Source organism: Lynx canadensis, chromosome C1, assembly GCF_007474595.2.
Source record: "Lynx canadensis isolate LIC74 chromosome C1, mLynCan4.pri.v2, whole genome shotgun sequence".
Classification (NCBI taxonomy): Eukaryota; Metazoa; Chordata; class Mammalia; order Carnivora; family Felidae; genus Lynx; species Lynx canadensis.
Window position 1 is genome coordinate 14330417 of NC_044310.1, and position 70046 is coordinate 14400462.

The following is a 70046-nucleotide window of genomic DNA, read 5'->3' on the forward strand; positions in this document are numbered from 1 at the left end:
GCACACACGACACACATGTGCACACACGGCCTCTGGTACACACCGAGTCGTGTGCACGCCTGCTCGCGCTCACGTGTGCCTGCATACGCCCGTGCACACCCATCCACAACACGGCCCCTCTCAAAGGCAGCCAGTGAACAGGGACTCATACTCCTGGCAGAGCACTAATTTCTGGGCACTGACCCTTGGAGGATGCCAGAGTTGGTATCCCCGAGCGACTGTCTCGTTTATTCTGAACTGTCTCCCCTTAAATAGCTGCTCGGAGCTTGGGGGTTGGGGGAGGGGTAGAAGAATGGGGCCGGGGTGTGTCCAGTGGCTGCATGCCCTATAGAATCCCCTTTTATTTATTTATTTTTTATTATTTTTTTTATAAATTCTTTTTTTTTATTTTTTTTAACATTTATTTTTGAGACAGAGAGACACAGAGCATGAACGGGGGAGGGTCAGAGAGAGGGAGACACAGAATCTGAAACAGGCTCCAGGCTCTGAGCTGTCAGCACAGAGCCCGATGCGGGGCCCGAACTCACGGACCGTGAGATCATGACCCGAGCCGAAGTCGGACGCTTAACCGACTGAGCCACCCAGGCGCCCCTATAATCCCCTTTTATAATGCCCTAGACGGCTCCCACGTAATCCCCTTTCCTTCCCCTCATCAGCTGGCCGGGCAGAGATAAGACTGGAAGAATTTTGCATGCCCTTAGCTGACACCAACATTGTAGAGGATTTTAGGACAGTTCTATGGCCCTCACTCCTGACTGGGTGAATTCCCATGAGCGGCCTGGGGTGCGACTGACCGGCATCTCCCTGCCAGCCCTGCCGGGAGGGCACAGGGGCCGGCTGCCTTTACGGGGCCACCAGGGCCATCGACTGAGTGAGGATCACTCCTTTCTTCTGCCGAATGTGGCACTTGGCAACAGGAAACAGGGCATTTAGCGCTCTTCATTCCATCGAGCGTTCACACACAGGAAGTACAGACTAAGCCTCTACAAAGCTCCTGTAGGCGGGCACCCGTGTGCAGACGAAGCGGATGCTCTCTGGATGGTTTGCTCTTTCTTCTTCAGCCTTCAGGGACACGGTGGCTCCCGCTCTCGTTTCTAAAGCAAGTATCTTTTTTCCCCACCCTGCAATGCTTGCTAAGAATTCAGTTTCCACGCCTTAAACAAACACTCCCTGATACCAGTCCCAAAACAGTCGGTGTGGCGGAGGCTATGGAGTTCACGGTCACTCCGTCCGCTCCCCGCGTTCTCCAGGCCGCCCCGCCACAGGCCCAGAGACGGGTTCTGGCTGTCGGAGCCTGAGCCTCGGTGCTGACGGCCCCATCCAGGCTGAAACGCGGTAAAAACCGTGAGCAAGCAACATCTCAGCCTTCTTCCGCCCCCGTGGCAGAAGCGGAAGGAGAAAGCAGCTTGGATCCCTGAGTCGCGGCCCGGAGGCACCTGTCCTGGAGAGTCCCCCAGACCCTCAGTGGTCTTGGTGTGAGCGACGTGGAGACCTTTGCTATCACTGAGGCTGGTAGTGGGTGCAGGTAGGCACCTGCTGTGTGCCCATCTCAGCCTCTGAATAAAAAATGTGGGCTGGACCAGCCCTTGTGGTTCTTATTGTGACTGCAGGATGTCCTTTAGCAGGGCGGGGCGCCTGGGTGGCTCAGTCGGCTGAGCGTCCGCCTCTGGATTTCGGCTCAGGTCGCGATCTCACGGTTCGTGAGTTCGAGTCCCGCGTCGGGCTCCGTGCTGGCAGTGAAGATCCTGTTTGGGGTTCTCTCCTTCTTCCTCTCTCTGCGCCTCCCCAGCTTGCTCTCTCTCTCTGTCTCAAAGTAAATAGATAAACCAAACAAAAGAGATGCCCTTCAGCAATAGCCTTCAGGGAACTTTTTAAAAATAAAGGTTTATTACTTATAGGACCTGGGACTTACATAGCACACCTGGGGTCACACAGAGAGTGTGTATCAGCCTGGGGTTCTGCTTTTCTTGGAGTGGGAGCCTAGGGTTTTGTGGACTCACTCTTTATTGGTGAGCTTAAACCGTAAGAGGGGAAATTTAAAGAGCAGGAGGAGATCTGGGATCGTCACTCAAAAAGCCGTTTATTTTAGGCCCAAGTCAAGGTGCAAAGGTGATGGGCTGTCACTGGGCCTTCTGTTACACATCTCAGCCTTTGGGACACCCTTGGTTGCACAGTTGGCCAAGTGCCTCCTCCCGGGGTATCCTGGTGGCCCCTGCCATCGCGTCCAGGCCCCGATACTCAAGGACTCTGGTGACATCACATGTTGCCTCTCCCTTTCCCTTCTTTTTAGGATTTTTCCTAAGAATTCAGTGTCTGTGATTTGTCCTTCTGCCCTTCATCCAAGGACTACTTTAAGCATTTGGAGTACATCAGGGAACAAAACAAACATCACTACCCACGTGGGGGTTCCACTGTAGGGGAGAGACAGACAATAAACACAAGATACCCTAAGTCGGTTATATAGCACGTTGGGTCGTGATAATGCAGTGTGGCAAGAAGCCATAGGGATGGTCAAGGGGTAGCAGGAACGCAAGGTGAAGGGTAGGTGGCAATTTTATGTAGGACGGATGTCCTCTAAGGGGACGCGCTTTGAGCACGGTCAGCACTCAGGAGAGTCTTCGTAAATTATTAATAATTAAAAGAGTCAGCTTACTTGGACGTGGTTGTTTTCAGTATCAGCACTATGGTTGAAATTTTTCTACTAACCTTTGCTGTTTCCTGATGTTTCCTTTATGAGGAAAGATTACTCATCGTTCTTTCTCGGTGGTAAGAAAGGCTTTGATTTTGAAATACATTCGCACTTCCAGAAAAGTTAACAGAAGCACAGGTCCCATATAACCCTCCCCCAGCTCCCCTGGACGTGAACCTCCTACGTGGAGCCGTGGTACAATAGGGAACCCAGGAAATGAACATTATTCATGAATCTATAGACCATTTTCGAATGCCACCCATTTTCCTGTTAATGTCTTGTTCGGGGTCCAAGGTCCAGTCCGGGTTCCATGCATGTGGTTTTCATGTTTACTTAGCATTCTCAAATCTGTGATAGCTGCATTTTTCTTCGCTTTTCTTGACCTTGAGATTTTGAAGAATACCACTCAGGTTTTGGTAGGATGTCCCTCAGTTTGGGTTTGGTCTGATGCTTTCTCACGACCACATTGAGATGATGCATTTTTGGCCTGAATATCACAGAAGGGGTATTGTGCCTTTCTCGGGGAATGTTATCAATGGCACATGATATTCGTCACCTCAATCAGCTGGTTAAGGTGGTGTCTACCAGGTTTCTCCACTGGAAAGTGACGATTTTTCTCTTAGTACCTAGCGGGTATCTTGTGGGGAGATACCTTGAGACTATGCAAATATCTTTTCCTCATTATACTTCCATTCACTAATGTTAGCATGAATCCATGGCTCTTGCCTGCAACAATTAATGCTGGTATTTTTTACTCCTCTCATTCCTTCTACATTAGGAATTCAAATTCTGCTAGAGGCAAAGGGTTTTCCTGGTATTTCCGTATTTAATTATTTATTTATACTATACACACTCGTTATTTTCATCTCTGGGTTATAATTTAATGCCACCATTGTTTATTTTTTCTCTTGAATTATGCCATCTTGGCTATGGGGAGCACATTCAAGTGGACACCTATGTCTTTTTGACGTGCCTTTATTATTTTTTTCTTAGCACCTCCCTAGTTTCTCACACCACAAGGTATCCTAAGCTTGTCCTGTATTGTATCTTTCCAAGCTCTGGAATCAGCCATTTCTTCTAAGGGTCCTGGTTCTTTTCCTCTCTCTCTCTCTGGGAATAGTATTTAAAAACAGACATTTGGGGGGCGCCTGGGTGGCGCAGTCGGTTAAACGTCCGACTTCAGCCAGGTCACGATCTCGCGGTCCGTGAGTTCGAGCCCCGCGTCAGGCTCTGGGCTGATGGCTCGGAGCTTGGAGCCTGTTTCCGATTCTGTGTCTCCCTCTCTCTCTGCCCCTCCCCCGTTCATGCTCTGTCTCTCTCTGTCCCAAAAATAAATAAACGTTGAAAAAAAAATAAAAACAAAATAAAAACAAAAAAAATAAAAACAGACATTTGGGGAGCGCCTGGGTGGCTCAGTCGGTTGAGCATCCAACTTCGGCTCAGGTCATGATCTCGTGGTTTGTGAGTTCGAGCCCCGCGTCGGGCTCTGTGCTGACGGCTCAGAGCCTGGAGCCTGCTTTGGATTCTGTGTCTCCCTCTCTCTCTGCCCCTCCCGTGCTCATCCTCTCTCTCTCTCTCTCTCTCTCTCTCTCAAAATAATAAATATATTTTAAAAAATTAAAAAAAAAAAGAAAAAGAGTTTGGTTTCGCTCTGGTCTGTGTTGGCTGCCTAACCATTGTCCTTAGTTGGCTTTCGGAATCTGTTCAATTTCTGCAGCAAAATCTTCTTTGGCTCCAGGACAGAGCTGGGAGCTTCTCTAGCCAGATGTCCCCAAGGCCATCTGCGGTCAGTGGAGCCTGTAGCCAGAGTCAGGGGAAGAAGGTGTCCTACCTGTGCCCAGTGTCCTGGGGTTTCCAGCCTGCCCAGGAGAGGCTGCCGTCCCGGAACAGGATTCTCCCTGAGCTTTGAGCTGTGAAGTCAGGCAGCCAGATGGCTCTAGCCTCGTCTGACTGCTGCTCGATGGACCAAAGGAGAGATGGGCCTGGGGGTGGGAGGGATACAGCCAGAAATTTGAAACCCTTGCTCTGGAAAAAGAAGAGGAAAAACCCTGGTTTGGAATGAACATGCTCAGAATAAATGTAAAGAATGCAGGGCTGGAAGGGCCCTTAGTGAGGATGGGGCTCCATCATCTTTTGCAGATGGGGCTCAGTCCCCTCCTGGTTGCCGCGTTGTGCCACGCCTCTCTGGGAACACGGACTTTGCACAGTACAACCACCTGCCTCTCACGGGGTTTACCACCTGACACAAGAGGCTCCTTCCAGTAAGTAGCGTGTGCTTACTAACCTCAAAGTAGCCATTGTCTGGGCAGCCCCAGTAGTGACGGTCAAAGCCTCTAGAATGCTATACGCACTTCCCTTGCACACACACACATATGTGGTGGCCCTATGGGCTGCCATTAGAGTGTTATTGACCTTTTGTTGAGTTTCACTGAGACATATGAACTTCTGATCTCAGCTGCCTCATTTAGTCGAAACAAAAAGTTCCAATGCCTTTGGAAACAGAAAATAGATGTGATTCAGAAAGAAAAGGGCAAGGAAAATGGCCTTTTAAAGATGGCTTTAGGGGCACCTGGGTGGTTCAGGTGGTTGAGCATCTGCCTCTTGATTTGGGCTCAGGTCATGATCCCAGGGATGTGGATCGAGCCCCAAGTCAGTCTCTGTGCTGCTTTGCTCCGTGGAGCAAAGTGGATTCTCTCTCTCTCTCTCTCTCTCTCCCTCTCCCTTCCTCTGCTCTCAACTCCACTTGTGCACTCTCTCTCTCTCAAATTAAAAAAAAAAAGATGGATTTAAAAATTATCCTGGTAAACACTGATTAGCATTTCCATGAAATTAGATTTTTCTTCCCCCTCATTTAGAAAACAGAATACGGAGGGTGGAGACTGGGTTTTCTGGTCCTGTTAGGTTGTCTGTTTACATGTCCTACTACTTTTTTTTTTTTTTAATTTTTTGAATGTTGATTTATTTTTGAGACAGAGAGAGACAAAGCATGAGCGGGGGAGGGGCAGGGAGAGAGAGAGAGAGGGAGACACAGAATCCGAAGCAGGCTCCAGGCTCTGAGTTGTCAGCACAGAGCCCGACGCAGGACTCGAATTCACAAACCGTGTGATCATGGCCTGAGCCGAAGTCGGACGCTCAGCCGATGGAGCCACCCAGGTGTCCCCAGAAAACTGTATTTGTTTTCTTTTTAATGTTTATTTATTTTTGAGAGAGAGAGGGAGCACGCACATGCATGTGAGTGCATGAACGGGGGAGGGGCAGGGAGCGAGAGACAGAGAGAGAGAGAGAGAGAGAGAGAGGGAGACACAGAATCGGAAGCAGGTTCCAGCCGTGTCCTGCTACTCTTGACCACATACCAGCAGCATCGGGCTCTCCCGGGAGCTTATTAGAAATGTAAAATCTCAGGGCTCACCCCAGACCTGTGGATCAAAGTCTGTATCTTTAACAAGGTCCCCGGGGTCATTTGTACGCACGGAAAGATTTGAGAAGCACTGCCTTAGAGCACGAAAGCCGGTGAAACACAAAACAGGCTCTGAACAAAGAAAGAAAATAAAATCTTCACCATGCACGTGTTGTCATCAAGAATATACGTCATCATGTAAACGCACTTACTGCAACAATGGTTCTTTTAAAGAACCAGTTTTGGATTTGGACAGAAGTTCCATATGCCTCCTCCCAAGGCGGGCGTGCACAGAGCTTTGCCTGTTATTAACATCTCTTATCAGTGTTGTATGCTTGTTACAGTCAATGAATCAATACTGATACATTATTATCAAAGCCCATAGTTTATGTTAGGAGCGACTCCTTGTGTTGTATATTCTATGGGTTTTGACAAATGCATTATGTCATGTCTCTACCATCACCATGTCTTACAAAATAGTCTCATGGCCCTAAAACCACCCCGCACCCCATGTTTCACCATCCGTTCTCCCCATCGCCATCTCCTGGCAACCGCTTATCTTTTTACTGTGCCCATTGTTTTTGCTTGTTCCAGAATGTCAGATCGTTGATATCATATGACATGGCGACTTTTCAGACTGGGTTCTTTCATTTAGTAATCTGCCTTTAAGATTCTGCCATATGTCTTTTTGTGGTTTGACGATTCATGTCTTTTGTCGCTGAGTAATATCCCACTGTATGGATGTACCACAGTCTGTTTATCCAGTTACTACAGAAGGACATCTTGGTGGCTTCCAGTTGTTAGCAATTATGAATCAAGCTGCTATCAACATTTATGTGCAGGTTTTTATGTGGGCGTAAGTTTTCAACTCAATTGAGTAAATATTGGGTGCAATTGCCAGATCATATAGTAAGACGATATTTAGCTTCGTAAGGAATTTTGGAAGCCAAACTATCTCCCAAAGTGGTTTTACCGTTTTGCATTTCCACCATCCTCGCCGGCATTTGGTGCTGTCAGTGTTTTGGATGTTAGCCATTTTAATAGGTGCGTCGCATTGTTGTTTTAGTCTGTGTTTCCCTGGTGACACACGGTGTGGGGCATCTTTTCATCTGCTTATTGGCCATCTGTATATCTTCTCTGGTGAGCTGTCTGCTCAGATCTTTTGCCCATTTTGTAACTGAGCTGTTTGTTTCCTTACCGTTGAGTTTCAGGGGTTCTTTGTATATTTTGGATACAAGCCCTTTACCAGACACATGTCTTGTAAGTATTGTCTTCCGGGCTGTGGCTTGCGTCTTTCACAGAGCAGAAGTTTTCCATTTTAATAAAGTCCAGCTTAACAACTCCTTCCCATTTGCACATCTGGTGCTGTCGTGTCGGTAGCTTGAAATCAGGTGTAGTGGGAACACTTACACTTGGGAACTGGCAAACCCTACAAAGGAAGTTTTACTCTGCTTTTTCCCTGCACACGAGAGTTGGTTGTAGAACGTTTGCCGACACACCACAGCCTCCTGCCGTCTACCAGATCGTCCCAGCTGCTGTTACTTTCCTAATGATTTGTTTACACATACAAGTGTTTTTATTTTGTGTACATAGGTAAAATATTGGTATTTTCTCTTTCTTTTTTTTTCTTTTTGTTTAATTGCTCTTAATTCTCATATGTTCCCCACTAACACAGGAGCTATGGTTATAGTCATTTCCTATCTGGGGAGTTTTTCATGCTAAATAATACAAATTGATTTGTAGCCTCAATTTTTACTGTGTTATTTATTTATAGATGATTTTGATACATATATTTTTTTATTTTAGAGTGAGAGAGAGAGCGAGTGGGGGAGAGGGACAGAGGGAGGGAGGGAGAGAGAGGTAGAGAGAGAGGGTGGGGGAGAATCTTAAGCATGATCCACACTCAGCGCGGAGCCTGCTGTGGGACTCAATCCCATGACCCTGGGATCATCACCTGAGTCGAAATCAAGAGTCGGATGCTTAACTGACTAGGCCCCCCAGGTACCCCATAAATGACTCTGATATTAATCATTAGACAAAGTTCTGACTGCTGATGCAGTGTCATCACAAATAATTCTTTGTTTGAGAAACAAGTTTGGATCTGAAATGAATAATCCCAAATAATTTAGTGAAACTGATTCAATAAAGGAGACGAGGAGCTTTTATAACTTCGGATAACTGGTTTTTTGAACATATCTAAAGTCATTCAAAGTGTAAGTAATGATCATACTTGCGAACTTTTCAGAATTTACAGAACTAAGAGCAGTCTGACATGACAAACCTATTTTGCTTTGCTGCAAGCTGGGCGAAGTGCCTGTCTCATAGTAGGCGCTCAACAGATACATGTTAAAATAACAATGAAAGTCAGGAGTAAGACACAGACACCCGCTCTCACACCTGGAATTCATTATTTTACTAGAAGTCTTAGTCAATGGAATAAGACAGTAAAAATAAATAGGTATAAAATTTAGGGAAAGAAGACAAAATTATCACTTGCAGACACTTCAGATTTTCTTTGCAGAAAATCCAGGAGACAATTAGCATTATAAACCAAGAAAATTTGACAAAGTTACTAAATATAAGCACAACATACCAAAAAAAACCCACAAAACAAAGTCATACTCACACACCACCAAAAATCAGTTAGAAATTGTAAGGAAAAAACTCCATTCACAGTAAGAACAAAAAAATATAGAATTTGTAGGAAAAAAATTAAATATACGCAAAAGCCTTTTTGAAGGAAAATAATAAAACTTTATTGAAGGACATTTAAGAAGACCTAAATAGTAAGACCATGTCACGTTCAGAGTTGGCAAGACTGAATATCATTGAACTATCTACAAAATTCAATGTAATTCCAATAAAACCTCAATGGAAGTTGCCATGGAGCTTGAAAAAAACTGCTCCTGAAATTCATGTGGAGGAGTAATGGTTCAACCAAACCCTTTGAGAATAACCAAAACCTTTCTTCTTCTTCTTTTTTTAATTAAGTAGGCTTCATACCCAACATGGGGCTCGAACCCATGACCCTGAGATCAAGAGTCACATGCTCCACGGACTGAGCCAGCCAAGTGCCCTGAGAACATCTGAAGAAGAAGGAAGAGGAGAGATTTTCTTTAGGATATGTGAAGACGTAAATGGTCCTACTCATCAGGCAGAGTGATACTAGGGCATGTATGCACAGGTAGATGAACGTCTAGACCAAAGCCTAGGTGGAAGCTTATGTCCTAGAGGAAATATTAAAATGGGGGAGCAACTGGGTGGCTCAGTTCGTTAAGCCTTGGACTTCGGCTCGGGTCATGATCTCTCATCTGTGGGTTCAAGCCCCGAGTTGGGCTCTCTGCTGACAGCTCAGAGCCTGAAGCCTGCTTTGGATTCTGTGTCTCCCTCTCTGCCCCTCCCCCACTCATGCTCTGTCTGTCTGTCTGTCTGTTTCTCTCAAAATGAATAAACATTAAAAAAAGTCAGAGGGGAAAGGTTGGATCATTCAACCAAAGGTGTTGAAATAATTGACCTTTATGGAGATATGAAATTAAATTCCTGCCTCATGTCATACTCACAAGCAAACCCCCGACAGAAGAAAATGCAGAGAACGATTCTTTTGGCCTCAGAGTCATGAAGGACTTTGTGAATGAGATACCAAAGCAGACCAATAACTTATTCCATAAGAGTCAAACGTTTTTCTACTACACAAGATGCTGTAAATAAAGTTGAAAGACAGTCGGCACGCTGAGAGCATGTATTTGCAACATACGTCACAAAAGATTGATGGCTTGCCAGTCTTCTGCTTCCTGGAAGCAGCTGATACGTACCCCTCCCACCGCCCCACTGCCCCCAAATAAAGCTGAGCAGAGGAAGGACAGGGATGGAGCTGGGGGCAGATGGGGTCAGAAGTGACACAGATACAGACAGACCATTCATGAAAGAGGAAGTCCAAATGGCCGCCAAGGAGATGGAAACTGCTCTAACGGCCGGGGAGTCAAAACATGTTACAAGGACAATGATGTACCATTTCATATTCATCAGATGGGGAAAATTTGACAAAGGTGACTATCAAGCGTTGGCCATGGTGCTGGTCTGGCTTGTAAACTGGTACAACCATTAAGGACAGTGTTTTGGGATAACTAGGAAAGTTGAAAATGCCCTCCGTCATCACGAACCATGTTTAACCTGATAACCATGAGGAAACAACCAGACCAATCAAACCAAATCAGTTTGCTTTCAAATGGAATAGATTAAAAAATGTCAATCATTAAAAGACTAAAAAAAAAAAAAATGATTGAGCATACAATGGAATCCTACTTGGCAATGAGAAAGAATGAAATCCTGCCATTTGCAGCAACGTGGCTGGAACTGGAGGGTATTATGCTAAGTGAAATAAGTCAGTCAGAGAAAGACAGATACCATATGTTTTCACTCATATGTGGAACTTGAGGAACTTAACAGAAGACCATGGGGGAGGGGAAGGGGAAAAAATAGTTTCAAACAAAGGGGAGGCAAACCGTAAGAGATTCTTAAATACAGAGAACAAACTGAGGGTTGATGGAGGGGTGGGGGAGAGGGGAAAATGGGTGATGGGCATTGAGGAGGGCACTTGTTGGGATGAGCACTGGCTGTTGTATGGAAGCGATGAATCACGGGAATCTACCCCCAAAACCAAGAGCACACTGTCTACCACTGTATTTTAGCCAACTTGACAATAAATCATGTTAAAAAAACAGATTGAGGAACTTTGGAGATTATTAAAAGAGATTTAAAAAAAAAACACAGCAGACTACAACTAAATGCAATGCTTGATTCTTGTTTGGATTCTGGATGGAAAAAAAGCAAAAAAAAAAAATGGATATAAGGACATTATTTTGGCAATAGGGGAAAATGTAACATTAGACATTTATAATGTCCACTAGATAAAGTATTATTGTATCAATGCTGAATTTCTTGAGTGCCATAATTGTATTGGGTTATGTAAGAGAATGCCTGTCCTTAGATGGTAGATGCTGAATTCTTCAGGTAAGTATCTGTAACTTATCCTCAAATGCCTTTGTGTGGGGTGGAAACAGAAGTATAGCAATTGTAGCAAAATGTGAACAATGTGGTGAATCCAGGGGTTTATGGGGTGTTTACTGTATAGGTTTTTCAACTATCCTGTGGATTTCAAATTTTTCAAAGTAGAATTTTTAGGAAAAAAGGTGAATACTCTAGGACCCAACACTGCCATTTCAGTACATACCTAAGGAAAAATATCAGTTCTGGAAGGACCAATATGGATCCAGGGATCAAGCAAATTGTGGAATGTGAAGTATCATTCCATTTGTTGGAGGGAAGAAAGAAAGAAGAGAAGAAATTAAGAAAGAAAGCAAGAGAAAGAAAGAAAGAAGAAAGAAGCAAAAGAAAGGAAGGAGGGAAGAAGTTAAGGTAGGAGGAAGAACAGAAAAAGAAAGAAAGCAAAAAAATAAATAAAGAAAGGGACCTAAAGACAGAGAAAACGGAAAGGAGGAAGGAAAGGAAGAAAAGAAAGAAGAAAGAAAGAAAGACAGAAAGGAAAGAAAGAAAGAAGAAAACACATTGTTTGGATACATGTATGCAGCAGAGCAATAAACTCTGGACTGGATACACATCAATTTCAGAATCTGGTTACCTGTTGGCAGAGAAGGAGCAAGGGAGGAAGGATGGAGACACGGACCAGAGACAGGGGCAATGATGAATTTCCACTTAATCCATAAGGCTTTACTTCTTAAACAAACAAACAAATAAACAACAAAAAACTAAACAAACTAAAAGCAAACAAACAACGAAGACCTGAAACCACCAGAAAAGCCAATGTAGACAAAAACAAACAGAAAGAAAAAGAAACATTATTCTTACTAGTGATTACCTTGGGTGAATATGGGGAAGTTTCACTTTTGACTTATGCGTTTCTAGATTGTTTTTCTAATGATTTTTTCCCTCCTCTCTGAACGTGAGGGAACAAAGATTTAATGTCTGTATTGCGTCAGGGACTAGAGCGTCAAGCTGGGAGTTGCCAGTCTGAACGAACAGAGACCTTCTAGGCTCACGGGAGCCTCTGGCTGGTTAGCTGTGACCTTGGCCACCTTCCTGGACCCCCTGTCTGAGTAGCACTTTTCCCCATGGAGTTGATGTCTGTATAAATGAGGGAAATCACGGGCTGTGCTCAGCACAGTGCCTGGCACACAGTAACCACCCCATAAGCGTTAACACCACCGCTGTGATTGTAGTGGCTGCTGTTACTATCATTCCCGGCCCCCACTGGCCAGGGCAGGGTGTCCCTGTCCACACTGCTGCTCTGGGCTTGTCCATCCCTGCACTCCCGCCCTGCTTTTGGTGGCCTGCTCGTTCCTGCGCTGTCTCCAGCATTAAACTCTGAGCAAGGAGTCCCCTGCCCACGTTCGTCTCTGAACCCGGCGGCCGGCACAGAGTAGGAACTCGGGAAATTATTTTGGAGTAAGTGCCAACACCACCGCATTTCTGGCCACCAGTCCCCTCTCTGAGAGCTCACTTCCAGTACGTTTGCTTTCCCGGTGGCTCTAGCACCTTCCACTCTACCCTGCTCCCCCCCCCATCTGTGTTCCTGGGCATCCCATCCCCTGGCTCTGTGTTCATGCCCCTGTCTCAGCCACGACCGAGGACCCCAGATGCTCCGATAGCCACGTTACTTAGCAGACTGTCAGATCCCTAAGAGAGTTCTGAGCTCAGGGCCGAGGTGGAGGCAATTCCTCCAGGCTGGGGGTGGGTGTGTGTGTGGGATTAGCAAAGGCCCTGTCAAGCCGGATAAGGCTGTGACCTGGATCATTCCGGACTCTAAGCCACCCCCGCTGGAATTCTCTGGGTGACCGCCCAGGCCCCTCTGGTAGGACCCGCCAGCCTCAGGCTCCAGGTTTTTGCTGGACTTCCTGCATCTGTGGAGGCAGTTGGGGGTGAGCAGGGGAATGTCCCGCTGGGTGCAGGTACGAGTTTCTCTCAACACCCCCAGGCCTGTCTTCACTTGCTCCCACTCATGCCTTTAAGATTCTGGAGAGGAAGAGTCCAAGAGAAGAGTTGAAGAGTCAGCCTGTGGGCCTCAATGTTGTGGCTGGGGGCAGGGAGCCAGCAGAGCCGGGAGCCCGATGAGAGCAGGCCCGGCCGCAGGAGCAGGAGCGGAGGCCGGGCCGGGAAGGTCAGTGACAGGTGTGAGGCTGCCTATCCTGGGAGGGGCAGGCCAGGTAGTGGGAGAGACTGGAGAAGGTGGGGTCTGGAGAGCCCCGGGGTGGGGTGGTGGGGGGGGGGTCTCTGGGGAGTGAGGGCCAGGCACAGGCTCTGCTGGAGGAGTCTCCCTGGGGTCCTGGAGTCCCTTTCCCTTAAGGTGGCAAACCTGGTGAGCCGTGCGGTTCTTAAGGAGGCAAGGCCGCACCTGCAGGTGTTTCAGGAGGGGGCGGGGAGAGGCTGGCTCTTGTCTCACGGGGTCCAAGAGTGAATCTCGCAGACAACAGAGAATAAGCAAAGTGATAGAGTTTATTGAGACAAAGTATAAACCTCTCAAGAGTGAGAGGGGTCCTGATGGGGTAGCCGCCAAGGACTTTTGTCCCTGACTTTTTATTGGGATCTTATCAGAAAGTTTGTGAGACTCCCTTCATGGCACCTAGCCCAGGCAGGTCTGGAACATATTTATCTTCCCCCCCCCCCCAAGCCCCTCCACTTCTTCAGCCTCCCCCTCACAGCTGTGTCCTGACTCCCCGAGGGTCCCTTATCTCTCCCTGCCTAATGTTAACCCTTTCCCCAAAGGGGGCCGAAGGTGACCCTGAAAGTGGTCCCTGAAAATGGAGGCAAAGCCAGGCACAGGTATGAAGAGGACTCTGTGTTTATGTCCGTCTGAGGCTTTGCCTGAATTTCTTTTTTAACGTAGACCACAAGAAAATGTTCCTCTTTGGGAAAAAGAATCATCAACGGTTCCTTAACCTTTTCTGAGCATCCGCCGAATGTGGACACTTTGGTCCCCGCGGGAGGAAAAACAGAGCTGGGAAGGTGCCGTCCAGGCCCTTACAGGGAGACCTCTCTGGCCTATTCCTCGGTCCCTCCGTAGCCCTCCTTGCCCCGCCCTGCGCCCGGCCCCCTCTCTCTGGAAGGCAGCTGACCTGTGGGCTGGATTTCTGTAGCCTTGGGAGGTCAGACCTGTCAGGTTCAACTCAGGGCTTTCCTGCCTAGCAGCTGTGTGATTTTTCTTTCCCTTCGGGCCTCGGTGTCCTAATCTACAAATGGCATATGATGGCAGTGCCCACCTCGTAGGATCGCTTTAAGGGTGAAATGGGATAAGCCGCATGAAGAGCTTAGCGGGGTAACTGCACTTGGTAAGCCTTGGCCATTTGTATCAGTCATTCCACCAACTTCCTTTTCGCAGACCCAGCCTGTGCCAGTGTGCTATACGTGCTGCAAGTGTAGACGTGAATAACGCATCCTCACGGATTCCCGGTCTGCTTTGTTCATTCATCCAAGGGTTCACTTGAGTCAATAAATGTATATTAAACCCTATGCTGGGCACCGGGCATGGCAAAATAAAAGGCACAGTCCCTGTCCCCAAGCTGCTTGCAGTCTTGAGGGGGAGACACTGAGATAGAATCTGATTGTCCAATGATGAGTGAGCGCACAGGGGGTCTGGGGACAGAGGGGGGAACCTATCGGTCTGAGTGGGGTGGTGGGTTCACAAGAAGGCTTTTTGGCAAAGGAAGACTTAATTTCCTTACTGTTTCTCCAACTCACAACCATGCTTCTACCCCAGGACCTTTGTATATGCTCTCCTCTCTGTCTGCCATGCTCCTCTCCAGGATGTCCCCGTGGCCTACTCCCTCACCTCCTCCATCGCTTTGCTCCAATGTCACCTCTGCAGGGGGGCCTTTCCTGGCCATGCTGTTTGTTGTTTGTTTGTTTTTATTATTATTTTTTAATGTTTATTTATTTTTGAGACAGAGAGATAGAGCATGACCGGGGGAGGGGCAGAGAGAGAGAGAGGGAGGGAGACACAGAATCGGAAGCAGGCTCCAGGCTCCAAGCTGTCAGCACAGAGCCTGACATGGGACTCAAACTCACGGACTGTGAGATCATGACCTGAGCGGAAGTCGGGCGCTTAACTGACTGAGCCACCCAGGCGCCCCCCTGGCCACCCTCACCAGCAAGCTCCCTCTCCCACACACACACACAGCACTCCCAGCCCCCTTCCCCGCTTTATTGTCCCCTGGAGTGTTTATCACCACCTGCCAAACTGTATATTCTGTGCGGTATATTTGGCGAACAAAAAGCGTTCTTCCCAGGAATGCACTGGGGAGCAGGGGGGATAGATAAGGCAAGGCTGGAAAGGGTGGTGGTGGGGCCAGATCATGAAGGGCCACAGGCCTGTCGGGGGAGACAGGCACCTGTGACTCTGGCAGCAGGTGATACGTGCTGACCTAGAGGTTAAGCAGATTGAACCAGGAACAGAGGAGGAAGCCAGCAACTCTGGCTGTGGAAGGAGTTCAAATGTTATTCGAGGGTTATGGGCATTCCAAAGGCCTGTTCTCATCTTCCCCCATCCTAACAGACAGGCGCTGGGTTCTCAACTCTGGAGTGCAGAGGACGATGGGCTAAGCTTTGCACTTGTTTCCTGTAGTGCCCAGCTGGAGCTCTGCCCACAGGAATTTCTCCAGCAATAGCTGCTGGGTTGGACTGGGATTGGTGAGAAGTACAAGCGCCTGGAATCGTGAGTGTCAGGACCATGAGCCTAGAGCCTTGGGCGCCATGTTGGATCTTCCCAATCAGAGCCTGCTCTAGGGTTTCTCCAAAAAAAAAAAAAAAAAAAAAAAAAGAAGTGACATTACACCGTGGAAAAACAAGCAGGTTTTCGCAATGCAAAAAAACAAAAAGGACAGTAAGAAACAGAGACAGAAGGGAAGGCTAGCTCAAAGTATGTTTCTTGAGAATGAACAGTTTGATTGGGTTTTCAAAGATAAAACAAAGCAGGCATTCGCTCCCAGGTGAGTGTTTGAATCTGCATTTCCAGCAAAGGTTTTTGGTGGAAGACAGATGAGTCTTACTGAAGAGTAGCTGTTACACATGCAGGAACAGACTGAGCCCACGATAAGACGACCTGTGTGTCCCTTCATTTCATTTATTTTTATTTTTTTCAATTGTATGACTTTTTAAAAGTTATTTTTAAACATTTATTTGTTTAAATTCAAGTCAGTTAACATACCTTCATTGTAGTTTGACTTAAGTAATCTCACCATCCAACGTGGGGCTTGAACTCACGACCCCGAGATCAAGAGTCGCACGCTCTTGTGACTGAGCCAGCCGGGCGCCCCAGTGTATATCAGTAGAGCAGGCTGCTGACTTCTAGAATAGCTGAAATCTGGTGAGGCTGGCTACTCCCTTGAGTCTTGGCTCATTCACATCCTCCCCACCCCCAATTATTCTTTATTCCACAGATAAATATCAAACACCAAATATGTATTAGGCTATGTGTTAGCTGCTGAAAAGATGGGGAACAAGACCGATGAGTTTCCCGGCCTGTAGTGGAAGGGGCAGGAGACAGAAGTCCTAAACAAAGTCAAGAAATACATGAAGAGAGTCCAAAATGATGGTGAGTGTCACCGAGGGGAAAAGCAATGATATGAGCTTAAGTGGAGGAGGAGGAACTACCCTAGGGAGGTGGTCAGGGAAGGCTTCCCGGAAGAGGTGGTATTTGTGCTGAGACCTGGAGCTAATGCTAATGCGAAGTATTAGTATTCTAGGCCGGGGAAGCAGCAAGTGCCAAAGCCCTAGGTAGCAAAGCTTGGCATGCTTTTAATGTGAATGTGACAGCACGCACTGTCGCAGAATGCCAGCGCGGCGGGTACCCTGGAGCCCATCCAGTCAGCACCCGACTCAACTGATGTTGCTCTTTGCCACAGCTCTGAACACGACTGTGGCATGAGTCAAGGTTGGGGTGGGGAGACCCACGAGGCAGAAGGCATGGAATATTTGACGGCTCTTCCCATGTCGTAGAATGCTGAAGGGCTCCTGGCTTTTCTCTGCGTTTTTTTTTTTTTTTTTTTGCAATTTTGCTAAATTGTCATTTTTTTTTTTACCCTTTTACAGACTAGAACTTCCACTCCAAAACTGACTTAAGCTCACTTCATGTGCTGTTGACAGGTCCCTCGTGTTCCTTTTCCAGAGAGGTTGAGGGGGGAGTGGGGCATGCCCCACCTCTTCAGTCCCCACCTTCTGCACTATATTTGTTCCTAAAATGCAGTAAATAAAAAGTGCCTCCGGGGACAGGAAGCTCGCCTCCCTCAAGACTGCTCATTCTATTCCTGGGACACTTGGGCTGCTAGAAAAGACATCCTGGGCTTGAACCCAAATCTGCCTCCATGGGGCATCCTCGTCTGGTCTTGCCTCCACAATCGGGAGCCACACGGGACAAGTAGGGTGCTTTTCACCCACGGCAGCCCTTCAGAAATTTGGAGACAGAGACTGGGTGCCCCCAGCCCCCTTCCAAACACCAGTCAGCCCCTGATCCCTCCATCAGACAGGCATCCTGTGACCCAGACACCCCCTAGTCTTCCAGAAAGGCTCTCAGAATGGGGGTCAGGACCAGACAGACCCCTCCCGATGAGTCTGGCCAGGAGCCCTTCTTGTGGGCATCACGCTCCTCCCATCACCACCAAGACGGCCGCTGCCTCTGTGATCTGAGTGATGGCGGGCTTGGGGTCACAGGTCCTTGCGGGTTTCTGTTCGGGGGGATGTCGGGGTAGGACTTCTTCATCTCTTATTCGTGACCTACCTCGCTGTGTCTCTTCATCCAGCCCTTCCACCATTCCTCCGTGCCTGCTAAACACATAGAGAAAGTTCCTTTTCTGAGAAATGACACGGAGGCCCGCCCCACTCTCCTGGGAAAAATCGCAAACATTTGCTGAGCCCCTACCATGTGGCAACTCAATTCCGAACGCCTGCCACGGATCAGCCTAGAACAGAGAGACGAGGCAGGTAACATGGTTGTCCCCATTACTGAGGTTGGTAAACCGAGGCACAGAGCAGCTGAGAAACTCACCCAAGGTCACACGGCTAACAAGCGGTGGGTCATGCTGCTTTCTGCACCGCAATTGGCAGATGTTAAAAATTGGGGCTTTTCTTCCCCACCCCCCGGGGGCTACGTATTTACTCGAATCCCGCTGCCTAATGCCCTCAGACACCTCATCTCTTTGTAGTTCCCCAAACGAGCCATCGTGACGCATGCCTGTGAGCCCTACATAGGCTGTTCCTTCCCCTCGGGATGCCCTTCCTCGCATCCTAGCTTGGTGAACTCTGATCCATTCCCCTGTTTCTTCCCCGATTTTTTTATTGTGGTAAAATACACACAACCTAAAATTTACCACCTTAACCGCATTAAATGTACAGTTCATCGGTGTGAAATACATTTATAATGTTGTGGAACCACCACTATCATCCGTCTCCAGAACTCTTCTCATCTTGTAAAACTGAGAGTCTGTTCCCACTAAACACTAACTCCCTATCCTCCCTCCTCTCCCCTGGCAACTCCCAATCCGACTGGCTGTTTCTATGACGATGACTACTCTAAGTGTGTCCTACAAGTGGGATCGCACGTGTCTGTGCTCTTGTGACTGGCTTATGTCACTTTGCGTAACGTCCTCAAGATTCAACCCTGTCATAGCGTTTTGCAGAATTTCTTTCCTTTTTAAGGCCGAATAGTATTCCACTGTATGTATAGCCTGCATTTGCTTTATCCGTTCGCCTATTGGTAGATCCTTGAGTTGCTCCCATGTTCAGGCTATTGTGAATAATGCTGTTACCAACATGGGTGTGCAGGGACCTCTTTGGGGCCCTGTTTCAATTCTTTTGGGCACATACCCAAAGGTGGGATTGCTGGGCCATATGGTAATTCTACATTGAATTTTTTTAAAGTTTATGTATTTATTTTGAGAGAGAGAGAGAGGAGAGCAAGTGAGCGAGCATGGGAGGGGCAGAGAGAGAGAGGGAGAGAGAGAGTATGTGCACAGGAGGGGCAGAGAGAGGGAGAGAGAGAATCCCATTGTCACAGCGCGGAGCCTGATGCAGGGCTTAAATTCATGAACCATGACCTCATGATCTGAGCCGAAATCAGAGTCGGTCGCTTAAGCGGACTGAGCCACCCAGGCACCCCCACGACTTGGAATGTTTTAAGGAACTGCCATAGTGTCTTCCACAGCAACTGTACCATTTTACGCTCCCACTGACAGTGCACGAGGGTTCCGATTTCTCCAACCTACTTTAGAAGATTCAGTACAGGTGACTTTTCTTCTAGGAAGCCCTCAGTGATCTCCGTGTCCTGGGATCAGTGCCCCCAGTACTGAGCAACAACCAGGTGCTTTGCTTTGAGCTCAGCACTCGAAACACAAGTTTGTACGAGAGATGATCTCTGCTCTCAAGGCCGTCACTGTCCCATTACTGAGGGGCGGGCTGAGAGGGTAGGACTCAAGCCCAGTTCTATGACAGGCCACTAGAGAGCCCTCCAGGCAGGGAGTAGCAGTGTGACAGGTGGGGATGGGACAGTAAGGAATGACGGAGACCAGGGCAAAGCTAAACACGTGTCCAGTTGATGGGGTCTGGCCATTGTGGGTGTGTGGGGATCCAGAGCCAAGATTGCCAGGACTTCTTAAATTTTTTTTTTAACATTTATTTTTGAGAGACAGAGTGAGACAAAGTGAGAGTAGGGGAGAGGCAGAGAGAGAGGGAGACACAGCATCAGAAGCAGGCTCCAGGCTCCGAGCTGTCAGCACCGAGCCCGACGCGAGGCTCGAACCCACAGACCGTGAGATCATGACCTGAGTCGAAGTCGGACGCTTAACTGACTGAGCCACCCAGGCGCCCCAGGATTGCCAGGACTTTTAAAGAGAAGCTGGAAATCTGGATTTCTGTCCGAGATCTCTTAACACTTACAAATTAGCAACTAATTCCAACGTTTTGAAAGGCCAGGTAGCACTTCCTAGCACTGCCTGTAGCCCTGGGCTGGAAGTTTATAACCACAGACTGGGTTCCTCCCATCAAGCAATTATCAGGAATTATGAGCTGTGACTATTACTCAAGCTTTTACTTCTCCACCTTGTTTATAAGGAAATCACGTGACACCGGTCAGATGTCCTGTGAAAATCATGACCATTAAGTCTTTATTGGGGGAGTCTACCCCTTTGCGTAGTGGCAAGAACGTGGACTGGGGTGATAGGCCAGGCTTTAGATTTTTGGGTCAGGCTTTTGTAAGCGACCTAACATCTGCCCCTCAGTTTCCTTCCTTACAGAATGGGGTCCTAATGTCCCATGAGATATTGTGGGGATTCAAGATCCCGAATGCTGAACCTGTCTTCTTCCGCTCGTGGCACGGTGGATGTCCACTGAGGATTGAGTTCCTCTCTCATTCTTTCCTTTCATTTTATTTTATTTTATTTTATTTTATTTTATTTTATTCTCTTCTCTTCTCTTCTCTTGAGAGAGAGAGGGCACAAGTGAGCAAAGGGCAGAGAGAGAGAGAGGGAGAGAGAGAGAGAGAGAGAGGGGCTTGTGCTCACCAATGCAGGGCTCAAACTCATGAACTGTGAGATCATCAGCTGAGCCAGAGTGAGATGCTTCATGACCGAGCCACCCAGGCACCCCCTCCTCCCTTCCTGAGTGATCAGCCTCGAAACCCCCTCCTTCCGATTGGAAGTGCCGAAGTAGGCAACGTGTGTGATGAGTTCTGCAACACTCCAGAGACAGGCAGCCCTCCTACGGAAGGAGCAATCAGGTATAACTCCCTGGAGGAGGAGGAGGACTCAGTGTGGACCGTCTGCCAGTGAGCTCCGGGCCATCCTGCTCTATATGCCAGCCTCCTGGGAGGCAGCAAACCCTCTGATGAGGCCGAGGGCATCTCGGCAGCTCTGGTCTCAGGACGAGACCGTGTCCAAGTGTCTCTGGCTGCCCTCAGTGGGGCTTCAGCCCTGGGACGAGTCCGCACAAGATCGACAGAGCAGGTGCCAGAGAACAGGCATGTTTATGAGATGTTTAATTTATCCCACAGATATTTATTTTCTTTTTTCTCTTTTTTTTTTTTTCACTGTAATTTATTGTCAAGTTAGCTAACATACAGTGCATGCAGTGTGCTCTTGGTTTCGGGAGTAGATTCCCGCGATTCATCCCTTACATACAACACCCAGTGCTCATCCCAGCAGGTGCCCTCCTCAATGTCCACCACCCATTTCCCCCTCCCCCTAGACCCCCATGTACCCTCAGTTTGTTCTCTGTATTTAACCGTCTCTTATGGTTTGCCTCCCTCCCTCTCTGTTTGTAACTATTTTTTTCCTTTCCCCTCCCCCATGGTCTTCCGTTAAGTTTCTCAAGTTCCACATATGAGTGAAAACATATGGTAACTGTCTTTCTCTGACTGACTTATTTCACTTAGCATAATACCCTCCAGTTCCATCCACGTTGCTGCAAATGGAAAGATTCCAGTCTTTTTCATTGCTGGGCAGTATTCCATTGTGTATATAAACCACATCTTCTTTATCCATTTATCAGTTGATGGACATTTGGGCCTCTTGCATACTTTGGCCATTGTTGATGGCACCGCTATAAACATCGGGGTGCATGTGCCCGTATCCCACAGATAATTCTTGAGGACCTACCAGGCGTCAGATGTTGCTCTAGGTGCTGGGGTCAGAAATGAATCAGAGAAGGATCCTGCCCTCAAGAGTCTTCCACTCGACAGGGAGTGGAAATGGTTGGGATGGAGACATCCAGATTTGAATCCAGTTCTGTCTGACTTGAAGCTCAGATCCTTCGAGCTGACATTGTGCTTTCTCCTCATCCCCATACTTAATCGTTTGTTCAGGGAGTGTCATTGGGTCACAGCTAAAGCCAGACACTGCTCGGCTGGGCTAGCTCCTGGACATCTGCGGAGAAATAAGACCTAAATCCCTGAACATGGATGAGCTCACCCTGGGAGAGGTGCAGACAGAGCGGAGCAGACTCCGAGGGCAGATCCCTTGAAAACACCTGCATTTGGGAGGCTGGGCAGTGGAGGGCAGATGGCTGAGTGTGGCCCTCTTAAGGCCAGAGGGGGAGGGAGGGCTGGGGGGTGAAGCCCAAGCTTGGGCAACACCAGGCTTTGGGGGGGATCCCTGGGAGCTGACTCAGGGACACAGCAGAGGGTTCAGGTAGCAAAGCGTTCAGACGGAAGTGGGTGTTGAACCAGTGGAGGTTTCTCAGTCCAGAAATCTGGCTTTTTTAAAAAAATATTGATTTTTGAGACAGAGAGAGAGAAAGACAAAGCACGAGCAGGGGTGGGGCAGAGAGAGAGGGAGACACAGAATCCGAAGCAGGCTCCAGGCTCCAAGCTGTCGGCACAGAGCCCGACGCGGGGCTCGAACCCACGAACCGTGAGATCATGACCTGAGCTGAAGTCGGAGGCTCAACCGACTGAGCCACCAGGCGCCCCTGGAAGTCTGGCTTTTAGAGTGGAAAACAAAACTGGAGAGACAGGTCTGCAGAGGCAAGGGATGTTTTCCTCTCTCTTGCTTCATTGTGTTTGGTTTGGGATGGTGAGGCCCGGGAGTGTCGGTAGGAGGAGGAAGGAACAGGGGAGCTGTCACCCCCTGACATACTGGCCCGTATTTATTTGATGCCTTTGCTATCTGTTCCCTCAAGCCGAAGGGAAGCTTGTGGGGGCTGGGCCTCGGTCTTATTCACCGTGACCCCCCCCACCCCCCCGCCCAGGGCCTTGCACGTGGCAGATGGTCAGTAAGCACTTTCTTATATTGAACTGGATTCATAGGGTTCCGCGGGGTGCCCAGTGGTTAGGTCTCGGGAAGACAAGGGCCCTGAGGCCTGGAAGGAGGGGCTTCTCTCTGACGCAGCCGTGAGCAGAGGAAGGAGAGCAAAGAAGGCAAGAGCGACGAGACAAAGGAACTCACACTCACGTCTTCTCAGAAAAGTGTGCGCACATGGGTCAGGGACCGGGCGGGGGCACGGATTAACAGAAGTGAACAGAGCATAGTAACAGCTACCCATGTTCGTCCAGAACACTCTAGAAGGCTACTCATCATTTGCTTACCAGCATTATTTGGCCACTGCTCTGTTATAAATGCATCCATTCACTTTGTCATCCTAACAAGGACACTGAGGCAGGCCAATTACAGTCGGCCCGAAGCAGCTGTGGCTCGTAGTGGGGAAGCCAGGATTTGAACCCAGGACTCGAAGTTGATCTAGAGTCTGTGATGCCAACCCGTGAGCCTCACACCTCCCTACCCGGCCTTGTTTTATGTAGCTGGTTCGCCACGAGCCTCTGGGGCGGCAGGGCGGCATTACTCTCATAGTTCACAGCAACAAACAGAGAGGTGTGGTGACCTGGCTGGAGCCACACAGCTACTGAGCGGCCGAGCGGGGAAGCCAGCTTGCCCGTCTCTAACTGCAAGCCTGGAGGGTTCTCCTTCCCAGGGAGAAGGAATGCGGGAATCCCGTGCCAGTCGGAGTCAGGTGCCAACAGGGAGGTGCCAGCTGGGCTCGAGGGACATTTTCCAGCATCTCCAGAGTGCGGCTTTCACAGGCTCCTGGGTCTCCCCGGCTCAGGAACAGGGCGAGGGTTGGCAAGTCAGCAACGACAGGAAGAGGACGAGGGGAGAGTCCGGGAGAGGTGCCTCCTGGCTGCCACGGCCGTCCCTGAGTTGAGGCCCAGCGAGACGGGATGAAATGTGAACAGGGGCCGTGGGCTGGAGGACTCCTTAGAGACGCAGCGTTGAGGGCGGAGGGGAGGCTGCCCCGGGAGGGGGATTCCAGCCTCCCCGCCCCCGTGGAGAAGCCTGGACCGTGGGTGGCCCAAGCCAGACCCTCTCCAGCGTCTCTCCTGAAAGCCACCGAGGCACTGTGAACCCTTCAGGAAAGAGCTGCTTCTGAACAGAGAGGGACCTAGCCCCCGGGGGTCTTGAGGGGAGAGGCAGGCCCTTCTAGGTGAGCCGTCGGTCCCGGAGCCGTCCGGTCAGGAGCGTGGGAGGCTGGCAGAGAGGCCTTTAAAACCCGCAGGTCCAGCCCCTGCCCCTGCTGCAGGCCTGACACGGAGAGAAGGTCTTCCTGGTGAGGAATCTCATTCTGGGGGCTGCCTCGCTTGGGGTGGGGTGGGCAGGGCGCAGGGAGGGAGAGGGGCTGCGAGAGGAGGCCCCTGATCCCCTGGTGCCTCCCCCACAGACCCGGGGGAGGTCTCTCACGTGCCTGCTGTGCCGTGGGGCTTGGTGCTGTCTGTCCTTTCTAGCTTGAGACCCGACTGGGGGGTCCGGGAGAATGGTGGCGGGGGGGGGGGCTGCTGCGTGTGGACTTGAGGGTCCATCCCTCTGGTGACCCGGCCACTCCTCGGCCCCCACGTTTTCGTGCCGCTGTTAGGCTGTCTGTTTCCACTTCTTCCACTTCTCATGACCTCAGCTACCACTTTCCTCCTAAATTATCTTGTGGCTGTGCTCATTTTCCTCTGTGGTCACTGGATGGAAATAGCCGAGCCCACATCCTTCTGGGGGGCGGCTCTGGGCTCCACCGATGGGCCACTCTCCCGGCCCCTGGGGCAGCTATTTCGAACCTTCTGCCGCCTCTTTGTTGTATTCTTTCAGGCCCCTTTCCATGGGGTCTCGTGCTGTTCCGGGGCACCAACAGCCCTGGGCCCAGCTGCTCTAAAATGTGCCTGGGATTTTGATCTGATTCAGGTATATTGTGAGGCCAACAGATCAAGAGCTGGTTGCCATTTAAAAGCTAGTCTGGGGGCACCTGGGTGGCTCAGTCTGTTGAGTGTCTGACTTTGATTTTGGCTCAGGTCATGATCCCAGGGGTGTGGGATCGAGCCTCACGTAGGGCTCTGAGCTGAGCGTGGAGTCTGCTTAAGATTCTCTCTCTCCCCCTTCTGTCCCTCTCCCCTACTTGTGCTCTTTCTCCCCCTCTCTCTCTCTCTCAAAAAAAAAAAAAAAAGGTCTGTTATTTACAGTTTCTGAGAGCAGGAGACATACCACACCATGCGGGGCCACATGGGGAAGCATCAGGGTTGATCAGGAGGCAGAAGAAATGAGAGAAAGCTCAGTCCAGAGCCTTTCTTGTGTTTTCCACGGGAAAGGCAAGGGAGGGCAGGGTAAACGCTGTGAGATTGGCCAGCCCGAATGGTTTCAGCAGACTCTGGGCTGCAGGGGTGCAGTGTTGGTCCCTAGCTATCTGCTTCTGGCCCTGGGGTGAAAAAGGGCAGAGGAAACTCTGGCTGGGAGCAGGAGAGTTAGACGGAGAGGTTGGGGTGTGAGTTTCAGACTGGCTGGTTTGCCTATGACAGCCATGCTCAAGGGGAGTCTTATGTTACCTCTAGGAATTAGCTGGTCCTGGGAGGGGCTGTCCGTTCCCAGCCCAGCAAGGTCCCCAGGACTTGAAAGCATCATCCAGTATGGAAAAGGAACACAGGGAAGGGTACAGAGTTGCTGCTTGGAGGCAGTGAAGCAGAGTAGATTCCTGGGCTGGAGTACTGGGCACATCCCCTTCCAGAGCCTCGGTTTCCCCACCTGTAAAACCAACAGCTGCTATCCCCTCGTCCAACAAATGACTGCTGATGGGACAGACATTGAGCCTGCAGGTTTCACAATAGCCACCTGCCAGGGAGCTCGCCAGGCTTTTAAAGAGCAGCGGACAGAACCTGGCACACTGTGGGTGCCTGTGCGCGGCGACTGGCACCTTTCTCCTGTTGTGGCTCTGGAAAGCAGCTGAGGAAGACTGGTGTGGAAACGTAGGGTCCAGGGCCATTTTTCTTGGCTGGTCAGAGCCCTCAAGGTGGAGGTCATGGGTGGACAGAACCCTCAGGAATGTTCTTGGAACTCAGAGGAGTTACCGGACAAAGGATGGCATGGAGAGGCCAGCCCAGTAGCCAGGAGCCCTGGGGAGCCACAGCTTGTGTGTACGGAACCAGGCCTTGACAGGTGTCAGGGGCTCGGGGCAGAGCACTGCACAAGGGACCACTGAGCTCAGGGGTCAGAGGCACCGAAGGGGAAGTCCTGACGGACCACAGGCCAGCTGAACAGCTGTGGATAAACAAGGACTTTGGGATCCGGAGTAGAAAGGGAAACAGCCAGCCGCCGGTAAGGAACCTTTGAGGCCAAGTTAGAATCAGGCACTGGCCCAAGACACATGGAATTTCCTCTGCCTTCTGGGTGTGACTTTTTGGGACTCAAGGCCAGTGATTCATGTGTTTGCCAGAGACAGGCGTGGGGAGGGAAGCTGGGGCCTCCAGTTCCATGGCTCAAAGTGGAGCTTGTCCCTCTAGGAAGGGAGGCTGTGCGATGCCGTGAGAGGTGCACAGGTGTGGGTTTGAACCCTTCTTCCACTTCCTACCCCACCTGTGTGACTTCTGGCAAGTTCCATGAGCTCCCCGAGCCTCCATTTCTCCACGGGCAAAATGGAAACAGTGATACCTACTCTTCGGAGCTCTCACGGGTACCCAGGGTCCACTTATTCTTAAGGTAGGCACAGTGCCTGAGGTCCGTGGAAAGGTCTTCAGTTTAATTCTTTTAGAATCAGGAGGAAAAGAAACACTGGCTATAATAATAACGAATATACAATCACGCATCCAGCCTGGATTGTATTTGCTTCCATACCAACGTAGTTGGAAAATATAACTTAAAAGAATTTTTTTTTTTTTTTTGGAGGAAGGGCCCCATGAAGGCAAAAGTGTGGGGGACTCACAAAGCCATCATGAGGCCCTGAAAGCTGGTCACACGGGACCAGCCCATGCTTCCTCCCTGAGCACTCACTCGGGGCCACACATTATTCTCAGTGTTGGGAGAGAGGGCAAAGCCACCCCGCTTCTGCCTTCAGACCCCAGCAGGGAAGACATCCTTGAACAGCGGCAACCAAGCACCATGAGGGGACTTAACACCATCCGCTCCCCTCCATCTCCCACCCCTGCATCATCACTGCCCTTGTCCAGGTTTTGTTTTGTTTTTTTTTTCTCCCTGCCCGGTCCTTGTGTCCTTCACCGAGGGCCATGTCCAGCCTGTGTCAATTCCTGCTCCTTCCTCGTGCCACCAAATCTCCATTTAAGAAATCTGCAGCCTATTTCTTCGGTTGCTTTTAGCCATCTTCCGCAGAGGGGGCAATTGCATTGGGGCATTTGTGGTGGGAAAGCCCTCTCCTGCTTCCTTTGGGGCCACACCCCACAAATGCTCTTCTGCCCCCAGGAGCCTCTGGGATCAACTCCTTGAGGTCTTTGTCTCTTTTCCGGCTGAGGCGGCCCCGTGTGCTGCCCAACAGGAGAGGTGGGGCCTGGCGGGGACCGAGGGGGGAGGTCTGAATGCGTCGTGGGGGCATCTCCTGAGACGTGTGCCATGGCATGTGTTTTCTTTTCCAGAACCCCAGAGATGAAAGGCCTTCTCACGCTGGCTTGGTTCCTGGCTTGTAGTAAGTGCTGGCCCCATGACCTCTGAACCTGTGACCTTCCACCCTTAGGAATAATAGGGTAGTGGAGAGGAGGCCAGTCTTTGAGGTCATAGAGACTCGAGTTTGAACATCAGCTCTGCACTTACTGTATACTCGTCTGCAAGAGCCTTTTCCTCTCCGAGCCTCTGTTTCTTCCTCTGTGACATGGGATGATATTCAGCCGACTGGTGGGGCTACTGTAGCATGATTCTAGGTGGTGATGGGTAAAGGTTGTGCTATGTGGGCAATACGTGGCTTGCAAATCTGGGAGGCGTATTTTTTTTTTTTAACGTTGGTCCAAAACAAAAGAAAATAAAGCCCAAATGAAAACAAGACCCTTATATAACAACTCCATCCCCTGGTTTCTGGGTCATTCTCTGCTGACACCGGCCTGGGTTTTATGCACGCCCCACCTGCTGTCCCCTCCCAGCTGGAGGTGACCGCACAGCACAGGGGAGTCCCATAACCATGCCCACAGCCGCTGCCAGGCTGTCCTAATCTTTGACATCTTGCCAGATCCCTGGAGACCGAGGGAGGGCGGGAGGCCTAGAGCAGAGAGGGGAGGCCTCTGGTTCACTGTGAAACCCGAACCTTTCCCTCCAAACTACTGTTTCCCAATCCGTAAGGCGAGGGAGCTGGCTTCAATGATCTCGGAGGATCCCACCCTGCTCTAAGGTTCTGTGCCTTACGTTCCAAATGGTGTTCTTTGCGGGGAGGGAGGTGTGCATCGGCAGGAGACACGGGAAGCACCTGTCTTCCCGCTTCGTACAGATACCATATTAATTACACCGGATATCTCTTAGTCACTCACTCTGTGTCTGCCACTGTGCTCATAACTTACATCCTTTCTCTCATTTGAATCCTCAGGATGACTCCAAAAGGTAGGCGTTTGCTTTCGTGTCCCCCCTCCCCCCCGCAAATTTGCACACACGGAAGCTGAGGCTTGGAGAGATGAAGTGACGCACTCAACATCACGCTGCGAGCGGCAGAGGCAGGAGTGGAACTCACGTTTCCCCTTCTCCAAGTCCGGACTTTTAGCTCTAGTACTTGACCTCCCCTTTCCTGTTCCTGTCTCACTAACAGGGAGAAGGAGAAGGAGATGCCTGGGTACCCCCCGAGTCCTAGGGCAGGACAAGGGGCGGGAGCCTGCAGGGCGAGCGGGCCTGGGGCAAGCGTGATGTGTTCACCTGGGGCTGGGGGCTGCCTTCCAGGTGTGCCTGCTGTGCCAGGGGGCTTGCTGGACCTCAAGTCCATGATTGAGAAGGTGACCGGAAAGACCGCCCTTACGAACTACGGCTTCTACGGCTGTTACTGTGGTTGGGGCGGTCGGGGGACCCCCAAGGACGGCACCGATTGGTGAGCTGGTTCTCATAATTCTCCTCTACACTTAGGCTCTACACCCCAAGGATCTCACTTAATTCCACGTCAGTTCTGGAAGATGAATATTGAAGCACCATTTTGTTTTTCTTTTTTAACTTTAATGATTACATTTTTTAAATGATCTATTTATTTTTTTAATTTACATCCAGGTTAGTTAGCATATAGTGCAATGATGATTTCAGGAGTAGATCCCTAATGTCCCTTACCCACTTAGCCCATCCCCCCCTCCCTCAACCCCTCCAGTAACCCTCTGTTTGTTCTATTTAAGAGTCTCTTAGGTTTTGTCCCCTCCCTGTTTTTATATTATTTTTGTTTCCCTTCCCTTATGTTCATCCGTTTTGTCTCTAAAAGTCCTCATATGAGTGAAGTCATATGATTTTTGTTTCTCTGACTAATTTCGCTTAGCATAATACCCTCCAGTTTCATCCATGTAGTTGTAAATGGCAAGATTTCATTCTTTTTGATTGCTGAGTAATACTCCATTGTATATATATCCCACATCTTCTTTATCCATTCATCCATCGATGGACGTTTGGGCTCTTTCCATACTTTGGCTATTGTCGATAGTGCTGCTATAAACATGGGGGTGCATGTGTCCCTTCAAAACAGCACACCTGCATCCCTTGGATAAATGCCTAGTAGTGCAATTGCTGGGTCGCTAGGTAGCTCTATTTTTAATTTTTTGAGGAACCTCCATACTGTCTTCCAGAGCAGCTGCACCAGTTTGTATTCCCACCAGCAGTTGAAACACCATTTTATAAGTGAGAAAGCTCCGTCTCAGAGAGGTTAACGGACTTGCTCGAGACACATCTAGTAACGTGTCACACATCTTGGGGACCTAGTCAGTTGGTCTATTGCTACATAACGTATCACCCTAAAATGTAGTGGCTTAAAGTGACCATGACCATTTATTTTGCTAAGAATCTGCCATTTGGTCTAGGCTTGGCAGGATGGCTTGTCTCAGCTCCACCCGGCCTCAGCTTGGGCAGCTCAGATGAGGCAGGACGATCCAGTTTCTGGATGGCTCCCTCCCATGGCTGGCATGCTGTGGCTGGCTGCTGGCTGGGAGCTCAGCTGAGGCTGTGGGCCGGGGGCCTCCGCTCCTCTCACTTAGGCCTCTCCAAGGCTGTTTGGACTTCCCCACACAGCACAGTGACTATTGGGTTCCAAGAGTGAGTGTCCCAAGACTGCAAGACAATAGGGTCTAGCCTCAGAAATTCTGTGGTATCAGCTGGTGGAGGCAATCTCAAAGACTCTCAGAGGGAGGGGAACTGGATTCCACTTCTTGATTGGGAAGTGTCAAAGTTCTAGAACTTTGAACGTGAGATAGAGAGATTGTTCTTTGGAAAATTCCGAGACACTTGACCTGGATCATGGAAGGAGGCCATGAGGCAAATGGATGGCAGATGGTTGGAGCCAAGTTTCCCACTGCTGGAGGGGGAGTTCCCTCCCTGTGGTGACAGATTAGAGGTGGAGATGTCAGGACAAACTCCTGTTTGGCTTAATACAGATGCAGGTGGTTCCGCACAGAAATATGTACTGATGTGTGTACAAACATGGGTTAATGTAGACACATATTTTTTGCTCTGTCAGCTGGGAGGACCCAAAAGAAACATCCCACTAGCAATAGGCAACTTTTTAAAAAAGTTTATTTATTTTGAGAGAGACAGAGCGTGCAGGAAATCAGAGAGAAAGGTAGAGAGAGAATCCCAAGCAAGCTCCATGCTGTCAGCACAGAGCCTGATGTGGGGCTTGAACTCACGAACCGTGAGATCGTGACCTGAGCCAAAACCAAGAGTTGGATGCTTCATTGACTGAGCCACCCAGGCGCCCCAATAAGCAAATTCCTATGCCTAGACTTGGTCTCTAATACCATTCTTCAAAAAAAAAAAAAAAAAAAAAGAACTGGGGCGCCTGGGTGGTTCCATCGGTTAAGCATCTGACTTCGGCTCAGGTCATGATCTCAAAGTTCGTGAGTTTGAGCCCCACGTCAGGCTCTGTGCTGACAGCTCAGGGCCTGGAGCCTGTTTCAGATTCTGTGTCTCCCTCTCTCTCTGTCCCTCCCTCTCTTGTGCTCGGTCTCTCAAAAATAAATAAATGTAAAAAAAAAAAAAAAAAAAAAACAACAAGACTCCTTGGAGACATGGCTGATTGTAAGACAAGGGCAGGAAATATACAGGATGAGCCTGGAGTCTCATGTAAGGGTGAAAGTTAAGGAAGTGTTTAAAGAGAGCTACCTCCCACAATGCTAGGGATATATGTCAGGGAGCACAGGAGCTGACTGAAAGGGCTCCTAACGGCCAAAGCTGGAATAATTAGACCATAGCCCCAGTCTTATAAGAACATCAGACAAATCCCATACAGGGGCATCCTACAAAACACCTGCCCAGTATGCCTCAGAACTGTCAAGGTCGCCAAAAGCAAGGGAAGTGTGAGAAGCTGTCCCAGCCAAGAGGAGCCTAAGGACACATGACAATGAAATGTAATGTGGGCATTAGGTAAATAGGCAGGAATGGAAATAGGACGTTAGGTAAATTAGGTAAAAAGTAAGGAAATCTAAATAAACGATGGAGTTTTTACAATTAATGAATCAATAAGGATGTATTATGATTTAGCGAATTAGCCTTTTAGTCAACGACGTCCATATTGGTTTGTTAACCGTAACAAGTGTATTGTACTAGTAATATAAGATGTTAATGATAGGGGACGTTGGATGTGGGGCAAAAGGGAACACTCTGCACGACCTTCTCTATTTTTCCGTAAGTCAATTTTAAAAAACTGCAATCTGCCACACCCAACACACCGGAAGTTTATTGTTTGTTCATGGAACAGTTCCATGTGAATCACATGTTACTTCCGGGACCCCGGTTCCTTCCATCTTGTGGCTCTGCCTTCCCCTGTGGCCTCAGAGTCCTCTGCAGGGTCATCTCCATCCAGCTGAGAGATGGGAGAGAGAGAGAGAAAGAGGAGGACAGTGTGGGAGAGTTTCACGTGTAGACCGGGAAGTGGTGTTCATCGCTTCTGCCCGCGATCCCCTGGCCGGAATCTAACTGTGTGGCCACACCTACTTGCAGGGGAGGCTGGGAGATGTAGTCTCACTGTGAGCCTTGGAGGAAAAAGCTGGCCAGTGAACCGCTAGCTGGTGGCAGGCAGCCCCAGAGGAAGAGCAGAGAAGTACTCGGCCTCATCCCTAGATTCTTTCTTTGCCAGACCACACCCACCCAGCAGTGCTGTGCTCCGTCCGCTCAGGTTCTAGGTCCCTTGCATTGACAGGTGCTGCTGGGTGCATGATCACTGCTACGGGCGGCTGGAGGAGAAAGGCTGCCACATCCGGACACAGTCATACAAATACAGATTTGCACGGGGACTGGTCACCTGCGGTAAGGCTGGGGCTTCCCCTTCAGGCCACTGACAGAGCCTGGGTCTTTTCTGGCTCTGCGTTCAGCTGCCCCTAGAGGCCAGCCAGCCTGTAGCTTGGAGGGCGGAGCTGGGGACAAGAGGGGCAGGATTGCTGCAGTGAGGACCTCTGGGTAAGGGCTGAAACATCGCAGACTGAGCATTCACTAGGTGCCGAATGCTTTGCATGCTTCCTTTTTCTTGCGCCCCCAAATGCCTTTTGGAGTGCGTTCAGTCCCCTTTTACATGCGAGGAAACTGAAACTCGAAGGCTTGCCAGGGCACACAGCTGGAGTTGGGATTCAAGCTCAGGTCCATCTGAGTTCAAAGCTAAGTCTGAGGGTGGTGTCTCCTCCAGAGCAGGGGCTGCCTCCACCGTCAGAGTGGGAACTCTTAAGGGGAGAGACCGTGTCTCTACCGTCAGACTGGGAGCTCCCAGAGGGCAGGGGCTGTGTCTCCCTGGGCTGAAACCTCACCCTAGGCATCAGCTATGCCTCTTCCATCAGATCACACGTTCCCCAGTGTAGACGCTGTGCCTCCCTCATCAGACTGAGAGCTTGCTGGGGCAGGAAGCAGACTGGGGGGGGGGCAGCTCACGCTAGAAGCAAGCCCAGGAGGCAGCGTAGGTAGGGCCCACATCTTCCCTTCCTCATTCTGCGTCTGGCGTCCTGTTTGCAGAGCTCGGGCCCCTCTGCCAAGTGCAGCTCTGTGCCTGTGACCGGAAGCTCGTCTACTGCCTGAAGAGGAATCTGAGGAGCTATAATCCTCGTTACCGATACTTTCCCAACATCCTCTGCTTCTAGTGGCCCTCAGTGAGCTCCTTGCTCCCTTCTCCTCCCACACGGAGCTCACCGACTCCCCTGGGTTCCCGAGAGAGGCTCGCAGTCCTGGACCTCTTTCTCTCTCCATGGTCCACGGGGCTTGGCGGAGCCCCATGGCCACACTCCACGCTCCAGAGAGTCCCAGGAGAATGACTCTGGTCCCAGGACCCCGCAAGGTCCACTTGTGAGGTGGGCTCGCCCCAAGCTCCAGGCCGGCTGTCTTCCTGCTTGCCCTGAAGACAGCGCCCCTTCTCCAGGAAGACACATTTACTTTGCAGTTTCTGTAGTCGGACTATCACTACCACCCTCTAGAGAATTTTTACTCAAGGTAGAAGCAAAATTGACCCCCTAATTCTGCCATAGAGATGTTTGAAAACATTATTCTTTACAAAGATTTTTTAATGTTTGTTTATTGGTGGGGGGGGGAGAGAGAGAGAGAGAGAGAGAGAGAGAATGAGCAGGAGAGGGGGAGAGAGAGAAAAAGAGGGAGACACAGAATCCGAAGCAGGCTCCAGGCTCTGAGCTCTCAGCACAAAGCCCAGCGCTGGGCTCGAACTCACAAACCACGAGATCATGACCTGAGCCAAAGTCGGATGCTTAACCAACTGAGCCACCCAGGCACCCCTAAATAAAATTTATTCTTAAGACAAATTAAACCACATGGGCATTTTCCTCTGCCTTGGAAACTCTGCCGCTGGGACACTCAACTCAAAGTTCACCACAGACTCTCAGGAACAGAAGGTTTTCTGGGATAAGATCCAAGCCTTCTCTGCGGTTCATCTCGTTAAACCTTGGGGTTCCTCCCTGGCCAAGCACTGGGTGTCTGTTTTCCTTGAGGAGGTGGGGAAAAGATAACTGGCGATCATGCCAGGCCAGAGAGGGCCACATGCAAATCCCAGCATTGGCTTCTCCAGCTGTGTGGTCTCAGGCTTGTTACCGAACCTCTCTGATTTCTAGCTTCTCTTAAAAAAACAAAACAACAACAACAACAAAAACAACTATCACGTTTCTTGCGACGTAAAGTGGGAATCCCGAGGCCACTTTGAGCCTCAGTGGGAATGCTGAGGTTCTGGGATTTCACAGAGCAGGACATTTAAAAAAATAGAGTTCAGCGGAAGGGTTTATTTTTACCAAGTGAGGATTCTAAAAAACCCACCTCATCTATCAGTTCATAAAAGAAAGGGCATCTGATACCGAGACTGCAGGAAGACAGGACACATTCCAAAGCAAAGGACAGTCCTTTCCAAGAAAGGACTTTTGTCTTCCTTACGCGGACAAACCCCAAAATAACCGCATGATAAATGGGATCTGTATTTAAAAAAATTTTTTTTTTCAACGTTTATTTATTTTTGGGACAGAGAGAGACAGAGCATGAACGGGGGAGGGGCAGAGAGAGAGGGAGACACAGAATCGGAAACAGGCTCCAGGCTCTGAGCCATCAGCCCAGAGCCCGACGCGGGGCTCGAACTCGTGGACCGTGAGATCGTGACCTGGCTGAAGTCGGACGCTTAACCGACTGCGCCACCCAGGCGCCCCCGGGATCTGTATTTTAAAAGCTCCAGTGCTGAACATTTTCAAGACAAAATTTAATTTTATGAGATGCCTCTGAATGTCCCAGTGTCTTAGAGACGTTTGACACGGACCCGGGTCTGTAGTTGACAGTGTTATACAGAATGGGGCTCAAATGACCAATTTGCTCATCAGACTTTTTTGGTCGAAACCGTTTCCCAAATCCAATTTTAAATGGGTGTGTAGGATATTTGGAACTTCGCTTTAATGCCGTTTCTCTCCAACTGCGGTATCCTGGATGACGGAGAAGGGACCCAACTCCGGCTTCTCCCGTCTCCCATCAGGGTCAGGTGACAGGAAAGACTTGTCTTGCCACTAAGGTGTGCAAGACGGGCTGTGCTCAGACTGTTATCACTGGGCATCCTTGCTCAGAGTACCAGCTTCGGACAGGCGAGGCAGGCATTTGTGGACAAGGGCTGCTGTGAGGTTATGAAAGCAAAACCACGGGCTGAGATGGGCTTGAGCTGGAAGGGCCTCTCGGGGGGAGGGGGGACTTTTATTTATCTACCAGGAAATGGAGGTCCAGAGAGGTTAGGAGACTTTCCCAAAGTCACACAGCACATCAACAGCAAAACTTAGAGTTAGACCTCAGATCCTGGTTCTAAACCCTGGGCTCTGATCACTATCCTGTTGTCTTCAGCTCCAGCCCAGAGAGAGAGAAAACGGAATCTGGGGCAATTCAAGGACTCATCCACATTGGGGGTTCTTGGGAGGATCTTCTGGATTCCACGTTCTTCTTTTGTTTGTTTGTTTTTAAGTTTTTTTTTAATGCTTGCTTATTTTTGAGAGAGAGAGAGAGAGAGAGAGAGATCGAATAAGGGAGGGGCAGAGAGGGAGACACAGAATCCGAAGCAGGCTCCAAGCTCTGAGCTGTCAGCACAGAGCCCCATGCGGGGCTCAAACCCATGAGCTGTGAGATCATGACCTGAGCCGAAGTCGGACGCTCAACCAACGGAATGACCCAGGCGCCCCACGAGGGCCTTGAATAACAGAGGCCATCCTTGACTTGTTAGTCTGGTTGGGGCTCTGGCTTCATCCTCGGTAGAGGGGGACCCCATGAGGTCCTCCATCGTGGTGGCCCTGGACCCACTCTCACTACGTGGGCAGCTCTGGGGAAAAGATGAAATCCAGGGGTCGCTGAAACCTAGGAGGAGGCTCTGACTCTTAGTTGACTATCTCTTGCATGACAAGCAAACCTTCAAGGAGGTCATCTCTCAAAGTTGCCATGGTCCCCTGAGGGGTGGACCGTCCTAGAACTGTACCGTGTCCCTTAGCTTTGCTGAACCGACGTTGCCCAGAAACGCCATCCTCACAGAATTCCAGGTTCGTGCGGGTCCCCGGGGACGTTCTGCGTGAGATGTGGAGGCAGCCGTGACATAGAGGTGGTAGGGTTTTTATGAGCAGAGTCGGAACCGGAGCGTGAGATGCTGTCACGGCTGACACGTGTTGTCCCCTATCTGTTGGTCCCCTATCTGTTGGGTCGGAAGACTCTGGGGTGGCAGCAACTCCCGGCCCTGCCGGGTCACCAGCTTCAGCTTCTGTCCTTGGAGGTGGCGAGATGGCGAAGGGTGTTCTGGGCTGTCCTCATGGGTTCATCCTTGCTGGTCCAGTTTGCCCTGTCACTTGGGCCGCAGAACTTTCACAAGTGTCTGTTGAATGAATGAACCACTGGATGACAGGGGAATGAACGAGACGCAGTCCCTGCCCTTAAGGTGTTCACGGACCAGGGTGGAGACAGAGAGAACTGAGGACCTGGGCAGTGGTGGGAGCATTTTGACCTCTCTGGTGGCACAGCCTGGACATGTGTGGCTCACCCCCTGGTCACTCAGTCCCTGATGCCTCCCCGGTCTGGGCTTGTGCTGAGCGAGGGGACAGGCTGTTCCTCCATGCTGGGGCGGTGTCCTTAGGGGGCCAGGGGAGAGAACTCAGCGCCCTAGCAGTGGGTGTGGACTTCCTGCGGTTGCTCCTGAAATGAGGTCCCAGCCTGTCCTGTGTGTCGAGAGCTTGCTCAGACGCAGGTCAACTCCTGACCCCACTTGCACACCTGCTTCTGGACTTGCTCCCGGGACCCATGCCAGCTGGGGAAGGTAACTGGAGTGCTCGCCTCTGGTGCGTCCCACTCAGGTGGCAAAAGCCTTCCTTGGGAGCCTCAGAAATCCTGCCACCTCTTGGGGGTCTCTCAGGATGGTGACAGAATCCCCTTTCCCGCTGAATTCGGAAAGCCCACGACTACGGCATAAGTAAAGCCCCCGCGGAGGTTTGCTGCTATCAGTCAGGGCTCCCCAATCATCTTTTCTTGCACCACCCCGTTCCTCTAAGGCCTTCAGTGGCTCCCCATTGCCTCTTCAGCCTGACGTTTAAGGTCTTTCCACTGCTGGCTGCACGGCCCTTCCATTTTGATCTCCCAATCATTCTCTTCTTCCCCAACGCTCCACTCCTCCCATTTCACCCTGTGTGTTCCACTCTGCCTCCATTCTCGCTGTTTCTTCCCTTCTGGGCTGTGGCCTCCCTCTCCTTACCTGTGAGTTGCTTTTTTCCTCTTATCGGTACTAATAATCGTAAAAGCTATCCCTTGCTGATTGCCTGTCACGTGCCGGGGACTTTCATACGGGTTATGTCACTTCATCCTCCCAACAACCTGATGGGCAGATATAATTATCCCACTTAATGGGTGAGTAACCTGAGGCTGAGTGTGTAACCTGGGCCACACAACCAGAGAGAGGCAGAGTGGGGATTGGGGCCTGGGACGTGCAGATCCGGGGCCTGACCTCACCGGGGGCAGGGTCTGTGCCTCACTGCGGCCAGCACCCCATACCTTGCTTGGCACACGGGGTCTGGCACAGAGGGGATGCTCAGTAGACATCCACCGACTGGGTCAGAACCCCTGCACCCAGAGACACACAGAAGGCAGGGCTCACGTCTGTATCTTCTCAGGAACTCCACCGAGAAGTTGGAGCTAGGAACGCAATACAGAAACCTGGTTTTGGGGGAGGCTGGCCACGGAGATTCCCAAGGGCTCAGTGAGAGCCAACAGCCACAGCCGTGACCCAGAGGCACTTTGTGCTTTGCATGTGTCCCGCATGCTCTGAGAAGCACAGGATTAGACCCTGTCTAGCTGTTGGGATTTTGAACCTCAAACCGTCCAAATACCTCCTCCACACTCAGTGGGGTTAACGTTCTATTAATCTGAATTTAATTTGGGGTAACGAGAAGAATCGGGAACCAGACACTGGGTTCTAGTTCTGACTTCGGATGAGTCTTGGGTGGTCTCGGGCAGACCCCTTCCCCTTCTTGACCTCAGCTTTCCCATTTTATAAGAGCAGGTGGGTTTTTTTGTTTGTTTGTTTATGTTTATCTTTGAGAGCGAGAGAGAGAGCAAGTGAGCAGGGGAGGGGCAGATACAGAGGGAGACAGAGGATCTGAAGCAGGCTCTGTGCTGATAGCGGGCAGACTGATGCGGGGCTCGAACTCACGATGGTGAGATCGCCACCTAAGCCAAAGTCAGCTGCCCAACCGACTGAGCCACCCAGGCACCCCTATAAGAGCAGGCCTGACAGATAATTTAAACTGTAGCCCTGGTCCATTAGTGGATGATGAAATCAGTTCGGAGGGTTGCATCTGGTGCGTGTGCGTGTGCGAGTGTGTGTGTGTGTGTGTGTGCATGTGCATCGTGTGTGTGCTTCTTAATGCATGTGTGACCATATCACAAGGGGTAAAGTGCTGCTTCAGCCAATTGTCCTCTGTTGTGGTGTGTGTGTGCATGGGGGGGGGAGGTGTTGACTGGGTACAGGTGTAAATGTTATTACATTCTGTGAGTTGCCATCAAAAGGATTCGAGAAACCCTTGTGCACATGACCTCTCAGGGCCTGCCTGGGACTGAAGCTGCCGGCATCTGTCTTAGCCTTAATTGCACAAACCCCTAAAGGCGCCCCTGGGGCCCGGTGCCCTGGACCCCCTCATCCTTCTCCTCAAGCATTAGACCAGAACTGGGCTTCTTCTGGTCATGGATCTCCAAGTCTGTGATGGCATCAGTCCCTGAACATTCTGGAACCACCCAGCGGAGGAACTGGACATAAACACAGGTGTTTGGCTCCTCACTGGGAAACAGAGAGCCAAGCCATGAGTTTAAATAAATCTTGGGGAGCCAGTGTTTAAGGGCTTTGGCCCAGACGGGGGCCCAGGCGGTATCTCTGTGTATTTCCTCACCATGTGACCTCAGGCCTGTGACTCCAATTCTCTAAGCCTCAGTTTCCTCAGCTGCCAAACAGGCTAATAACACCTTCCTGCATAAGCTGTTGGGAATATTTGATGACATGATGCACATAAATTAGCCGGTGTGGTGCCTGACAAACAGTAGGCACTCAATAATGGCACCTATTATGGGAGAGGACCCCCAAACCCAAGCCCAAGAGTTTGACTCCAACTGGTTGGCTCTAAGCACAAACCCTATGGGTTAAGGTTGGCGACCAGGGCAGAAGGTGGCCCCAGGCTACCCCTTACCACATTGGATGTGGCTGTCGGTGACGCTGTGGTTGTAGTGACCCTGTGGGGAGCACCGCTGGTCGAGCTCTCAGGTGGGAGTAGCTGCGGTTGTAGGTGAGGCAGCACCTGTAGGGAGCCCCACGCTGGGCCTGGAGCAAGCAGGACCTGCAACCAGTCAGAAACCTCTAGTTTCTGTACTTCCAGCCTTTGCTTGATCATAACTTCTGGTCCGGGGACCAGAAAACTGTATTTGCTTTATTTATTTATTTATTTATTTATTTATTTAAATGTTTTAGGGGCGCCTGGGTGGCTCAGTTGGTGGAGCGTCCGACTTTGGCTCAGGTCATGATCTCGCGGTCTGTGAGTTCGAGCCCCGCATCGGACTCTGGGATGACAGCTCAGAGCCTGGAGCCTGCTTCATATTCTGGGTCTCCCTCTCTCTCTCTCTGCCCTCTCTGGCTCATGCTGTCTCTCTCTGTCTCTCAAAAATAAATAAACACTAAAAAAAATTTTTTTTAATGTTTTATTTATTTTTGAGAGAGAGAGAGACTGCATGTGTGCACACACACACACACACACACACACGAGTGGGCGAGGGGCAGAGAAAGAGGGAGACACAGAATCTCAAGCAGGTTCCAGGCTCTGAGCTATCAACACAGAGCCTGATGCGAGGCTTGAGCTCACGAACCATAAGATCATGACCTGAGCCAAAGTCAGGCGCTTAACCGACTGAGCCACCCCGGCGCCCCCAGAAAACTATATTTGTAAACAAGCTCTTGGGGTGATGCAGAAAGTAGTAAGGTGTGGGGACACCAGGAGGCTGCATCGATCACAAAAGATGAGCAGAGCTTACTTGATATACTCACATATACCCGTGGGTATAGCTTGTCAACATCCACAGACTCAGATGACCTGTGTTCCTGGCCCTAATTTTATACATCTCTAAATTTGGGACGGTGCCTCCACGGTAAAGGTGTAGGAGGTGTGCCCTCCTAATAAACACGGATTTATATGTTACCATCCTCTTCACAAAACCCATGTACATTTTATAACTTTCCCTTTTAATGAAAACATTTGTTTGAAACAGTTGTCATTTTTTACGATAGAACATTTTCTTACAACGTGTTACCTCTCCACCATTTAAACCCAGTACAACTTTGTTACCGATATAGGCTCTCCTAGCCTTCGTTTGACTGGGCCCTGTCCCTGACTCTTGTCCCCAAGAGCAAGAATCTTGTTAAGTCAGTTTAGCAAGCATCATTAGAACATGGCTAGGTCTTTAGTGTTCTACTTTCCAGATATCACAAGCTGCTTTTTCTTGTCTTGAAAGTTGTCTGTGCTCATGACAATTTGGTAGACTATACTTTTGTAAACAGAAATGACATATTTATGTTTTCTCCTTACCTGCTCCCTTCAAAATTCAGAAACTCTTCTTGAGTATTCTTATTTCCATGGCAATATAATGACTTGCCTGAGTTTCATAAGAATCAGTCCTCCTTGTAACAGATCATCGGTGGAAATGTTGGCTATACAACCGGGACTCTGAAGGGCATGTCATATTTGAGAATGATGTGCATAGAATCAGATATGACAAGACAGTTTTAAGAACCTAAGGTTGAATTTATGGAGCCAATGCTCATAAAGCTGTCTTGAAAAAAACTGGTTTGGTACCTGGATTTACTGGGCTCCTAGCCTTACAGGTAAGGAAGATCACTTCCTGTCAGCCCCAGGGATCTTAGGATATCTTGGGGACCTTGAGAAGAGAGGAATTCACCCAAAACTACGGATACTGAAGGCAAAGTCTGGTGGTGAGCTCCTGGCTTGGCTTCCTAGCTTCCAGAGGCTTCTATGTGTCTAAACCGATATTCCTCATGAAAGGTTCCAAGGCAGCAAACTCAGAAAGGCCCATGTGGTCAATCACCATTTTTTGCTGCTCTTATATAAATAATCATGCCAAATCTAATGAGGCCAGAATAATTTTGTAAACAAGAACAATCATGCTTTGATTATCTTTGGTCAAAATGGGGTGTAACCGTAGAAAGAAATTTCGTGTTTTAATGGAAAACTACAGCCCACCCTTGGGGGTTCTCCACTATCTGACTCTAATTCCCCAGATTCAAGTTTCCCATTGTTCTCCCACCTTCCTGCCCCGGCATCACGGAGAACTCAAGCTGCCATTTTCCCTGATATCCCGTCAACAGAGGCTGGGTGAATTGATATACACTTCAGAGAAGTCACAATAGATGGTGTCCGGGCAACCTTCACACCTGTTGTTGTGCCAGCTGCTCTGAGAGTTCACTGGAACCCCCGAGGCCATCACCAACGACACTGGAAGTGAGAGCCGGGAAGTTTGTTGGGTTGACCTTGCTGTCCTCACTCCATCATGAACACACTTCCAGCCCAACATCTAGAAATCTTCCAGCTGGCTGCCTTCTGATCTCAGAAACTGGGCTCTCAACTACTAAGCTTTCTCTTCTTATACTTTCCATAGAAATTGCTCCCATGTAATACCAGACTGCTCACACCATCCAGCAAATAGCCTCTATGACAAAGGTCTAGCCGATGGGTTCACCGATCCCTCACGAACAAAAGGAGACCAAACAACAAAGTGACTCATGCGGTTCAGAGGAAAGATTCTCTTCTTTTCTTGAACAGGAAGAGGGACCAGATAACTTCACTTCTTGACCAAATTTAGGCTCCTCTGAGACCTTTTTTGCCTCGCTCTCATTCTCAGGAGCAAGAATCTTGATAAGTAAGTCTAGCCAGAACCCTCACCCTCAATATCTGATCGCCTTGATATCTTATCAAATTTCTCACCCCCCCCCATCATCCTGCAGGTGATGTCTGATCACCTGGGCCTGCCCTCAGCAAGAATCCTATTGGGTAGGTTTAGCCAGAATCCCCCCTCACCTCCTTAGCAATTCCACCCCCACCTGCTTCTTGACTGCACATCCCCACATGTCCGTACTGTGTTCTGAACTGAGCCCAGCCCAGATCTTGTCTCCCATTGGAACCGTTCCTGGTTAGAATCTGCCTTTACCCCTCTAACCACTGCCCAGCTCTGGTTTTCCTTTGACTTTACCCTTTTCTGGAAGATTCCTGGTTATTGTGTGAATTCCTCTGCACTGACTGCCACTTAACTTCAGTGCCCCATCCCTTTTCCAGCAAGGAGCTGGGGAGAATGGGAGACGGATCTTCTAGAAAGAAAAGTCACATCTCAAACTCATCCATCTGTCAATACCAAAATGATAGATTCTGGGAATTGGCGAAGAACTCATTTATCAAGTCGGAGAACCCCTGAGGTAGAGAATCAGAAAATTGGTTGCCATGCCCAAAATCTCTTTGAGTCATCGATTCTAAACAGCTGATTTAATAAATCTGGAATGTTGCACAATCGGTTTCCTATAAATCAAAGTGAGCCAGCTGTCAGACGCTGAGATTACTCAGGTTTCAAATAAACTTGTTGGTTGTAAACCTTAAACCTCTTATTATCTTCTCCAAGGATCTCTTTATCTAGAGACAGTTGTGTTATCATACTGAGCTTCCAATCAACGTTCAAAGTTTTAGCTTACAGACTTCCTTTTTTGTTTTGTAGTTTTATTTATTTATTTTGAGAGAGACAGGGGGAGTGAGAGTGGGGGAGGGGCAGAGAGAGAGAGGGAGAGAGAATCCCAAGCAGGCTTTGTGCTGTCAGTGCAGAGCCCAACGTGGGGCTTGAACTCCCAAGCCGTGAGATCGTGACCTGAGCTGAAATTGAGATTTGGACACTCAACTGACTGAGCCACCCAGACACTCCCAGACTTCCTTTATATGTAGAATATTCTAGACTTTTTAATATTTTATGCTTTTCAAAGTGTTGCCAGATCCACGATCCAGAATAGGCTCAAAACATCCCATTTTACAGAGTGGGAAACAGAGACAGAGAGAAAGGTGTCCTGTTGGAGGCCCCACTCAAGTTAGTGGTGCCGTGACTTGAACCAGCTTCTCAGATCCTGAAGTTTGGGCGAGGCCCCCCCCATGGCAACAGGTACCTCTTGAGGGCTGGGATTGGAACTTCTTTATGAGCCCCACTGCCTCATCTGATGCCTGATGTGATAAAGCAGATCCCAGTGTGGATGGTGTCCTAAGCGTGCTTCACCTCTTCATTCAGGTTCCACTGAATCCTCGTATTAACGCACAAAGGAAGTACTATGAACACCCCATCCTGTGCGTGGAGATACTGAGGCACAAAGAGGTCAAGGAGCTTGCCCAGGAACCACAGCTGGTAAGCAGAGCACAAAGGGATGAACCCCACCCTCTTTGCCCAGGAAAGGTGTGCTGAATCAATATGGCTGGTCCCTGCTCAAGATGATGCCCAGGCAAGGTTTCAGTTCAGACCTTGGCCAGCCTGCCTGCTGTCCCAGGAGGGGAGAGTTGCCAGTCACTGGCACCCATAGGCTGCCGGGGCCCCGCCAGCCCCAACGACAGTCATTGGTGAGGTGGCTGAGGAGGGGTCGCTTGTCCACGGCCCGCTGGCTAATGCCCTATATAGAGCTCCAACAAGCAGGCCTGGCTGAGGACAAGCCCTGGGGAGAAGTAAAGAAATGTCAACAACCTACCAATGTTGCTAACATTCCTTCAACAATGAGCAGGACAACAACTGCTATGTGTCGCATGGGCTGGTCTCTACATGCCGGACAGGGTGCAAAGTGCCTTCCGGGGGTCTCTCATTTACCCCACAACACCTCATGTGGACAGTATGATAATTCCCATTTTATAGGTAAAGAAACAGGCTCCAAGAGGTTTGGTGACTTGTGCCCAAGATCCTACACCCTGGAGTGAGGAGACCCTAGAGCTGGCAGACCTTGTGTGTGGGACCCTGAGTCCATACTCTTGACTACTTAACTATGTTAGAGCATTTCTCCTGCTACCTTTTTCCATTTAACATGAGCTTTTTCACCCTGACCACTCTGGTGTCAATGGAGACTTGCCGGCCAATGTTGGTGAAGAAAACTTTTCCCCTACCCTTTTAGGTTTAGCTCATGGGGGCCTGCAAATTAAACCAACAAAAGACAGGTTAACAGGAGAAAAGGTGCATGATATTTATTAATATTGACATGCATAGGAGTTCCCAGAAAAGAAAACTCAAAGAAGTTAGACTCAGAGGATTCCTTTTTAGCAAAGAAAAAAAGGTTTGGGCTTCACGGGACGTAATAGTAAGTTGGGGGGAGATGACCAGATGCTATATGGAGGAACTAATGGAAGAAAGGCTATTTTAGAATAGTCTGTTTATGCAAATCAATCTTGGTGGTGACTTCCCAGCTTTGATGATAAGAGCTGCTCTTCTCTCCAAGTAGGAGGGTTGGGGGCACCTTCCTCATAGGGAAATTTGTGTCCTGCTTTTAGGCAGATAAGGGACGGGCAGAGAACTCTTTCTGCATCTGTCAATTCTTAATTGCCTTCAGCTCAAAATAATTCTTATGCAAAGGGGCATATTCTGAACCCGTTTGAGGCCCCGGGACAAGAGAGTGATGGAAGCCAGCCTAGTGTGGGGGTCTCCCAGGCCAGTCCAGCCACACCATGACCACCTGCCCCCGGGCTGTGCCGGTGCACCCCCAGAGCAGTCCCTGTGTTCTGCCTCCCTCGTCTCCAGGACCTTCTACAGCATCGCCCAGCTGGTGTCTCCCGCCCCACCCCCACCCACCTGGCTTGGGACTCCCCAAAGAGGACAAACTGTGCTGCTCACAGACTGCCTGACTTGTTCTCTCTCCAGTTCCTTCCAGTTCTTCAGAATGCATCAAGGCGAAGGTGGTCTCTGTGTGGAGGCTGGGCATCCTCAGCACCTCTCCCATGCGTGCCTAGTTCACCCAACTATTGACTGTGCACTTTTTCTCTCCAACAAGAGTTTTAAATTGTTTTTTAATTAATTAATTTTGAGAGAGAGAGAGAGAGAGAGCAAGGGAGGGGCAGAGAGAGAGGGAGACACAGGATCCCAAGCAGGCTCTGTGCCTTCACGCAGAGCCCCACGCCGGGCTCGATCTCACGACCATGAGAACATGACCTGAACCGAAATCAAAAATCGGATGCTTACCCGACTGAGCCACCCAGGCACCCTTCCAATAAGAGTTTTATTTTCATTGCATTGATTTTTATGGTCACCGTCTGTTGATGACAAGTAATACTGGCTTTCCTTATACCAGAGAGGAATTAATTTCCTTCTCAGATAAATTTACTTAGGTTAGGAAAGGTTAAAAAACAAAGTAAATTGAAATATTAAACCAAGTGTCTGGAAGGAGGTGTGTCAAAGGCTGGGTTTGGGAAGCATAAGCCTCGCCATTATCCTATCTGGCAGTTTGGAGTAGACTCAGCGGAAAGAACGGTGCTTGCAAGGAGTCTGATCTAGAAGGTGGGCCTTCAGGGGCGCCTGGGTGGCCTAGTCGGGTGAGTGTCCCACTCTTGATCTCGGCTCAGGTCATGATCTCACGACTGGTCATGATCTCAAGTTCGAGCCCCACACCAGGCTCTGCACTGACAGCCCAAAGCCTGCTTGGGATTCTCTCTCTTTCCCTCTCTCTCTGCCCCACCCCTGCTCGCTCACCCTCTCTCAAAATAAATAAAAATAAAAACTTAAAAAAAAAATAGAAGGTGGGTCTCTAATCTTGCAGCCCAGTGAGTTGCGCTGGCCCAGGATCGTTGGTTTATCAGGCTGGTCAGCCCCATGGTGGGCCATGGGGACAGACGGCTTGCATCCTTTTTGGAGTATGATCCTGAGCCAGAGACAGAATCTCCAGCAGACCTGGTTAAAAATACAGGTTCCGTGGGGCGCCTGGGTGGCTCAGTTGGTTAAGCGTCTGACTTCGGCTCAGGTCATGATCTCGCGGTCCGTGGGTTCGAGACCCGCGTTGGGCTCTGTGCTGACAGCTCAAAGCCTGGAGCCAGTTTCAGATTCTGTGTCTCCCTCTCTCTGACCCTCCCCCGTTCATGCTCTGTCTCTGCCTCAAAAATAAATAAACGTTAAAAAAAAAATTAAAAAAAAAATACAGGTTCCTGGGCCCCATCCTAGACTTGCAGAATCAGACCTTCTGGGGGTGGGGCCCAAGAACCTGCATTCTGAACACTCTCTGCCAGGGGATTCTCGTCCTCTGTGAAGTTTCAGAACCACTGCCTTAGGGAGCACACCATCTGGGCTGGAGAGGGTGGCACCCGGCGATTCATGGGTGCCCGGCCTCTGCCACCTCTCGCAGAGTGAGTTACTGTGGGCGAGATATTTTACTTCTCAGAGCCTGTTTTCCTCCCCTGGAAAAGAAGGTCAGAAGCCACACCTGGCAGGGGCACCTGTAATAAGGTGTAAATGAGAGAATGTATTAGCAGGTTCTTAGGAACTCCAAGCCAGCCGGGGAAGGGGCTCCGGAAGAGGCAGCCCACCTCCAGAAGGATCTTTGACCCCAGGGTCTCCTGGGAGTGGGGGAGTGTTCTTGGCAGAGGGAGGGGGACTGATTTCTGATAATTCTGAGGGAGGGGCCGGGAGGCGATAACACTCCCGCTTTTCAATCTAAGGTCAACAAATGGCTGGATGAGTAAGTGATTAAGAAAACCAGCAGAAAAGGGGAGCAGAGAATGAAAACAAGGCAGGGAGACTATCAGGGTGGGAGGTGGTTGCTTTAGGTTGGGAGGGCAGGGACCTTTCTCTGAGGGAGTGACTGCCAGCTGAGCTCTGGATGACAGAAGGAGCCAGTCTTGCTAAGAGCCGGGGAAGAAGGCAGTCCTTCTAGGAGAGACCCCCAAAGTGAATGAGGCTTGGCCAGGAACCTAAAGCAGAGACAGAAAGGAATCTTTCTCTGACATGCTTTGCGTTTTCACAAACTATTTTAAAATCTCTTCTCTTTTTTTTTCCTCTAAGTTTATATATTTTGAGAGACTACAAGTGGGGGAGGGAAAGAGAGAGAGAATCCCAAGCAGGTTCTGCACTGTCAGCACAGAGCCCGACGCAGGGCTCGAACCCACAAACTGTGAGATCATGACCTGGGCTGAAGTGGGATGTTTAACTGAGCCACACAGGGGCCCCTAAAATCTCTTCTTTATTTCAACTGGGAAAAAAATAGAGGAGTCCCCCCGCTCCCCAAGCTCTAGAGCCAGCCAGGCCCTCACTCCCATGTGTCTGGGCTGCCTGGGTGAGGTAGGCTCTAGACCTGACTTCAGTAGTGAGCAAGGATGCTGTGTACCCCAAGCCAACAACCCCCAACCCCCCTCCAGGGGGCACTGGCACAGGAAGCAGGGTGCAGAGGGGAGACAGGAGCCCTGGCCCCACCCGCACATCCCAGAGACAGGGTCGAGCTTGGGTATTTGGATAGAGGCTCCTGCTGGAAAAACAGGCAGAGTCGTGGAGAAAACAGCTGCCCATCGTGCCCCTGGGCTGGGCCCCCACCCCCTGGAGGTGGCACCCTGGGTCTGGGTGGCCTGGGGATCGGATCAGTGGGTGGTGGGATTAAGCGCTCCCAATGGGAGGGCAATATCTGAGTGCCACTGTTATTGTTGGTACAATTATCACTCACCAGCCCTCTCCCCAGGCTTCCTGCCTTGCCACAACCACCTTCACCTCCTCATCCCAGGGTGTGGCTCCTCCCCACCTAGGGCACCCGGAGCTGATTCACCAAGTGTCCCAGTAAAGAGTGTGGGAGGTAGGGTGAGACGCGGCCCTGGAGCCAGAGAGGACTGTGTTCGAGTCCCGGCCCTGCCACTTATCAGCCAGTGACTCACCCTTCAGTTTCAGTTTCTGCACCTGGAAAATGCAGGTGACAATGCCCATGCCCCAGGGAGTTGAGGGAAGTGGGTGAGTGGGCACCACATGTGTTCAATGTCAGGTCTCGGTGTTGGCTCCCCCTCCGCCCCCCTCCGGGTTGTCCCTCTGTGATTCTGACCCTGGAGGGAACAGGAAGCACAGTGACTGTGTCCTCCTGTCTGCCTCCTACACCCAGGGCTGCTGGACAGATGCGGGTGGAGAACAGAAGCTGCTTGTGAGTCTTTCCTTCCTTTGTGCCTCTTACCCAATTCCGGGGATTGGAAATTGGCCCAGAATGAGAACCCACAGGGTGGGGGGTGGGGAGTCTTGCCTTACTCTGGGGACTCAGTCCTGCTGCCCTGAGACCCCATCTGTCCATCCCACCTCTTGGTTCAAAGTCCCAGGTCTTTACCAACCTGGGATTCATTCATTCATTCATTCACTCATTCATTCATAACAAATGACTGTTGATCACCTGCTCTGGGACCACCAGGCCCTGTGCTAGGTGCTGAGCTCACACAGGGACAGCCCCATTCCTGACCCAGCCCTAGACTTGCCCACCCAACACTATGCTATCGACAACCCTAACAGCTCCCATTCTAGTGGCTACGTGACACTCAGGGGACATTAACCCTGTCTCCTCTCGAGGGTACATAAATCCTGAGGAATCTAAACCGACCAGACTAATCCCATCACCTTGAGCCACTATGGCTTAGGGTGGCCAGTCCTGCTGGGAAAGTCTGCCGGATGGTGACGGTAAGGCTCATTGACAACAGACACGAAAGGGACAGCGTATTCTCTGCTGGATGTCTTTGTGTCCAGGCATGAGGGCTGGACCACCGCTGCTGTTCTGAGCCACCCAGGGGGCAAAGCAGCACAGTGAGAGTGGCCAGAGCAAGAAAGAAACCAGGTACTGAAGACATTACCAAGCCACTAAAGAGCCACCTTGCCCCTGGACTTCTTGTCATGTGAGGTTGTAAATGCCCTCATTGTTGAAGTCCATCGAGGCATAGGAAGCTTCCTGACCAGTACAAATGGGATGGGGAACCAGGGAGTGGGGTGGGGGGAGTCTGGGCTGGAATCCGGCTGTGGGACCTCAGAGGTTGCTGTCCGTATTCTGAACCTCAGGTTGTAAAATGGGGATAATAATGGAAAATAACGCCCATCCTTTGCCAACACTGACGCTGTCACTATCACAGGGGCTCCAATCAACAAGGGGGGCCGCTAGCTCTTGAACAAAAAAAAGAACATCGCAAGTCAGGATCTAATGGAAAGGGCTGCGCAGTCGTGTAGACGGCGGAGAGGGGAGCTGGGTGGAAAGAAGGCGGACGTCGGTTAACATTTACAGAGGCGTTACCGTGTGCCAGGGACCGTGCTCACCATTCATATGCATTAATCTAGTTTAACATGCTGACCTCTGACCTCATCTTATTTCCTCCTTAATTTCAGCTCTACTTTGCATGTGAGGAAACCGGGATTCCGGAGGCGAGTCAGTGGTTATAACTGGCATTTGAACCCAGTGCCCATGGTTCCTAATTCCTATTACCCAGCCTCACATGAGACACTGAGCTTCATGTCAAAGGAAAAGTGATCGGTCAGCTGTTTCACCTATGTGTGTCACGGCTGGAGAATGTGGGTGGCTCCAGCCCTGTTGCTGGAGACACAGCTAATCACATACAAATGACAGATCGTGGATCCTTATATGAAGAAGGCCATCCATCCATCCATCCATCCGTCCATCCATCTGTCTGTCCCAAGTCAGTTTCCCCAGAAAGTTGAGCCTGAGACAGGATTCTTGTGCAAGTGAGTGATTTACTGAGGGCGTGTTCTCAAGAGAAACCTGTAAGGCAACAAGGGGAACAGGCCGGGCCAGGGTACAAAGCTAAGCAAAGAGGTATTCCAGACATCTGGCCTCAGCCGGATCCCACGAGGAGCTCTGGGGCATGCAGCATGTCACCCAGGTGGTCCTGCACAGAGGCGGGGTCGGGCAAAGACACCCATCTGGCATCACGCTCTCTAGTCACTGGTTAGAGGTGGGAAGGGCGGGAGGGGTGGTAGCTCCCAGCAGACAGGTAGGAGAAGGAGACAGATGTGAGCACAGAGCGGCCAAACATCTGGCTTAGCTGGGGGTTGGGAGCCTGGGCAGGGAGGGCATGTGGGTGAGGCACCAATAACACCTGCCACGACCTCCATCCATCTGTGATGGGCTCATTGGGCCATAAGCATTAATTGAGCACCTATTATGTCGGGGAGCAGAGGAAACAAAGATGAGAGACATAGCCTCCGTCCTCCAGGAGCTCCAGTCTGGTTGGAGGGGTTCAGAAAAACCCAGATATTATATATCACTCAAGGTAAAGCTTGGAAAATTGCAGCCCCGTAAAGTGCTATGCGGGTTTGGAGGAGGGAGCGAGCCCTTGGAGCCGGGGAGGAGTCAGCCAGGAGACACTTCCGTCCCCAGTAGCCCTTGGACCCCGAGGAGCCTAGATGGGGATCAGCCACCTGGGGACAGCAGGTGGAGCATTCCACAGAGGTCCCAGCCTGCGCAAGCACCTGGAAACAGGAAAGGACATGTGCGTGCAGACCTAGGCCTGGAACAAGAGGACCGGGTGGCTTCAGCTGGCCCTTTGCTCGAGAGGGATCCAGGGAGCCCCTTCTTGGTCCCGGGCACTGCTTTGGGCACAGGGATGCAACTGAATCCAAGATAGTCATGCGTCCTGCCCACGAGGACCTCCCAGCCTAGTTGGGGAGAGTGACGTATGCCAGAGAGCACAGGTCCCAAACTCCTCGACAGGCCCTCTCCCGGGGTGGTGAAGGGCTCTGGCGTTTTAAGGAGTAGAGCCATGTGGACAGAAGGATCAACACTACCCTTTAGGCCACCCCGGCTGCAGCACGGACAGTGTGTCAGAGCAGGTGGGACTCAGGCAGGAGGCCCGGTGGGTGGCAATGGCAGAGGGAACCTGCCACGCCACGGTCCCCAAACCCCCACCCCTGACACCCGCCACTTCGGCCCCAACACCATCCCCCAGGCGCCTCCTGGCCGCGGCTTTTCCTCCGATCTCAATCCATCCTTGGAAGAGACAGCTGCCAACTTGGTCGGGAAGGTTTCGAAGGTCCAGGAGCAAGGTGGAGGGTGGGGCTAGGTTGAGACCCTCCCAGGCTGGTGCAGGGGGTTAGATACTGAGGGATGTCAGCAGTCCCATGGGACTTGCAGCGCTCAAGATGCTGAGGAACGGGGCAGGGGGCGAGGGACGGCCGGGCGGACTCCTCCTAGCACGTAGGGGTCTGGCCTCTGCAGTGGGGCCGCCAGTAGTGACGCAGGTGTCTCTTGTAAGTCTCCAGGTTCCGCTTCAGGCAGAAGGCAACCTCCTTGTCGCAGGCACACAGCTGCTGCTCACACCAGCTGCCCTTGTCAGCTGTGGGGTGAAGGAGACGGGAGCTCAGTGTCTGTCCCTTCCCGAGGCAGAGGCGGGCGTGGGTCTAGGGTCCCTGTGGGGAGTTTCTGGAGGCCGCGCAGGGGTCGCTCAGCTTTAGAGTCCCATTCCCAGCTGCTTCCTAGGGGTGTGACCTTGGGCACAAACCGTGACCTCCCTGAGCTCTGTCACTCCATTAGTTACTCATTCATCCCTTTCATAAGCGATTGAGCGCCCATCCCGTGGCAGGGCCCTGGAGGGACAGGACTGACCAGAATGGACACAAGGGGTTCACACTCCTGGGGGAGGGGGCGGGCAGCAGGTATTAGAGGACCACAGAAAGGAATAATACACACTGTTCCTCTCGGAAGTAAGAAATGCTGCAGGGGCTCCAAGATGGCAAAGTAGGGGGATCGGACTCAGTGTCAGGAGTCATTTGAGCTGAGATCGGAAGGGTCTGCTCCCCTGTGGAAAGCCAGGGTGGAAGGTGGCGGAGGGTGGGGGGGTGGGGCGTGTCCCAGGCCGATGGAACTGAACCCGCCAAGACAGAGGCCAAAGGGACCTTGGCGCACCAGTGTCATTATCTGTGCGTGGGGGTGAGGGTAGGAGCTGCCTTGGGGCTGCTGGGAGTATTAGAGAAGGCAGAGCACTCAGGACACAGTAGGTGCTCAATAAATGTTGGCTATGATTGTTGTTGTTATTATTAAGACTTTAATGAGCGGGGACTCTGGTGTGATGAGCCCATGTGATTCCCAGCTCAGAGCGGCCGCCTCCCTCCAGGCGTGGACCCAAGGGTGGGGGTGGGGGGACCTGAGGCCTAGCCCAGGCTCTGTCACCTGCAGCAGGGTGACCCTGGGCCAGCACCTCTTCGCTCTGGTCTCACTTTCCTTGTGTGTAAAATGGAGATCATCAGGGTGGCGCAGCTCCTGGCCGGGTTGCTCCGTTAACTCGCGATAACAACGTCAGTTGTAACAATGACATCAGGAGTCCGCGTGATTTATCACGCACGCGCTGGGCAGCAGGCATGTGCGAGACTCATTCTCACACAAACAGACTCATTCTGTCTGCTCTCATTTTAGTTCTTGAGTTAAGTTTAGGGGGTAGCACACTGTTATCCGGAGTTTACAGAGGCGAATACTGACGTTCAGAGAGGTCACGCAATGTGTTCAAGGTCACACAGCTGGTTGATAGAGGCTCTGGGATCCCAGCTGAGACCTGCCAGCCTTCCAAATCCTAAAGGGGTCAAAGCCCTCATTGGACCTCTCCATACTCCCACCCCCGTTCCCCCACAGCCCAGCTACTATCACTGGACACATGAGAAAAACAGAGAGGGCGAGCAGCTTGTGCCTTGTCACACAGCACACGAAGGCAGTTAAGTGCCAGAACTCCCTTCCTCAGCCTCTGACTACAGCCCCGAGGCCCCGGGCACTCACAGCACTGGATGTCCCCCTGGGAAAAGGTGTAGTCATAGTTGTCTGTGTGGATACGGCATCGGTGCTGCCTCAGGTGAGCATAGCAACAGTCATGGTTCTGACAGCACCTGGAGGGAGAGGACAGGGAACGGGACAGGCAGGGAACACAGCTGCCCCAAGAGTAGAAACCGAGTGCCCACCCGGGAAGAGTCAAGGCCTGCGGGGCTCCAGTCTTTATGACCACACAAGCTGACACTTAGTGGGTGCTTTCTAGGCACCAGGCATTTGTTTTATCCATGAATATTCTCTTAATCTCCGCCACCACCCTACGACAGAGGCACTGGTACAATGCCCATTTCACAGATGAGGAATCAGACTCAGGGAGGTCAAGCCACATGCCCAAGGTCACACAGCCTGTAAGTGGTGGGTCAGGGAAGTGACCCCCGGCCTGGATGGCTCTGGTCTCTCCTAGTTGATTCCTGGGGTTGTAGTGAAGCTTGAAGGAGATAATGGCAAAAAGAGGTAGGCATTAAAAAAAAACAAATAAACCAAACCAGCAGGGAGCGTGTGTGGGTGTTATCACTAGATCAGGGCTTGGAAGTGCAAGGGGGGCCTTCAGAGACTCTGCAGAACCAGCTAGACGGCAAGGTCCAGGAAGACTGGAGCCGTACCCGGCCTCAGCAGGGCTCCCAGCGCACGGCATAAAACGAAGTCGAGGAATGAATGTGTGAGGGAGCAGGAAAGGGGAGAGTCCCGGGGTGGGGGCAGGACAGGATTGCCACCCGCAGTCCTGTCTGGGAAGGGATTACCAGTCCGAGGCATCTTTGGGTTGGCCTTTGCCACCAGGTCCGCAGTGGCAGCCATAGGGCCAATAGGAGAAGATGGGTGTTTTTCTGGTCACTTGTTTGATCATCTTGTTCAGGTTCAAGATCCCGCCCTGGGTTGGAATCACACCTGCCAAAGAGCCCGGTAACAAGGAGAGGATATGAACGTCAGAGGAGGCCGGTGGGACACACGCCTGGCCCTTCTGCCCTGTTGGACCGAACCAGTGACGTTGGATGAGAAAATGACAGAGGTGTCCGGGCGGCTCAGTTGGTTAAGCAGCCGACTTCGGCTCAGGTCATGATCTCGCGGTCCGTGAGTTTGAGCACCGCTTTGGGCTCTGTGCTGACGGCTCAGAGCCTGGAGCCTGTTTCGGATTCTGTGTCTCCCTCTCTCTGACCCTCCCCTGTTCATGCTCTGTCTCTTCCTGTCTCAAAAATAAACGAAACTTTAAAAAAAAATAAAGAAAATAAGAAAAAGAAAAAAGAAAATGACAACAACCCCTAGGTTTATTAAAAATATGGTGATGGTGGGGTGCCTGGGTGGCTCAGTTGGTTTAGCGTCCGAATCTTGGTTTCGGCTCAGGTCATGATCTCGCAGTTTGTGGGTTTGAGCCCCGAGTTGGGCTCTGCGCTGACAGTGCAAAGCCTGCTTGGGATTCTCTCTTCCCCTTTCTCTGCCCCTCCCCTGCTCGTGCTCTCTCTCTCTCTCTCTCAAAATAAACAAACTTAAAAAAATATATATATATATACATATATATATAATATAATGATAACGAGGGCTTATTATGGGTCTTTTCATGTAGTAATTTATTGACTCTGTTCAACCCATGAGATAAATACTGGGTTTTTTTCAATAAATAAACTATTTTGGTATATTCTAGATGCACAGAAAAGTTGCAAAGAGCTACAGAGCATTCTTATACACGCCTCACCCAGCACCCAGTTTCCTCTGATGTTATTATCAGCTTACATAATAATGGTGGATTTACAGGAACTGAGAAACTGGCATTGGTACAATGAGAACTACCTTTAATGCCCATTTTACAGATGAGCAGATTGAGGCTTAGTACCTTGCCCAGGTCACAGTGGCCGGTACATGGAGGAGCCAGCACTGAATCCCAGGGCAATTTGGTTCCAGTCACTGCCTCTGCCCTGAGTTCCCCATTCTGTAACAGGAAGACACCCTCCTCTCCGCACCCGCCCCTGCCCCGCACGTCCCTTCCAGAAAGCCGCACACTAACGCCCTCTCAAGGCTCACCTGGGGAGGCAGTATGATTTAGAAATCAATGATTTTCACGGATATTTTTCATTTTAGTTCTAATTGCTGCTGGTTAGAATTGACCGCAAGGGGATTTTATTTTACTGGGGGAGACGAATGCATTATGTTGAGACAGGAGGAATAAAATACATTAAGTCGAAGGATTCAGGGGAGAGCCTGGGGGGGGGGGACAGACGAGCTAAGGAGACTGAGGTATACATGTGTGCAACCTCGAGAGACGATTCAAGAAGACAGATGGGGCCGAGTCTCAGGGGGACCGGGCCCAGTGCACCCCTTCGAATGACCTCGTCGTGGACCTCCCCTCCATTCCCTGCTAAATGGTGTTATAATGAAAGCTATGCATGCAAATGAAGTAAATAGTAAAGTGGGGGGCACACCCCAAGTTGGGGGAGGTAGAGGTGGGAAGAGGGGGTTTGGGAGGGGCTGGTGCAGTGGGCCAAGGGCAAGATCCCAAACCAGCTGCCTTGGGTTGCAGCCAAAGTGACTGGTGGGTATCTGGTCCATGCAGGCCTGCTGTGTCCCCAGCGTATCCCTCAATGAGCAGGAATCCACGTTGCCACTCCTGTCTGACACGGTGGCTTTGGCTGTACAAATGTTTAAGAGAAACCTTGTTAAGCTTTGGCGGAGCCAATGACTGATCCCAGGCCGCTGGAGTCCCAGATGCCGTGCTAAGGAACCTGGAGGCAAACCGTTGCAAGGTGAGTGACCACCCACCTTGTGGGCCAGCAGGGACCTGGCTTCAGAATCTTGCCTTTCTGGTGTCCCTTGTCCCTCTTTCTGCCCTAAGCCTGGCCCTTTCCACGTCAGCTTAGGAATACACAAATAAACTCACGCCGGAATGGTGCATTTCTCCCATGCCGGGTCAGGAGTACATTTAGCTTTGATTCAGAAAGCTTTTGGATGGTAGTCTCATTGCTTCTGTAAGTGAGGCGGGCCCAGCCCGGAGACATGGCGGGACCCAATTTGCGGTTACGAGATCTTTGGCGAACTGGCTTAGCTTGTCAGGAATTCCTGTCCTGGTAGCTCTTTCTATCCTTAGCTGCCACCAAGAGGGCTGGACCCTTTTCCCCCAGGAGTGAGCATGGCTAACGCCTCATCATGCACTCTCTGCGTGTTAAGCTGTTGCTTGCTGTTACTTACACCTGCTAAACATTTTGGATACATTTTCTCATTAGAGACCCAACAACCTTGTAAAGAGGGTGCCATTATGTCCATTTTGCAGGTGAGGACATAGAGAGGTAAGGCGACTTGGCCAAGGTCAGACTGCCAGGAGACAGTGGGCCAACAGTTGAATGCAGGTTCATCTGTACATTTTGCCTCTACAGTGCATTGTTTCTTTATGTCGGAGAGATGAGTTTCTGTAGCTTGATTGCAATTTTCCTAACGGTTTTCACTGTAACCCTGGAGATGTGTTCCTCTAAAAACTTTAGGAGTCCCAGGATAACAGAAATCCACATTTTAAAGCACAAATCCTCTCCAACGCTACATACGTTGAGATGGTTCGAGAAACAAATACACCCAATTTGCTGGCAGCCACATTTTTACATTTGCTCTGCTGAAGATCGAATGGAAACCTCCCCCCATCTGCCACCACAGTCAACAGAGCCCTCTTCCCAGGTTCACGGGAGACGATGAACTTGAAAGACAGGCACAGAGTACTGTGCGTAAGCGAAACATTGCTATTATCTGGTCAAAGGGACAGAGGGGCGCAGGGTGGCCTGGGGAGATCCCTTTCTGTAATTTGTGTCCAAAGGGCCCCAGGTGTCTGCTCAGCTGGCCCCAGTGTCTGAGTCTCCAGCTGCTCGTCCTCACAGCAGACCAGAGGCACGCTGCACAGCGTGATAGCCCAGAGCTCCCTGGCCGAAGCCAGCATTCTAGGGGACCAGCTGCTGCTGCTGGCTCCTGGCAGGGATGGAAGGGTTGGGGACTGTGGGGGGGACCAGGGCAGTGGCGATCAGAGCAGAGGACCAGTCTAGGAAAGAGATATCACCTAGTCATACCCCACCTTCCCTTCCCAGCTGTGGGTCCTGCCCCACTCACCAGCAAACACCAGCAGTGTGCACAGCAGGGCAAGTTTCATGGTCCTCGCACACAGCCCTGGAAGCGGCTACTGGAAGTCCCCTTCCACGCACGCAGCCTCTTAAATCAGGGTACCTGCCCCCCCCCCCCCAGCCGAGCCCACCCCCGGCCCTCCCAGCTCTGGCTCTGGTGTATGCTCTTTCTGTTTCCTCTTTCTGGCCATGGGGAATGTTATTTTTATTTTTAAGATCTGTTTTTTTTTTTAAACATTTGGATTGCAAAAGGAACACATTCAGTGTAGGAGGTTTGAAAATCAAAGACAATAAAAAATTTTTAAATCATTTATGAATCCATTAAGCACCATTCACTTTTTTGGATTGAAATACATTTGACGTAAATCATCGTGTAAACTGAAGGTGTGCAACATGTTGAGTTGATACACTTATATATTATACTATGACTGCCAGTGTGGCCATAATTAGTACCTCTATCGAGCACATCACACAACTGTGATTTCTTTTTAGTGGCTGGAATGAAGGTCTAATGTCTTAGCAAGTTTGATACTTACAATGCAATATTGTTGTCTGTATTCGCTAGGCTGTGCATTAAATCCCCAGGACCTGTAAACAATATCTGTCCTATTTCCACTCTTCTCTGTCCCCTGGTGACCACCATTTTACTGTTTTTACGAGTTTGGCTTTTTTAAACTCCCCATATAAGTGAGATTATACAGTATTTGTCTTTGACTTCTCTCACTTAGCATAATGTCCATCTGTGTTGTCACAAATGGAGGCATGTCCTGTTCGTGGCTAAATAATATTCCATTTTAACATATACGCCACATCTTCCTTATCTATTCATCCACAGAGAGGGACTTGGGTTGTTTCCACCCTTAACATTCTGGCGTATACTCTTCTGGTTCTATTGCTGTATGCACTTTTCCATGCTTTTCACTGACCAAATTAGAAAAATGTTACAAGTAATACTTTGTAGTCTGTCTTTTCACTTACCCCTATAACTTGAACATATTTCTATGTCATTAAGTATTTTTCTGCAGTAACAGTTTGCAAGGCGACCTCGCATTCTTTTATACATCTATGCTGCTTACTTAACGAGTCCCCTTTTGATGGGCATATAGGTTGCTTCCAATCAATTTTTTATTATTCTAGTCCATACAGTAGTGGTACAGTGAAAGAAATCCTTGAGGCTAAATCTCAGTTTGTGTTCAGAATCCTTTCTGTACGACCTATTCCTTAAGTGGACTCTAGAGCCAAAGCACACGCACGATTTGAAGGCAACTGATGTGTGTTGACAACTCACTGTGCACGTCTGCCCCCGTTGGCGTATGAGAATCCTACTGAGGCAGATGGTGTGGACCCAGCCTAAGTAGGGTGGAGGTTTTGGTGACAGGACACACAGGCATTATAGAGATGGTCTCCCACAAATGCTCCACTGGTAACCTTTCAAGACTTAAGGGAGGGTCCAATGGTGGCAAAAATTGGTCTTCTCCCATGCCCGTTGGGTGGCTGTCCGAGGACACAGAGCACAGATGGACTTCTTTGCTACCAGTTCACCCAAAAAAGTGTGCCAGCAAGAGTCACTGCTGAGAGTTCTTTCTCTCAACTCTACTTTTTCCTTTGTTCCTTGACTCAGTCACCAACTGACCACCTCGTCTGGGAGAAAACAATCTGCACACAAAATAATTAGCCAGCAAGCAAGCTATGTACGTCTCTGGCATATTCGTTGACATGCCTCCCTCGTGCGTGTTGTAATGGTCGTTCCCTTACGCTCTTCCCAATGTGGGATCTCACTGTACAGGCTTCCAGATCTGGGCTCCTGATGGGGCATGTGGGTACCTCCCTGAGCCCCAGCTTCCCCTGATCTGGTTATCATTTGGGCAGGAGCAAAAGTAGCCAGGACCACACGCCCTTTGTTGATTCCAGAAGGTTTTTTTCCCTAACAGGAGAGAAGAGATGCTATTGATGCCATGAAAAGGCCTCAGAACCGGCTGTCCCAGACGCCTCCTGAGGCCCCAGGGCACACCTGAAAGGCTACGAGTGGGGCCAGAGGACCTGCTTCAAACTCTGGCCCCTTCTTTTACTAGCTGTGGGACCCTGGGCCAATCACTCCCCCTCCATGGGCCTTGCTTTCCTCATTTGCAGATAAGGACAATATGGGAACGAGAGTCCCTCCCCCTTCTGACTGCTGTGGGGTTTAGAGGCTGCATGCATTCAGCACACTGTACCAAGTCCCACCCATGGAAAGAAAGCCACCACAGCGATCCCAGTGAGGGCCGTGTTGCACTCCGTGGAGGAGGAGAGGGTGGGAGGTGGTGTCCAAACCCAGACTTCCTGGGCTAAGGCTGGCCTCCCTGGTGTTCCCGCTGCTTCTTCGCTTAGAGCAAGTTGCTCAACATCGTGTGTCTTCAACTTCCTCATGTGTAAATGGGGCGATGACAGTCCCCACTTCGTAGGCCTGTTGCGGGGATTTTTAAACAACATGGTGGGCGAACAGGACTTGGTCTGTAGCTAGAGATTAACAGACGGTAGGTATGGTTATTCCCACCATCATTGTCTTCACTGGCACCATCCCTGCTTAGGAGGACGAGAAAATATCTAGACTTTCCATCTGTATTGTCAAACCTGCTGTAGGCCTATCTACCGTTCCTTCCATAGGAGTGGGTTTTTTTTTTCTCTAGGAATTTGGGTTTTTTAAAAAATATCTCCTATGTTTCTCTTTACCCTGCTCAAGCTTTCTTCTATCTTTTTTTTTAATGTTTTTATTTATTTTTGAGACAGAGAGAGACAGAGCATGAGCAGGGAGGAGCAGAGAGAGAGGGAGACCCAGAATCTGAAACAGGCTCCAGGCTCTGAGCTGTCAGTACAGACCCCGACGCGGGGCTCGAACTCACAGACCGTGAGATCATGACCTGAGCTGAAGCCGGACGCTTAACCGACTGAGCCACCCAGGCACCCCAAGCTTTCTTCTATCTTAAACACACAGAATATAGTTATCGTGTTTTAATGGCTTTCTCTACTAATTCTATCACTTGGGTTATTTCTGGGGCTGTTTCTATCGATTGCTTTTTTGCTGATGGTGACTTCTGGGTCATCCCTGCTCATTATTATAGATAACACTGGGATGATAAAGCCTCGTCTATGTTTAAAGAGCGGTTTCTTGAAAATGGATGTCCAGAGGTGAAATTGCTGGAACAGAGAAAGGTTTCAAGCCTCTTCCACTCTGTGAGGTCTGTAGGAATTTAGAACCTCTCTTATCTCTGCTTCCAGCAGCACATATGAGTTCCCGTTAGGCCTGGTCACTCTTTGGGACTCGTCAGCGAGCCTGTGTGCTTTTTTAATTGCCTGGAAATGGCAAGAAAAACATTTGATGTTAGGCCACAATCCATCGAGATCTCCAGGTGGAGGGTGCAAAGGAGCACGAGGGGCTTAGATGCTGGAGGGCAGTTTCTGTTAGGAATAGTTACCCCTGGCTAAGCCTGTACCAACCTAGACACTGGGTTGTTGTCTCCCTTAATTTTCACAACCACACTATGAAGAAGATACTTTTATTTCCATTTTATTTATTTTTTAAAATGTTTATTTTGAGGCAGGGAGGGACAGAGAGAGAGAGAGAGGGAGGGAGGGAGAGACGGAGAATCCCAAGCAGGCTCCTTACTGCCAGCGCAGAGCCCAGCTCGGGTCTCAATCCCATAAACCACGAGATCAGGACCTGAGCCAAAACCAAGAGTCAGACGCTTAACCGACTGAGCCACCCAGGTGCCGCCCTGCTACTCCCATTTTACAGGTGCAGAAAGTGGGGGCTCAGAGAGGATAGAAACTTGCCCAGGGTCGCATAGCAGGTACGCGGTAGAATTTGGGTTTGAACACGGATCGGCCAGAGCCACATTTACTCTGTGCCGGGCACTGCTCTAAGTGGTTCACACATGGTAATGTAAGGCAGGTCCTGCCTTGACCCCCATGGTACAGATGAGTCATTGCGCCGAGGGGCTCGGGCATACTTTCTTGCCCTCCGAATACAGATGGACGTGGAAATGAAGAGAGCTAGCAGAGCCTGGAAACCTGATGCCTCAACCTCCCTGCAGAAGAGAAGAAAGTGGACCCCCATCTCCTAAGAGGTACCCCCGTGGGGTAGAGCGTGTCCTTCCAGCCAGTGATAGAGTCCTCCCCTACCCGTCCCTCCCTGCAAAGCCCCATTCACTGGGACGGTCCTGTGGCCTGGATCCCACGCATGGGGACCTGCACAGGATATTAGGAAGCTCAGAGTCCCCGAAGGTTTGCAGGCAGAGGCTGAAGTAGCAAAGCTGGCTTCCCCAGAGGCTCTGATACTCTGCGCAGGCAGGGGGTGAGAAGGGAGGGAGAGACCGAGCTTCCTTCATGGGAGAGTGACCATTTTCACCAGCCAGGACTGAGGGGCGTGGAGACTGGGAGCCACTCTCAAGAGGGCTGAGGGTCGTGCGTATGCTGTTCCTTTGGCTGGGTGTGGGTTATATTGGTGTGGTCACATTGTGAACATTCATTCAACAGCTATCCACTTTCGATGTGTGTATTTCCCTGTATTTATGTTATGCTTCAATATATTTGAGAGATGATGATGATGATGGTGATAAAATTAAATGGCCTCAAACTTCAGCAGGGAGTACATCAGGTATCTTCTAGATAATCTGGTATCTTCTAGATTATCTGATATTCTAGATTATCAGGTATCTTTTAGACTATCAGATACCTTCTAGATTATCAGCTACCTCCTATATTATCAGCTACCTTCTAGATTATCCAATATTCTTCTAGATTGTTTGATATCTTCCAGATCATCAGGTATCTTCTAGAGTATCAGCTATCTTCTGGGTTATCTGATATTCTTCTAGATTATCTAATATCTTCTAGATTATCAGGTATCGTCCAGATTATGGGCTGAGGTTGTGTAGTAGAAAGAAAACCCCAGCGGGGCGTCTGGGTGGCTCGGTTGGTTGGGTGTCCGACTTCGGCTCAGGTCATGATCTCATGGTCCGTGAGTTCAAGCCCCGCATCGGGCTCTGTGCTGACAGCTTGGAGCCTGGAGCCTGTTTCGGATTCTCTGTCTCCCTCTTTCTCTGCCCCTCCCCTGCTCATGCTCTGTCTCTCTCTCTCTCTCTCAAAATAATAAATATATTTTAAAAAATTAAAAAAAAAAGAAAAAGAGTTTGGTTTCCTCACAACAAGTAGGTGCTCTGCTTTGGATTCGGTGTCTCTGCTCTCTTTCTCCCCCTCCCCTGTTCATGCTCTGTGTCTCTTTGTCTCAAAAATAAATAAATGTTAAAAAAAAAAAGAAAAAAAAAAAGAAAGAAAACCCCAGCTTTGTATCAGCCAGACGTGGCTTCAAATTCTGTCTCAGCAATGGCATTACCTGGATTCCACTACTTTACCTCTCTGAGCCTCAGGTTTCAAATCTGAAAAATGGGGCCAATGACACATCCCTTGCCGGCTTGCTGTCATGAGTACAAATGGAATGATGGGGGTCACAGGCACACAGTTGGTGATCAGTAAATGTATGGCACCAAGTGCCCCCTCCTCCCAGGAGGAAAGAGTCTAAACTTCTGACCAAAGCGAGGGGCTAGGCAAACTGACCTCGCCACACGACTCAGGCCCACAGTCTCTTGTCTCTAAATGATGTAGAGTTGGTGACACACGGGAGGGGGATTTCCACTTTGGCCTCTCAGTTCATTCAGAGTGACCTACACTCGGACTAGTGGCCGCAGAATGTACTTTCAGAATCACTCAAAATCCCCACAGCCAGCAAGCTTTGTGGTGGTCATTGCTGGAAGGTTCCTCCGTTCTCAGACTGGGCCCAGCACCTGCTGACTTCCTCAAGGGCCACAATCAGGCTGGGAGGCGGCAGAGTCTGGGTGTTCAGAAAGAACCGGGGTCAGTCAGGCCTGCCGTGGATCCGGACATCCCATCTGCTTCCTCATCTGTTAATGAGAATGAGGAAAATGAGAATGCCCCTCATCGGGGTTTTAATGAGGATTCCCAGACACAGGGCATATGTGCAGTGCTTGGCTAGCACACTCTAAGCACTCAATAGTGGTAGTTAGTGTTGTTATTAACATTAGCTTATGGGAGGCAAATGCCACACTTCCAAGAAATCCCACAGGAAGCCAGCAAATGATTCCACACAACAGGCATTTGCTGAGCACCTACTATGTGCCAGCCACCAGCAGGCCCAGCGCGCTGTGTAGTGTGCAGACAGGAAGGAGTGAGGCAGGTCCCCGCTAGGGACTTATGATGTGCCTAGAACAACCAGCCACTTTTGAGCTGGTTGGAACCCAGGCTGTGTAGACCCCTGGCGGGCGGCCCCCATCTGGCGGGTGGGTGTGGGGGCCTCGCACGAATCTGCATGAGTTGATTTGCAGGGAGGTGGGTTGATCCGCCTGAAGAGTTGGAACGGGGCGATGACTGTGGACACCAAGATATATGTAGGGTGGATTTTGCCAAAGCCCCGTGGAGAGGACCATGTGGAAGCTCCAGACATAGGCTACGGTCCCCGGGCAGGGCACAGGGGACACAGGGGAGAAACACGGTACAGTTTGGGGCTGGAGGCATGGCCCCTGCTCTGCGCAGGGCACAGTGTGGCCCTGAGGCTGGAAGGCAGGGCGGCCCCTTCGGGCATCCGAGAGCCTGCAGCTTTGGGGTGCTGAGGCCTCCATGAACAGCCGTGGCGGTCACATGGGGGAGCAGAGGAGACTAGGAAAATCCCGGGGCTCCCAAGGCTCCTACAGAGACTCCCAGAATTAACAGCAAGGCTTTATTTGGGAAGTGGGGGCTCACGGAGGTTCTGACTTACACAGGCCGGATAACAAGCCAGAGCCATTTCTTACCATTAAGATGACCCGCCAGGGGCCCATGGCCTCCGTGAGACCTGGTGAAAGGGATACACCATTCACTCCGTGGGAAATAACACCACTCTGCCTTGCGCAAAGTCTCTGCTCTCACTCCCTCCTCAAAGCACAATTTATAAGCTGGTAATATTTGCCCCGCTTACAGAGGGAGTTAGTGGGGCTTCAAAAGGTCAAACCACTTCTCAAGCAGAGGACTGACCAGACCCGGTGTCACCCCCAAGGCTGGTTTTTCCTGATGGGCTGTAGCCGTGGGCCATGTGGACAATGGGTGTTGTTACGGGCTGAATTATGTACCCCCTCCCCCAACTTATATGTTGAAACCCTAGCCGCCAGTACCTCAGAATGTCCTCATATTTGGAGAGAGAGTCTTTAAAAGTGTAATTCAGTTAACACAAAATCATTCGGGTGGGTCCTAATCCAGTATGACTTGCGTCCTTGCAAGAGAAGCTTGGGACATAGACAGGTAGAGAGGGACAACCACGTGAGGACATAAGGAGAAGACAGCCATCCGCAAGCCGAGAGGAAGGACCCCAGAAGGAAACCACCCTGCTGACCTCTTGATCTGAGAAAATAAATGTGTGTTGTTTAAGCCACCCAGCCTGTGGTACTTTGCTACGGCAGCCTGAACAAAATAACACAGGTGTTAGGAGGGCCCAGAGGGGGGTGCCTGGGTGGCTCAGTCGGTTAAGCATCTGACTTCGGCTCAGGTCATGATCTCACGGCTCATGGGTTCAAGCCCTGGGTTGGACTCTGTGCGGAGCCTGCTTGGAATTCTCTCGAATTATCTCTCTTTGCCTCTCTCTGACTCACACTTTCTCTCTCTCTCTCAAAATAAATAAATAAATTTTAAAAAGAGAGAGAGAGAGAGCCCAGAGAAAATAATAGGTGCACAGGCAGGCTCCCTGGAGGAGGTGAGCAGCTGCCTTCTTTCTTCTGCTTGCCTCCCCCCAGTGTTCACACACACCATGCTTGCAGTACAGGGATCCGATGTGAGGGACTGGCCTGGTCCTGGGGGACGCTGTCTGTAGACGGGCCTTCCGTGACTCACCAGGCTGAGACACAAGGCTTTGCAGCTCCTGGCCTCTGTTTCCGCCTCCATAAAATGGGAACAATGCCCTTCGACACCTCACTCCACAGTCAACTGCTTAATGATTAGGAATGATTTGGCAAACCAATCATTACAGATATGTATATATAAACATTTTTGTTCTAAAAGTAGAAGCAATATGTTTTTCTCATAAACGTCTTTTGTTTCTCTTCAAATCAACTTTACCGAGGTACGATTTACATAAAACAAAATGTACTAATAAAATGTTTCAAGTTCAGCAAGTTTTTAAAAAATTTTTCTTAATGTTTCTATATTTTTGAAAGAGACAGAGAAACACAAAGTATGAGCGGGGTAGAGGCAGAGAGAAAGAGACACACACACACTGAATCGGAAGCAGACTCCAGGCTCCAAGTTGTTAGCACAGAGCCCATATGGGGCTTGAACTCACTAAGCATGAGATCATGACCTGAGCCAAAGTCAGATGCTCAACCAACTGAGCCACCCAGGCCCCCCCCCCCCGAGCACCTTTTCTATATGCTAATTTGTCAACCAATATCTTCCTTGGTGAAGTCTGTACAAATCTTCTACTCATTAACAAAAATTGTATTATTATTGAGTTTGAGAGCTCTTTACATATTTTGGATACAAGTCCCTTATCAGATATTTGCAAATATTTACTTCTGGTCTGTGATTTGTCTTTGCATTATCTTAACACACTCTTTTAAAAAGCAGAAATTTAATTTTCATGAAGTTCAATTTATTGTGTTTTTCTCCTATCTATTGTGCTTTTTTTTGTGCTGTACTAAGAACTCTGACTTATCTGACACAAAGATTTTCTCCTGTATGTTCTTCTAGCAATTTTATTTTATTTTTTTTTTAATTTTTTTTTTCCAACGTTTTTATTTATTTTTGGGACAGAGAGAGACAGAGCATGAACGGCGGAGGGGCAGAGAGAGAGGGAGACACAGAATCGGAAACAGGCTCCAGGCTCCGAGCCATCAGCCCAGAGCCCGACACGGGGCTCGAACTCCCGGACTGCGAGATCGTGACCTGGCTGAAGTCGGACGCTCAACCGACTGCGCCACCCAGGCGCCCCTTCTAGCAATTTTAGAAGCTTAAGTTTTACAACTAGGTCTATGATGCATTTTTTTTTAATATTTATTTTTTAAATTTTGGTAAAATATGCAAAACTAACATTTACTATCCTCATACCATTTTGAACTCCCTGTCCCTTCGTCTTCCCAGTCCCTGGCCCCTAACATCCTGCTCTCTGTCTCTATGAATCTGACTACTCTAGGTACCCCATATAAGTAGAATCATACAGTATTTGTCCTTTTTAGGACTGCCTCATTTTACCTAACATCATGTCCTCAAGGTTTATCCAGATGGCATGTATCAGAATTTCCTTCCCTTTTTAAAAGCTGAATAATATGATCCACTAAAAAAATAGCTTTATTGAAATATAATTTGCATACCATACCATTCATTTATTTCAAGTGTATAATTCAATGTGGGTGTTTTTTTTTTGTATATTCACAGGTATGCAGCCATCACTGCTACCTAATTTTCCACACCCTCCAAAGAAGTCCTACTCCTTTGCAGTCACTCCCCAACCCACCCTGTCACACACTCCCTCCCCCCCACCTAGGCAAACACTAATCTACTTTCTGTCTCTATAGATTGGCCTATTCTGGGCATTTCATGTAACTGGAATCATATCATATGTGGCCTTTTGTAACTGGCTTCTTTAATTTCACATCATGTTTTCAAGGTTCATCCATATTATAACATGGGTCAATATTTTACTCCTTTTAATGCTGAATAATATTCCATAATATAGACATGCCACATTTTATGTGTCTGTACATCAGCCGACGGACATTTGGGTTTTTTTTCTACTTTTTGGTTATTACAGAGAATGCTGCTGTGAACATCTGTGTGCAATTTGTGTGTGTGGGTGTATGTTGTCATCTCTCCTGGGTATATACCAAGGAATGGGACTGCTTGGTCACATGGTAACTCCATGTTTTAGTACTCTGAGGAACTACCAAAGAATTTCCCAAAGTGGCTGCACGGTTTCACATTCCCACAAGCAATGTACGTGGGTTCCAATTTCTCTACACCCTCAACAATGCATTTTATTTGTCTTTTTTTTTAAGTTTGTCTATTTATTTTGAGAGCGAGTGAGAGTGAATGAGTGAGTGGGGGAGGAGCAAAGAGAAAGGGAGGGAGAGAGAGAACCCCAAGCAGGCTCCCTGCTCTAAGGGCTCCGTCCATGAACCTGTGAGATCACAACCTGAGCCGAAATCAAGAGCAGAACTGAGCCACACGGGTGCCCCTTTGTCTTTTAATTATAGCCATCTTAGTGGACATGAAATAGTGTCACATTCTGGTTTTTATTTGCATTTCCCTACTGACTAATGATGTTGAGCATCTTTTCATGGGATAATTGGCTGTTTATTAATCTTCCCTGGAGAAATGTCTATTCAAATCCTTTGCCTATTTTCAAATTTGGATGTTATCTTTTTATTGTTGAGTTGTAAGAGTTCTTTATATATTCTGGACACAAGTCCCTTATTAGACATATGACGTGCACATATTTTCTCCCATTCTTTGGGTTGTCCTTTTACTTCTTTGTGGTATGGTTTGCAGGAAAAAGTTTTAAATGTTAATTAAGTTGAGTTTATCTTTTTTTTTTCACTTGTGCTTTTGCTGTAATATCTAAAACAACACCACATAACCCGAAGTCACAAAGGTTTAATCCTATGTTTTCTTATAAGGAGTTTTAAAGTTTTAACCATTCTTTTTAGATCTATCATCCATTTGGAGTTAACTTCTGTGTATGGTGTGAGGAAAGGACCCAACTCCATTCTTTTGCATGTGGATATCCAGTTGTCTCAGCACCATCTGCAGAAGAATTTCCTTATTGAATTGTCTTGGCACCTCATTGGATTATGATCCATTCCAATAAGTTTTTGTATATGATGAGAGGTATGGATGGAAGGTCTTTTTTTTTTTCCTTTCTCTTTACTTCTCCCTCCCTCTCTTCCTCCCACTCTCCCTCTTTTCCTTCCTTCCTTTCTTCTTTCTTTCTTTCTTTCTCTCATTGATAGTCAATTGTTCTAGCATCATTGTTGAAAATCTATTCTTCCTCCATGGAATTACCTTTTCATCTTTGTCAAAAATAAAATTTCCATAAATATGTAGGTCTAATTCTGGATCATCTGTTTTGTTCCATTGGTCTCCTTGTCTATCTTTATACCACTGCACACTGTCTTGATTATAGTAATGCTATAAGCCTTAAAATCAGATAATGTAAGTCCAGCAAATTTGTTCTTCTTTTTGAAGTTGATTTGATATTCTAGTTTTTTTTTCCATTTCCATATGAATTTTAGGATCAGCCTATCAATTGCTTTTTAAAAAATTTTTTTAAAAGTTTATTTATTTTGAGATAGAGTATGAGAGAGGGATGGGCAGAAAGAAAGAAGACACAGAATCTGAAGTAGGCTACAGGCTCTGAGCTGCTGGCACAAAGCCTGATGCAGGGCTTGAACCAAAGTGAGATCATGATGTGAGCCTAAGTCAGAGGCTTAACTGACTGAGCTATCCAGGTGCCCCACAGCATGTCAATTTCTATAAGAAAAGTCTATAAGATTTTAATTGGGAGTGTATTGGCTCTATAGAGCAAATGGGGAAAACCGACATCTTTAATAACATGCGATCCTCTGGTTCATGAACATGGTATATCCCTGCATTTACTTTGGTCTTCCTTGATTTCCCTGAACATTGTTTTACCGTTTTCTGTATACATGTCTTCCATATATTTTGTCAAAATTATTCCTAAATATTTCATATTTGGGGATATTATCATAAATGTTTTTTTAATTTTCAGTTATTCATTGTTAATATATAGAAGTACAATTAATTTTCTTATATTTTTTCTTCTATTATGTAACCTGCTGAACTCATTTATTAGTTTTAGTAGCTTTTTGAAAATTCTATGGTATTTTTTACATGGACTACCATGTTTATGCCAGTAGAGACAATCTTACTTCATCCTTTCCAATATGAATGACTTTTATTTGTTTTCTTGCCTGGCTAAAATCACCAGTGCACGGTTGAGTAGAAGTGGTGACAGTAGATATCCTTGCTTTGTTCCTAATCTTAGGGGGAAAAGCAGTTATTCACTATTAACTATGATGTTAGCTGCAAGGTTTTTGTAGATGCTCTCTTTCAAGTTAACAAATTTCTCTTCTATTTCAGTTTGCTGACAGCTTTTTTTTTTTTTTAATCAGGAATGGATGTCAGATTTTGTCAAATGGGCAATTTCTTTTCATTTATTAAGAAGATCATAGGGGCACCTGGGTGGCTCAGTTGGTTGAGTGTCTGACTTCGGCTCAGGTCATGATTTTGCGGTTCATGGGTTCAAGCCCCGTGTCAGGCTCTGTGCTGCCAGCATAGAGCCTGGAGCCTGCTTCAAATTCTGTGTCTCCCTCTCTCTCTGCTCCTCCCCGATTCATTCTCTGTCTCTCTCTCTCCTTCAAAAATAATAAATAAAAAAAAACATTTTAAAAAATTGAAAAAAAAGATCATATAGTTTTTCTTCTTTGGTCTGTTAATATGGTCTACTACATTGATTTTTAATGTAAAATCAACATTTCATTTCTGGGATAAACCCCACTTGTTCATGCTATATTTTCCTTTTTTATAATGTTAGACTCTTAGCTAACATTTTTTTCTTTTTCATTAGCACGTTTAAAAAAACTTTTTTAATGTTTATTTATTTTTGAGAGAGAGAGACAGAGTGTGAGTGGGGCAGAAAGAGAGGGAGACAAAGAATCTGAAGCAGGCCCCAGGCTCTGAGCTGTCAGCACAGAGCCGGAAGCGGGGCTTGAACCCATGAACCAGGAGATCTTGGCCTGAGCCGAAGTTGGATGCTTAACCGCTTAACCAACTGAGCCAACTGAGTCACCCAGGTGCCCTTTCATTAGCATGTTTAAACTTGATTACAACTGGTATTAATGTGTAGTTTTGTTCCTGCTATATTCTTCCCTTTACATCAAGAAATTTCTCACTGTTGAGGCGCCTGGGTGGTTCAGTCGGTTGAGCATCCAACTCTTAATTCCGGCTCGGGTCATGATCTCATGGTTTTGTGAGTTCAAGCCCTGCATCGGGCTCTGTGCATTGACTGCAGAGCCTGTTTGGGATTCTCCCTCCC

At 49.4% G+C, this 70046-nt stretch overlaps 2 protein-coding genes and 1 long non-coding RNA gene across 6 annotated transcripts; 1 reads left to right on the forward strand and 2 right to left on the reverse strand.

The window, feature by feature from the left end:
• Positions 1-21760: 21760 nt before the first annotated feature.
• On the reverse strand, positions 21761-23705 carry LOC115521315. The gene is made up of 2 exons (XR_003971024.1): positions 23167-23705; positions 21761-22006 (listed from the first exon to the last, which is right to left on the reverse strand). It is a non-coding gene; the product is annotated as an uncharacterized LOC115521315 (long non-coding RNA).
• Positions 23706-24094: 389 nt separating this feature from the next.
• Positions 24095-33576, forward strand: PLA2G5 (phospholipase A2 group V). 4 transcript variants are annotated; one of them, XM_030326476.1, is made up of 6 exons: positions 24141-24182; positions 27469-27518; positions 28404-28643; positions 28748-28892; positions 32190-32296; positions 32990-33576. In XM_030326476.1, the coding sequence occupies exons 4-6, from the start codon at positions 28789-28791 to the stop codon at positions 33112-33114; spliced, it is 336 nt and encodes a 111-aa protein (XP_030182336.1). In that variant the 5' UTR covers positions 24141-24182; positions 27469-27518; positions 28404-28643; positions 28748-28788; the 3' UTR covers positions 33115-33576. The 4 variants fall into 4 exon arrangements, with proteins under 4 accessions (XP_030182333.1, XP_030182336.1, XP_030182335.1 ...); XM_030326475.1 differs by having other exon boundaries at positions 28404-28579; XM_030326474.1 differs by having other exon boundaries at positions 28404-28417.
• A 16167-nt stretch (positions 33577-49743) lies between these two features.
• PLA2G2D (phospholipase A2 group IID) lies at positions 49744-56962 on the reverse strand. Its single transcript, XM_030326259.1, has 4 exons — positions 56907-56962; positions 53573-53717; positions 52785-52891; positions 49744-51354 (listed from the first exon to the last, which is right to left on the reverse strand). Exons 1-4 carry the CDS (start codon positions 56944-56946, stop codon positions 51209-51211), a joined length of 438 nt encoding a protein of 145 aa, XP_030182119.1. The 5' UTR covers positions 56947-56962; the 3' UTR covers positions 49744-51208.
• Between the last annotated feature and the right edge of the window lie 13084 nt (positions 56963-70046).

Bases quoted from the DNA above. Each gene is read 5' to 3' on its own strand.
- PLA2G2D (XM_030326259.1), bottom strand. From the start codon at position 56,946: ATGAAACTTGCCCTGCTGTGCACACTGCTGGTGTTTGCTG. The intron at 53,718-56,906 runs GTGAGTGGGGCA...GCTCTTTGGCAG, and splicing joins CACACTGCTGGTGTTTGCTG to GTGTGATTCCAACCCAGGGC. The intron at 52,892-53,572 runs GTAATCCCTTCC...CTCTCCCTCCAG, and splicing joins CCCAAAGATGCCTCGGACTG to GTGCTGTCAGAACCATGACT.
- PLA2G5 (XM_030326473.1), top strand. From the start codon at position 27,479: ATGAAAGGCCTTCTCACGCTGGCTTGGTTCCTGGCTTGTA. The intron at 27,519-28,747 runs GTAAGTGCTGGC...GCTGCCTTCCAG, and splicing joins GGCTTGGTTCCTGGCTTGTA to GTGTGCCTGCTGTGCCAGGG. The intron at 32,297-32,989 runs GTAAGGCTGGGG...TCCTGTTTGCAG, and splicing joins ACGGGGACTGGTCACCTGCG to AGCTCGGGCCCCTCTGCCAA.